Source organism: Diadema setosum, chromosome 19 (genome assembly GCF_964275005.1).
Source record: "Diadema setosum chromosome 19, eeDiaSeto1, whole genome shotgun sequence".
Taxonomy (NCBI): domain Eukaryota; kingdom Metazoa; phylum Echinodermata; class Echinoidea; order Diadematoida; family Diadematidae; genus Diadema; species Diadema setosum.
This window is the reverse complement of record NC_092703.1, coordinates 27495362-27567450: the sequence shown is the minus strand read 5'-3', so window position 1 is coordinate 27567450 and position 72089 is coordinate 27495362. Positions and strand designations below refer to the sequence as shown.

At 37.7% G+C, this 72089-nt stretch overlaps 3 protein-coding genes across 3 annotated transcripts in view; all 3 read left to right on the top strand.

Moving 5' to 3' along the window:
• The first annotated feature begins 15800 nt into the window (after positions 1-15800).
• Positions 15801-31998, top strand: LOC140242392 (chromaffin granule amine transporter-like). Its single transcript, XM_072322129.1, has 11 exons — positions 15801-15945; positions 16761-17112; positions 24095-24213; positions 25020-25124; positions 25435-25530; positions 26417-26495; positions 27181-27232; positions 28811-28874; positions 29433-29552; positions 30643-30687; positions 31826-31998. The coding sequence occupies exons 1-11, from the start codon at positions 15801-15803 to the stop codon at positions 31996-31998; spliced, it is 1350 nt and encodes a 449-aa protein (XP_072178230.1).
• An 8715-nt stretch (positions 31999-40713) lies between these two features.
• Positions 40714-58670, top strand: LOC140242780 (chromaffin granule amine transporter-like). Its single transcript, XM_072322539.1, has 15 exons — positions 40714-40789; positions 43850-44062; positions 44913-45276; positions 47876-47934; positions 48211-48294; positions 49822-49917; positions 51786-51875; positions 52072-52176; positions 53069-53164; positions 53792-53870; positions 54818-54869; positions 55400-55463; positions 55867-55986; positions 57287-57332; positions 58428-58670. The coding sequence occupies exons 2-15, from the start codon at positions 43924-43926 to the stop codon at positions 58597-58599; spliced, it is 1566 nt and encodes a 521-aa protein (XP_072178640.1). The 5' UTR covers positions 40714-40789; positions 43850-43923; the 3' UTR covers positions 58600-58670.
• Positions 58671-66121: 7451 nt separating this feature from the next.
• Positions 66122-72089, top strand: part of LOC140242592 (sodium/myo-inositol cotransporter 2-like) — an 18319-nt gene continuing 12351 nt past the window's right edge. Inside the window, exons 1-3 of the mRNA XM_072322343.1 lie at positions 66122-66260; positions 70879-70950; positions 71591-71695. Of these exons, the coding sequence (XP_072178444.1) occupies positions 66174-66260; positions 70879-70950; positions 71591-71695 (264 nt within the window). The 5' untranslated portion in view covers positions 66122-66173. The remainder of the gene's footprint in view (positions 66261-70878; positions 70951-71590; positions 71696-72089) is intronic.

The following is a 72089-nucleotide window of genomic DNA, read 5'->3' as shown; positions in this document are numbered from 1 at the left end:
AACTGTATCCACTCCATCATGTATCCCTTGTGCGTGACTGCAAAAATTATTCCAGGGGATGGGAGGTGTATATACTAAAAACAGACAAGCTACATCGGAAGCAGCTCCTTCGCTTTCTGCTTTTGATGAACAATAATTACTATATATAGGATCGTTTCCTGCGACAACAGTTTATGATCATTAGCACACGAGGCTGAATATTGTATCATGTTTACCTGTGCCATGCAGTTGGAGAACATTTTTTTTTTTCGAAGACAGTAATACTACAATTAATGACAAGACGGCGAAATTTATAGCGAGATCGATAAAATTGATTTTCCTATTCTATTCAATGCGTCAATACCAGATGACAAACAACGTGCGTCAGAAAAATGTAAGTTTGACTACATGAAGCTGCGTAAGAGAGCTTCGAAGTGTCTTTGACGTGCCCGGAAAAAGAAATCATTACGTCAGGATATTCAAGCAAAAAAAAAAAAAATTTTTGTCTTGACAAGGTATGTGCTTTTAGAGTGCTGTCTGAGACTTATCCACAATCATCAACAGGGTTGCGGGATTACGAGTTTTGCTGTCAGAAATATCCCGGATGCTCTCCGACCCATATCAAGTCATCATTCTGTACAATACGGATTGTTAAAATGGGGGCACTGCGATATATGGGTACGAGTCTTCGCTTTCATCATACGGAGGCCCCGAGTTCGAATCTTGCCAAGTTCTTGTACGTCTGTGGATGAGACGTGTTAACCCATTTTTGTTTGTTTGTTTGTTTGTTTTGACCCAGGTGTATAAATGGGTACTTCGCAATGCTGGGGGCAATGATAAAGTCAGGACCCTCTGGAAGGAGAGTGTAACACTATTAAAGGCGGCTAACTTTGATATAAATAAGACGTTTTTGTTATTATCATTACTATTCATTACTATTATTATTATTATTATTATCATTATTATTATTATTATTATCATTATTATTATTATTATTATTGTTGTTTGTGTTATTGTGTTATCATCATTATCATCATCATCAGCATTATTCTGAGTATGATTAGACGCTGCAATCTTGATTTATATCATGACTCCTAAAAGCTTGTAGTCGACTGTAACGATGCAGTATGCAGTAGATTATGATATGGATGTCAAAACTTGCCTTCTTGGGTCCTGGTTAATAGCCTAGACCCTTTCTAAAGGCATCTTATAATAGGGTTTTGGTTAATTAAATTTTGCGTTTTTCTCCCCGACCACAGGGAATTAGGGCGCTGTCTGGTTGCAAGATACGCGGTGGGCCCAGGATAATGGGCCAAAACATGTGTTAATCACCAATTGCGGGAATAGAAATTACGTGTATGCGCATGCACGTGTGTATGATATTAATGTACAACAAGCCGGTTTACTCATGTATTCAAATTTATGACTTTCGTTTTTTTCTTACCCAGACTGAGAGCCTTGTAACAAGCTCTTTAATACACCTACTCAATGCATTTCAATGCTTGTAACAATATTTGCATGCAATATTTCGTATAATATCCGTGTACACGCGTATAAGAGGTTTGTAAGTGAGAGTATACCAACCTGTGTCGTTCCGGTTGAATTATTAGTATTTTTTGCTTCAAAAAGCAAACTTCTGTTGGTGTTGTTTTTCTTCCCAAAACCTGAACAAGACAAATTGCATTATTGTCATAAGCTACCCCTCTTGATTGTAAAAGGGCATTATACATATGTGTTATTAGCAGTGAAATCGTTGAACATGAATATTCATAAAAGAAACTGCGTAACATGAATAATCAGAAAAATATTTGCGTCACAATGATCACGGGAGCGAAGAAACCTTGGTCGCTGACGCCCGCTGTGAAGGAATAAAGTGTGTGCAGATTATAATTATACCCCCATTTGTTCTTATCAGTTTTTTTCTCACTTTACCCGCAGCAGTACCATCCCTATATGGTACAGGTCCACATTGAGCATGGTGGAACAAGATGACCAGTCGAGTGCTAGTCAAGAGGTTCAATGGAAACCGGACTTGAGAATGTAATATGAACCTCATCGGTTTGGTTTGGTTTGGTTTATTTTTGCATTTTCTTCCTCCAAATACAATTACAAATGAAAACAGAGTGATACAGAGTATGCAAAGAAAAGAGAGAGAGTTTAACATGCAAATCAATACAAGAAATATAATTTTCGTAACAACATCAGTCTGTATAGTGACATAATGAATCAAAATAACATATTAAGGCATACTCTGTGTAGCTATGAACAGAGGAGAAATCAATACAAGGGACCGTCATCATAAGCAGAGCTTGACGTCGATGAGGCCCTATATCTATATAAATATAATACGAATATAATACAACACCAATTATAAATGTACTCATAAAACTCTTAATCTTGATACACGAATCACATTTTGCTCAAGAAAGAATAAAAAACAATCGAATGATAACGTTTCGAATGATAACGAATGATAACGTATCGAATGATAACGTTTTCATCAGCACGACACCACACAGTGAGTTTATAAACGGAGTCGATGCTGTTGTCAGCCTATACAATTGCTTGTGCACGTTCGGGGGGTACATTCGGTAAGATAGCTATGCTGATGCCTCTACCTCTAAAATACACAGTGCCAGGGATATTCCAACACAACAATTCCAACAAAATCATGAAAATGACTCGAAGAATACATTTTTCCCCCTGTATGATCTAATGTCAAGGAAGGTATCAGTAAAGGTAGGCCTATGTGTAAAGGCTACATGGGAGTACCTGCCAGGAAAATGTACACCCCATCATCTGATTTGCATGTGATATGTATCTAATATACTTATTATTTTCACGGTTTCATGGAGTTATTTGCTAGGTGGTCATATATGGTGTTTAGTCAATAGTAAAAAATAACGTCCGGTTATTTGAGAGTGGCCCCTGCTTGTTTATAGAATAATGAATAACGTCACCGAACAAACCTTGGCTTTTCAAGCGATCAGTCTCCGAGTGTCGCAGCCACCTTGGGAAAGAATAAATTTTAACATATTTATTATCTAATCTATATAAATTTCAGAATCTCGCGATTATAATTAATGTTTTTGAAGAAAATATCACATTACTTTTATGGTGATGTGTCGTGGACATCGTTAGTGGTATATAGTGTGCTTCTGAAGCTACCTAATTTATATTTGCACATTATTCGAATATGTGATGGAATAATGATTTAATCTGAATTGGTCTACTTTCATGTAATTTGAAAAGAAAATGAGAAGTTGAATTCATCATTAAAGGCAGCCCTACGTGGACATGACAAGTAAATCTTCATTTAAGTTACCTGTGACTTTCAAATTTTGCGACGGGATGGGGGGGGGGGGGGGATGGGGGGTCTTCAATGATCTGAAAACGTTCGCACCGATGACAATGCCGTGTGACTCCGCTTTCCGGGACAAAGTATTCGGGGGAATTTTAGAGGGTTCACGCCAAGTTTGGCGTCCGTGTGAAAGTTCACTGCCCTCTTGTAGAACTGTTCAAAGGAATTCCCGCCATAGCTACCCGGTTCTTCGATCATCTTAATAAATGCTCGTATGTACCAAAAAAGGGAAAACGGTGGGTTCTAAACCACGATGGTGTTGCGGTTGTGCTGGCCAGTGAATTGTGTGTGTCGTGGTCACTGCACGTGGGTGTCTATGTTGGTTCTATGTGTGTGTGTGTGTGTGTGTGTGTGTGTGTGTGTGTGTGTGTGTGTGTGTGTGTGTGTGTTTTAAAGGAAATTCCGTGTATATGTATGTGTATATTTTGATACAGGAAATTCCTTATGCTTTCAAGTGTGAGCTTTCAATAAGAAGGTCGTATCGTAGCCTTTTAAAGGGGATGGCTAGTAACTGATCACTGTGGAAATGCTGGGGGATGATTGTTCCAATCCTCGTGGGATTCATTTAAGAGTACATTATATATCTATTGGTGTTTCCAGGTTAGCATGCCTGTACAGTGACGGGGCGATCGTTAACGGCCCGTGAAACATTAAACTGCACATTACTTGAATATATATTAATAATATAATTGATATGATTTATATAGCGCCGAATCCACTCTGTAGAGTGCTCTAGGCGCAGGAGGAAGAGAAAGTGAAGGAGGTAAAGAACATACAAAATTCAAAGTAATAAGTATTCAAAAGGAGGCATTAAACAGATGAGTTTTTAGACTGCTTTTAAAGGAGTCTGATGAAGAACAATTTTTTTTTTTTTAATGGCTGAAGGTAAGTTATTCCATAAGGTGGGAGCAGCATGGGCAAAGACACGTGTGCCCTATATTGTAGAGAATCTTGGAATTATAAGAGAACCGAAGTTGGATGAGCGTAGGGATCTATAGCAGGGATGTAATTATGGAGTAAGTCAATGTTATACTGAGGAGCAGTGCCCTGAATACAATGAAAAGTCAGAAGTAAAATCTTAAAAATAATGCGATCTTTGACTTGTAACCAATGAAGTGGTAATCAAATGAATATGAGACCATTCTGAAGTAAATAATTTTCACACAACGATAGATATATAATGTACTCTTAAATGAATCCCACAAGGATTGAACAATCATCCCCCAGCATTCCCACTGATTCCCACTGATGTTTACTAGCCATCCCTTTAACATAGCAGCAGAATGGGAAAGTTACGGGATTTTCGGGCGCTGTTCGTTATTCCGAAGGTTCGATATTCCGAAGGTTCGTTAATCCGAAACACGCAAATTCCCTATACCTAGAGGTTCATTAGTCCGAAAATGAAAAAGGGTTCGTTAATCCGAACATTTGTGGCGTTATTCCGAAGGTTCGTTATTCCGAGGATTTGTTCATCCGAAAATGAAATTCGGAAAAACGGACCTTCGAAATAACGAATCTTCGGACTGAAGAGCCTTCGGAATAACGAACCTTCGGAATAACGAGCTGTAACCGGATTTTCGAGTTTACACCGTCCATAAAAACAGTGACGTCGGTGACATGATAATTTGTGATAGGAATTGGAGGTGATGACGTCACCAAGTCGTCTCTACAATTAAAGGCATAAAGCCATATCAAGCTCTTATATCAAGCTCGTTGTTGTTGTCAACAAATTGCTTACCTTCCCCGCTCTAAAGAACAAAGCCTCCCACAGTGTGTTCACGACGTGTTTACGTAGTCAGCTTAATGCTCGAATCAAAGATAAATATCACACTGTGGTGTGGCTTTTCAGAGTCTTCAAATAGTAATGTTAATTGATGATTCACAGTCCGTGAGCACAATCTTATTTTATAAAGCGTTCGAATTTAAAAAGAGATTTCACAAGGTGTTCCACATTGTGTTTCACACTGTGAGACAGCACTGTGTTCTTTCCAGCAGGGGTAATCTCGCTAAATTCATAAAAACCAACATTTCTAGTTATTTAGCAACAACAACAACAACAACAACAACAGCAACAACAACAACAACAACAACAACAACAAAACCCATAGAAAAGTTTTCTCCTTAGTACTCTTTAACCCATTAAGTCCTGGAAGAATTTGCCTTTGTATGTATCACTTTGTCATCAAAACTGCACAACCTGGATTTCACTGCTATCATATCATACTGGAAAAAAAAAGATATTAGAAATTGTTTAATTCATTCCGTATGCACAAGTTAGAAAGAAAGTGACATAATATTATATTTGCCAATTTCCAAGAGAAAAACTGAGCTTCTAAATAGGTTGCGGACATAAGGATTCGTTTTTTACAATGCATTTAGGCAATTGGGAGGCTCTTTAAAAACGTTCATCAGAAGCAAATGATTGTTAATGAATATAAAAACCTCAAATGATAGAGATTATACGGTACTTTGAATTTTCGTGATTTTACTCTGCCTTTGTTATAAACACTGACAGAGAATAGTACAAATCATTACAAAAATACACGATAATACAAACCCAACGATGTGACGTCGAGGTGGGGTCGAACGGATATTTTTTTTTTCAAAGACGGTCGTATATTCATACATCCGCACCCCTTTCCACCAAGCTTTTAGGTTCAAAAGACATTGAATAAAATGAAGAAGATGTGTGCGCTTATCACGAAACTTAATAATCAATAGAGTCGCGTGACAATTCACGATGCTCTAAATTACGACATTATTATGTCTCAATCTTTCTTTAGAAATGCATAATCTATAGACATGATTGAAAAACGTCACGTAGACGAGTGATTTTGCGTTGGAGGGAACATGCCGAGTGACGCATCCGGAGGATTGGAAAATGCCATTGAAGGAGTTACATAAGTCCAGAAGACGAAGTTTTGCCACATGATATTACCTTCTCAAAATAGCATTTCAAATCCTGGGCTTAATAGCAGATTCCCCGAAGACATAAGTCATGCAATACGAGTTGGAACATTGCAGTCTCTTCCGGTATGACGAAACAATCACATTTGCCAGCTAGCATGTGGTCGTGTGTTGTACTGATCCATCATACCATCATACTCCGACTTGCAACTTTCCCCCTGGCCCTGCAACATTGTTATTTCCGGTTAATAATGAAATCATTATTTCGACCAATCAGGCGAAGAGACTTAAAACGTTGAGTCAAAACTGTTTCAGTTATATATGTTAAGTTTCTTAATTGAAGAGTTTGATCGCAAAAAGCCTAAGCGCCATTCTTACACATTATTTCTAAGTATGTCCATCATCAGATAGAACAAAATAAAACCTTTCCAATGATACCTCGCTTATTGCATAACGAGGAATATTTTTGAAGTTATGATTGAAAAATCCGATATGTTTTCTTATTATTGTCTTTGTTTTTAGTACGTTTAACAGGTGTTTAATCGCAAATATCTCAAATTAACAAGAATGGAGTTAACTCATTTTGCGATGAAACTCTTCTATTTGTCTGATGCAGCTTTATATAGAGTGTAAATTGTGATTATTTCGTATTTGATTGTATTACTATATTTTTCTCTGTGAGCTGTAGTCATTATTCATTGTCAATCTCTATCTCCGACCTTACATGTATACAAAGGCGAATGGACAAGTCTTATCGGAACACATCAGCGATCAGCCTGAACACATTTCCCAACAGGCAGGACTTGGTTGCAGTCATGTTTTAAACTTCTCTATATTATGCTTGGTATTCCCCGATGACTCCACAAGCGGGCATTATCCTAGTAATGAGAAGAAGACACCGTTAACATGGTAAAGAAAAAAAAAAATCCTCTTGACTGTATAATCGGTAGGGCTGAGGAGGAAGTCGGGACTTATAGAAACCAAATCGCCAGTTATTCGAGGACAACCTACACCAGTATAAGTGTTCTCCATTCTCGTCCATCTGTTTGTCTTTCGGCTCAATTTTCAGGGGAACTCGATTTTCCCGCGCATTACATCCCTCGAGTGTGAGGCCAAAACAAAATATTTTTGATCATATTGGCTCGGAGAAATCGAGACAAGAATGGTATCTTCCTACTCAACCCCTCTCTGTTTTCCACCCTTTGCTCTCTTTGCCTTTCTCTCCCTGTCTTTTTCTTTACTTTATCATCATCGTCTAGACATCCCTGTAAATTAACCGCGAATTCTCTGTTTCGGTTCATTTGTGCTCAATGATAGTTTAAATTACTCTTGTGTTCGATTGACGAAATCGGATATGCACGTTTACGAGTGGATTGCCTGAACGCTTGCATGTGTATAAATGTATTTATATATGAATATATGATACATGTGTATACACATCTATCTGGTCACCTCTCTCTCTCTATATATATATATTATATATATATATATATATATATATATATATGACATATATATATATATATATATACATGTAAAGATAGATAGATAGATATACATAATGCAGGGCTCCACACTAACTTTTTGTTAGGTGCCCCCCCCCAAAAAAAAAACAAACAAACAAACAAACAAACAAACATTAAAAGTTCTGTTTTTTTAATGAGTCAAATATTTAAGTTTTATCATAGTAAGAATTGGAAGTTGGACATATCTACTCATAATAAACAAACTCCGACAAACTCTAACACTCACTTTCAGGCACTCATTCGGTCCTTTTCATCCATCCTTTAAACAAATTTAACTGCTAATTTCCGGCGCAAAAAGTTACGAATCTATTGACATAACAAATACTTTTCAAAAATTTAGGTTGCCGGAGGCGCGGGCCACCAAATTTGCCCTTTTTTGAAATTTGGTGGCCCGACTTTCATTTTTGGTGGCCACCGGGCCACCGTTAGTGTCGAGCCCTGCATAATGTATGTGTAATACAATGTGTGTGTGTATGTGTATGTGTGCATACAATAACCTCATGCTACACACCGAAAACGGAATTGATAGGCCCTGTAAAGTGATCATATTATTTGAACTATGACAATGGTCTTGAAGTATATGCCAAAGAAAGAAACCATTCCTGTCACTAAGCGAGGAACAGAAAAAAAAAACGCAAAAGAAAGAAAGGAAAAAGAGAAGAGACAAGGCAAAAAAAAAAACAACAACAACAGTACACACAACCACAAACACACACACATACACACACACACACACACCAAAAACTAGCGTCGCTATGGCGACTGGTATGCCTCCGCCATTATGTTTGGTTCTTCCAATAGGTCTATAGTACATCTTAACAATGTGTGACGACAGTTTCACATAACTGGCCAAATATTGAAATGACATGTTTGTCACAAATGTGTTGAGGGTTCACTTTCCTTGAACTAGGTTTAATTGGATGAATGCCTATATTGTTTAAGAGAGCAGGTATTTTGGGATTTTAGTAGTTTTACTCGACCTTTTTATAAGTTTATGCATTGAGTAATTTTGGTATGTATGGAAAAAAGTGTAATTTCAGCATAAAATAGTAAAATGTTAGCATTTTGACCTGGCCTTTGACCCTTGACCTTCGACCCCATGACTCTAAAATTCCCAAGAGAATCACTATCAGGAAGTACATGCAAAAGTATATATATAAGTTTCATGATACCTTGAGCCATGCACTTCCAAAATATGGAGGAAGAAGCGAGAATTCTCACTTGACCTTTGACCTTTGACCTTACTGCCCAAAATTTCTCTGGAGAATCTTTATCAAGCAATGCATAATCTATACACAAAGTTTCAAGAAAATACCCTCAGCCATTGCATAATAATAATAATAATAATAAGGTCTTATTTACCCAGGGTAGCCTCTTCAGTGTTTGCCACTGCTCTACCAGAGGGCCCTGCCATTATTATTACCCCAGCGTTGCTAGGTACCCATTTATACACCTGGGTCGAGAGGGACATAGTGGGTAAGACATCTTGTCCAAGGACGTAAGCGCTGGGCGGGATTCGAACTCGGGTCCTCCGAGCGGGAGTCGGGAGTCTTATCCACTATGCCACAGCGCCCCCACATAAATAATAGGGAAATAAAATTGACATTTTGAATTGACTTTGACCTTTGACCTTTGACCACATGGCCCAAAATTTTGTCGAGAGAATCTTTATCAGGCAATCCATGTATACACTAAGTTTCAAGAATAACTTCAGGCATTGCAAAGATATGAGGAAAATACTAAACTATTGAGGAGTTGACCTTGGCCTTTGACCCATGACCTCAAAATTCCCGAGATGATCGCTGTCAGGAAGTATACAAATGTACTAAATTCTATGAAGAAACCTTGAACCATTTCCGAGATAGGCAGAAAAAAGTGAAATTTTAGCATTTTCACTTGACCTTTGACCTAACCAAAAGTTTCTCTAGAGAATCTTCATCAGGCAATACACTAAGTTCCAAGGAAATAGCTGCAGGCATTGCAAAGATATAGGGGAAATAGTAAAATTTTGAACATTTGACCATGACCTTTGACCTTTGGCCTTGAGCATGTGCACTCAAAAGTTGATAGGCATAACTTCACTCACTCATACATATACATGCCAAGTCTCATTAGGATACCTCAAACAGTTTTTAGTTATGCTGTCCACAAAGTTTCAAAATTTACTACGGACGGACGGACGGACGGACAACCCGAAAATATTATGCCTCCGGCGACACTTCGTGCGGAGTCATGGAAAATCAACAGAAAAGAAACAAAACAAAAACAAAAAAACCAAAGAGGGGAAAATATCTTGGAAGAAGTTATTTAAATGATGTTGTGGTGCACCGTCAATATGTCACGAATTGAAGTTACATGTTCACAGACAGAATTCATGCATCCTTTTTTTATCAATGCATGTGTACTTCAATATGGCACAGTCCTAGATCAATTTGAGACTTTCTCCAGGGTTTGCCTGACACCACAATTACTATAGCTAATGTAAACTAATTGGATTCAGCAATTAAGATGCCGTGTAGTGGAGGAACATGCGTGTTGAATAGATCGCTCTGTACCGGAGCATCGGGAAGCAGCGTCCATAAATGTGCATCTATTACTAACCTGTCTAAAGCTGTATAGGTGAGGATCGATATGCTACTCTTCCCTTACAACTGTAAAACTTGGCACGGACGTTTGACGGCACAGAATTAACAGAGATACAGCCAAGAAGATAAGGAATTTCTACGTCATTGATCCGCATTTAGCTTCATTCATGACTCACTTGGCAGAAATTCAAGTTGAGACACTAAACCCGGAGAATTCTGTTGAAAAGGGTAATTGGAAATTTATAATTACCTAAGATAATTATGTAAACTTGATACAGGCCTTTTCATGTAAAAAGAATAATGATTGGACAAAGGAAAAAATAAGCAAGATACACCATCTCCGTTCTTTCATATATACATAAAGTAGTATAATTATGTACGTGATAGAGGCGACTGCAAGTTGCTGTGTGTCAACCTTAACAATACATACAAAGATACACGCACAAAATGAAAGCAAAAACAAGCCCCAAAGCACATATTACTGGACTCCAAAGGAGCCCCAGACGAGAGGACCCCCCCCCCCATTATGCATTCCTTTCGAAGGCGATAACAATCATGGTTTCTCACAGATGACGTTAACCTCCGAAGACACTTATGTTATACACTTAGCTGAAGTTACGTCTGGAAACAAAAGTGACTGTAACTTGAGTAACATGGTCTCACGTCTCTACACTCACACTTTTGCAATTGCTGCAATCCATTGCTTAAGGAATATCATGGGGCATACAATAGACATGGGTGGATTGCAGAATCTTGTTAAAGGGGATGGCTAGTAACTGATCAGTGGAGCGATTCAGTGGAATGCTGGGGATGATTGTTCCAATCCTTGTGGGATTCATTTAAGAGTACATTATATATCTATTGTTGTGTGAAAATTATTTGCTTCAGAATGGTCTCATATTCAAGTAATGTGCAGTTTAATGTTTCCAGGTTAGCATGCCTGTACAGTGACATTACTTGAATATGAGACCATTCTGAAGCAAATAATTTTCACACAACAATAGATATTTATTATAATGTACTCTTAAATGAATCCCACAAGGATTGGAACAATCATCCCCCAGCATTACCACTGATCAGTTACTAGCCATCCCCTTTAAGCATTGATTCATATTCCTTTTCACCTCTGTTTTTTTTTTTTTTTTTGATGCCGCAGCAGCATGCACACTAAGCAAACAAAGGCACTGATTAACATTGGACCAACATTTTGTAAGAATCTACAATTCAAGATAGCCTTCCGTCTTCTACAGTATGCGTCCAGATTAGATTATACTCTCCATTTTCTATCCTTTCATTTTGCCTTAGTTTCTGTTTATCCATAATCATGTAGCTATTATATAATTTCACCTACCTGTCGGAGTCAAGTTCATAGTATTTGTCCATCACTGTACTTGGTAGTTACCTTTTTTTTTTGTCTGTGGTTGATTTTCCATGTGATTGCAAAAAACGTTTTCTTATGCTCTTCATCACATTTTCCCTTTGGAATTTGGTGACAAGGATTCAAGATAAATGTTACCGTTGATTGTACCGTTTAGAAGTAGGAGACTAACACAATTGAAGGAGACCTCAGACTGATTTTCAGCCTTTTACATTTGAACAGCTATGAATTAGTTATACTGAGGACAGAGTTTCAAAATGTATGATAATTGGGACGAAGAATAAGAATATTTTTGAAATTTATAACAAATTGCGATGAACAAGGATGATGACATGGCAGGGTCACCATAAGAGTGCATGAGTTAGGGCTCAAGGAAGCAGAGCAAAAGAAGAAGACATGCATAGATTATACACAGGTGAACGGAAAGCAAGTGGTATTGTAATGGAATTACACTGCAAACTACATTTCTGAAATAATCATGTGAACCTCCTGTATGTCATCATCCTTGTTCAGCGTAATCTGTTGAAGGTTTTTCAGAGTATTGTTACTCTGCTCAAGAACCACAATACATTCCACAAATCTGTACATGGAGGTGTTGATTTATGTATAGGCCCTACATGATTTGAAAATATGAAAATCGTCTGGAATGCCCATTTAAGTTAAAACAACAACAACGTTGATAATCATTTTATTTCATTTCATCTTTTATTTTCCTCCATCGCAACGTAATCAATAACATATAATACGTAAAAGTAAAAAATCTTAACATAAGTAGTCAATAAAAACGGGAATGGATAATACTTTAGAAGGGTTTTACACAAATAAGTAGGCCTATTATAATGATATATCAATTAAGTGTCTGGGCCCTTGAAGCGATGAGTCTGCGATGGGCATGGATCCTGTCCGGCACGTAGATTGTCCATTCTTTTAGTCCCTCTCCACCGAGACTGATAAAATGAGTGCCTGTCACCGCTGGTTCTATAGTAATAGTTATGCCTTTTTAGAGAACCGTGGCCAATACACAGCCTTGAAGAGGTACATGTAAGTATTGGTACGATTATGACACACGTAGTCAGTAGAGGGCGATATTGCTAGTATCGAGTGAGGAGATCACGATGAGGTCCTGGAGACGTGTGTATTAATTTTGCTCTGCGGGTCTCACCTGTGCCGGTTAGTATCATATAGGAGGGTATCCTTTCTTCGCGCCTTCCGGACTAGTACTCCTGCCCAAACAAAGATGCCGAACGATTATCGACCCTGCTATGTGTCAAAGCATGGACCTACAGAAAGCAGACGGATAATGGCGCCGAAACTCGGACTGCAAAATAAATAGACATGTGAATCACTAAACGAACTCACTGCACTGTGACTTGATGACGTAATAATAGTTCATCTCCCTTGCAAGTCTCGAGCTGAGAAGAAAGTGGACGTGTATTTCTTTGTTTTTCAACTTTTGTTTTTTTTTTTCTTTGTTTTTTCATTGGAAATTGTCGCTGACCACTTTTCTACCATAATCAACGCAAAATTAATCAATGAAAGTGATTAATTGTAAAAATAATCAGGTTTTTATGACTTTCATGACAGAGCACCGTTTTCCATAGGAAATGTACACAAAATCACAAAATTGTGCCCATTTTGGGGCGACATTCCGTTACAAAAATGGGCGTGGTTTCGCAAAAGTATGCGCGGACGTTGCAAATTTGGTCTCAAAAGTTGCGCGAGACTTGAACAAACAAAGTCAAGAAGCCTCGCGACGAGGCCTTCTCGCGTTACAGAATTATAGCGCGAAACGTCGAAGGGGGGGGGGGGGGGGGGCAGATGCCGCCCCCCAGGCCCTTTTAGGGTTAATGCGCTGTTCTTCCACATCCATTGTAAACCTGTTCTACATGGACGGTTCCAAACGCTATATACCTTGCTTGGCGTAATTGTAATGATTCAACAGTTTTTCCTTTTATTCGATACCTTCGTCCACAGAGATTTTTTTGTCGGTTTTTTTTGGTCTCATTGGTCATGCAAGTCGTCAGAAAAGATTTTTTTTGGTATTCTTTGTTATTGTTGTTGTTGTTTTGCTTACGGCCACCCATTGCAGTGTATCGGATCGCAGTCAGATGAACCTGACAACAGGTCGACTATCAGGTCAGGTGTGTCAAACATTTCGGGCGTGATCCGATGAGCAATGAGCCAAGATCTTGCAGTGATGATCACACTCGACATGCCTGACATTGACGTAATAGTCGACTAACACTACGCGTTCATCAGACTGCGATAATATACACTTCGATGGGTGGACGGAACCAACAAACTTTACCACCGACGAGTGATCGATGAGAAAAAAAAAAAAAGAATCTGTGGGATCGGGGTACTATGTCTCGCTTTCATTCTACAATACATTTCACATCTATTTCCACTTTCACTTTCATAAATGAACACATTGGAGTCTGCATGGAAAGGGATTAGTAATCATCACGAACACGATAATACAGTTGCAAACAGGTCAAAGAGATTGCAGTTGCAAATCAAGCGACCGAGCAGTAACAATTATGCGCAATTATGACGTTGAAATATATGACATTATAATGCGGGGGAGTGAAGCAGAATTAAAATATATCTTATATATCTTATGCATAACTGTTCTAATTTGAATATATGTTTATGTGACTCCTAATCAACTTTCATCATTCATTACGATATTGTGTTGATGCAGTATGTACGGTACGCGACGATATCTTTGAGCAGCATGCGCCGATATAATAAAAGACTTTTCTAGAAATTTACCGTGCTGATTGATTGTATGACATAATTACTGTAGAGGGAATATTCCTCGTTAAAACATCTCCGAACACGGCAGAACGCATGGGTCTTGGGATGCACTATAGACAAGAAAGATATCAAGGACATTCAAATCTATATATGAAGGGTTTGTTTGCAAAAACCGATAAGTCCATTTTTGAAGATTTTGAAGTACGATCTCTGTCATAAAGTACAAAATAATACCTTTTAAATGATATATTGGTCACTACATATAAAGGTATAGTTTTTAAGTTATGGTCAAAAGAAGCAAAAATTTTCTTATTATTCTCTTTATTTTTCTTGACCTTTAATCGCAAATATCTCCATTTGGCAAATATGGAGTTATCGGTTTTTGCAAACAAACTCTTCATATATATATATATATATATATATATATATATATATATATATATATACATTTAATGATACATCACCTAACAGCTGATAATACCTGTTTCAAGAAGGGAGGCGGGGAGAGAAAGAAAGATAGGGAGAGAAATACCTCCATAGTAATACGCGTTGTTTAGATGGGAGCAATCATCCGCGAAAAAGTGAAGTAGCTGTCCCAAAGATTCCACCGCGTACATTGGCGTACACTGTAATCTTGTGCTGCCACATAGAAACGTTTCTCTCCAGGTTCGTAGAAGAAAATCTGAAGACAAAGGTGCCTGGCTATTCAGAAGGTATCCATGAATGGCGGCAGATCCTAGTGTAAGCCGGCATTCCTCAATCTTTCGAGAAGCCCGAGGATGTATACGATTCTGCAGCCGTTTTTAAGTGGTATAGAAACGGCACAAAAGGTAACTGAAACAAGTCATCGAAGGCATGACAGGCTCTGTATCTTCTGTGTTTGCTGACGTTTGAGTTTCGGAGCTGAGAAGAAGACTGATTGCGGATTCTTACTCCAAATGTTGTTCTTTTTTTGATCGGAAGTATCGGTTACTTTTTTTTTCTGTCGAGACATCCATGTTCTTCGTGGGTCTATCATGTTTGGCTTCTTAACAGGGAAGAACATCTGATCAGCATCGCCTGTTGCTGCAAGAGTGCTTAAATTAGTGACATCAGTTGGAATACATACTTTCGCAGTTATTTTTGAAAGGGAATTATAATAATTCTTTCCCAGGTGCCAGGACACTAAAGTTTCGATCGCATCCCACCTTTTTTGGTATTGTTTTACTCTTTGTGTATATCAAGTGTAAAACCAAGATCAAAACTCTCAGCAGGGAATGAAGTGAGAGGAGGTTGAACTTCGGGAATACGGGATCGTCATTGCCATGGGCAGTTGGCCCACAGGGAACAGCAGCGCGTCTTCATCGTCCAGCTTCCCAAACGGTGATCCTGCGAAGAGACGTCGCACCTTGGCAGCAATCGTCATCTTCGCCCTGCTCACTGACGCTCATGTGTTGATGACGGCCGTCGGTAGGTTCACATTCGCTCGTGGGAGATCTGTTAGTGTAGTGGTCGAGACCCTTGACTCTTCTAAACTGGGCTTGTGGGTCCTAATCCGCTGATTCCTGAAATAGGCACTTTCACCTGTACTGATTCGTTCTTATCCAGCTGTTTTACTGGGCTCATGACAATGTCGGCCAGTATTAATGACAAGACCCAATTCTGCTACTGAAGGTTATACTCTGGGTAGAAAATGTTATAGTCCCCGTGCTGTGAACGTTATTTTATGATATCTATTTACACAACTTTCATTATGAAGGATAATAAAAGAATCCAATTCACGATTTCACCCCACATTTAGACAAACTTATTTTGTCTTCGAACCAATGGGTTGAATGCCGAAACCTTGGGAATTCTTCTGAAGGAATTCCTTTGATTTTCATCAAATTATTAACTTGAGGAGGATACTCTAGACGCCCTAAACCTTGCCAGCCTTCCAAAAATCCCGTTACACCTTTAATCCATAAGGATTAGTATATTTTAGCTATTTTATCACTACCACTAGTTTATGTGTATCATCTATAAAAAAGCAATTAATGAATGATATTTTCTAGGCCTGGACTCCTCCCTGGCTTTGGCTTTTGATAACCAATGTGATATGATAATAATGTGTTATCTTTTATCTTGTAAAATGTTTTGATTCAACATGCCATGAACTATTGCCAGATGACTGCGTTGAAAGTAATGATGTCTGGCAGACAAATAGAAGACAACCCTAGCTATGTTAGATATAAATCTATATTTAAATACCCTAATCGATAAGTGATTTTTGTCTTGAACCACAGTCCCCGTGATTCCAGAAATTTTGAGCAATGTTTGCCACAAACGCGCCTCCCTCTTCCAAATGCGGGAGAATGTCTCGGGCTGTCATTGGACGCAGCTCAGTACATACGTTGACGACAACGACGGGAATTCCACAAACTATGCCATAGACTTCAGTACCAGTACGTTGCTCGACGAAGTCGGGGAGGTCGGTAACGGTAGCTGCTTGGACCTTCTCAGGGAAATCTATGCTACTAATAACAGAACACTGTCCAACTGTGAAGACGCGATCAACAGGAACACGGGAATAATTCTATCTGTCAAGTTTCTGACCCGGCTGGTACTTAGCCTGCCATGCAGTTTGCTGATCGACAGGTGAGTGATCCAGGTATCCAATCAGTTACGGCAGCTTGCACGAGGTCCCTGGTTGATAAGTCCTCCTAGTTGTAGTGTCTTTATGTACCCCCATGTAGGCAAGACACTTTCTTCTGAGATTGCCTATATAGTCCTTCTGAAATGTCGGTAGCCATTTAGCAGCTGTATACAGAGACCTTCATGCCCGATTCATATTCGACTCTACTGAATTCTGTGTATGATGAGTCTTTATGCAGATTGCAGATTTGTATTTTATAAAACAGTAAACACCTTTTCAACAGAATCCTAGTACCTTGGCCAATATACAGAACAAGCGTAAAAGTGGTTGGTCGATTTTGAAAACGCCTAAGTATGAAGTGTTCTGCATGTGACAAGTAAGATGCAATTGGTATAGAATTCTAGACATCAATTACCCTAAACTTCTCTTGATAATTTCTTGTTTGGATTGCCTCTGACGGAACCACTCTTGCCTAGATAATTATATCTGAATATTCCTTAAAAGCACAGGAAAATATTGTCGTAGCTATTGCTCTTCGGGTCATGCTCTGCGATCTTCGCTGACGTCACAGGAGTTGCTAAATATACCATTACACAAAATATATGAATGCATAAATAAATAGAAACAATCTTTTCATTACAAATTTCATTTTCTTCTTTCGTATTCAACCTCAAACTATATACACGAAGTTGTTCCTCCATAGATTTCTTTCAAGACGTACACTAAAAAAACAAACAAACAAAAAAACACACACACACAAAACAACATACAAACAAACGGGAAACAAACAAGCAAAAAAAAAAAAAAAAAAAATCCGAAGTTTTCAAGTTTCCAGGAACCTGAACTCTGATTTTCTTAGATATCTTTAGCAGTATTTTATTTACACAAGTGTTTTATTCACACAAGATCATACTGCATGGCCATTTCTTACGAGTGTTAACAGTCATATGCGTCTTATCATACATTGTAAGTAAATTGTAACTTATTTGCACGTATCCAATTACTAACTTTACACAATTTCACATTAATCATTTTAGCCAAACATTCTGCTTTCTCATGTTTAAGAAGTAAATTAGTATCATCAGCAAACAACAGGATATTCATAACACCGGAGATATTTGATAAATCATCAATTACTATTAAACACAAAAGGGGACATGATATTGACCATTGAGATATTCAACACAGAACTTTTTCATGTTAAGAATCATGTTCAGAAAATATTGTGAATTGTATTCTAACCAGCAAATACTTTCGAACCATTTTGAGCGTTACTCCACGAATCCTATAAAAATGTAATTCATTCAACAATATTTCATATTAAATGGAATCAAATGCTCTTTTTAAATTAAAAAAAAAATATTTTCTAATGTTTTTGATGAATTCAACAAAAAGACATCAAACAATGCCTGAGCTGAATGATCTGTAGCTCCTAGCCCAAACTGCTTTTCGTACATGTATAATGTTTATCTCTAGATGACATTAACATTAACGAAACAATGATTTAAATGTTTTGCAATATCTTCAGGATTTTTTGATACATTACCATCATGTTGACATATACCATGTTTTGAACCCTCAATTGTAGCACATCATTAATTTTCTTCCAGGTTTATGTATATATATATATATATATCTATATATATATACATATATATAAGTTTTGAAATGTACAAAATAGAACACATTCATTGGGTAACCTTAACAACATTTGTAGATTTTGCGGTACTGAGAATAGTTCTATTTGATATAAATTTCTTGTATACAAATGGCTTTTTTGAACGCATTTTTTTTTCAACGCAAACGAATACCAAGGTTTGTTATTATGTTTTCGTTTCAATGGAACTCTATAAAAATTGTGTACAGATATTGAGGTCCTTAGGCTTACTGTCATTTTCTTTAAACATGATATGATATTCTAATCGTTGCATAAACTTGCACGTAATTAGCATCAACGTCAGGCTGCATTTCATGTTCATCAAAACCATCAAAAGCGTTTTGCATTAAAAAAAGTTTATGTAAACAAATTCATAGGCCCTACTGCAGGGAATAATTATTTTTAAAGATGACAGAAAAGTAATGCACTAATCTCAATATTCAGACTGTGAGCTCCTATGGTGTAATATTTAGCTGTTTAATCATTTTGTATGCGAGAGCTCACAGGTTCCTTTCGTCTTTGTCAGTACTGTTCATTTTTGTGATCATCTCTCCACCCGAGGCTTTGATTGAGGTAATGATTGTGACTTCCTGGGTCCATACTGCTTTGACTTTGGGGGTTTCGTAACTTTTTGTGTAGAGTTTCGCATTTTGGAGGCTTCAGACAATTTCAGATATGAACTCTCTGTCTTACAGTCATCTCAGATACTGACAGATAAAAAGTATTTTTCCTGATTTCTCCACGCAGAGTTGGGCTATTTGTTCCTATTGTTGTCTCCATTTCACTGCTTGCGTTATCTTGTTTAGGTAAGTAGTCCCTGTATTAATAATATTGTACCAATTATACATTTGCAATTAATGAAGAGCGATATCTGAAATGCGTGGTCATCATCGTAAGATGAAGGATATGCATGCACGCCTATGTATGTATCTACTGTATTATGTATGCCTTTGTCTGCGTCTGCGACCAAAATTAGTAACTGAATTTGACCCCCTCAAAAAAGGCTCATATTATTTTAATAATAAAATGTTTCATTTCACACATGACTTACCACCTGTGAACGCTTGCAATTTTAGCAGTCAGATGGAGCAGCCAATTATGCCCCTTACTTTTGGATGAAAAATTGTCCAATACTTCAATACAAGACAGTGTTCACCTGATCGTTGAACTTTAATTTTGAAAAATCCAAAAGCTCTCTAGTGTATGGGGGAAACGGAATACCCCGTCTCATACCCTCTACCCGCTTGGATGCTACGCTAATAGATATAAGATTTTCGAATAATCTTAGAGAGAAATCATGCAACACTTACAAATCTATTTTCTTTTCTTGCAACTTGAATGATTAACCGTCTTGTCTTTATTCCCCTTTACTGCATTTTTTGTCAAATATTCAGCCCCTAAGTGTGCACCAGATTGTTGAATTTAAATCTTACAATGCTAAAACTCCCTCCAGTGAGAGGGAGACCTTCGTCCCAAACCCTCCCCACTCTCGTGCACTGCTTTCCCTCGCTTGAGTGTTCGACATCGTTTGAGTGTTCCCCCAATATCAAACATGTTCTTGCCTTCCTCCCCCTTCCCCCAAGCCAACAACCAAAAAAAGGAAAAAAAAAATACTACACTGTCTTGGCCATGTTTGGGCCATGCACGCTCCTCCCCCCCCCCCCCCCAAAAAAAAAAAAGAATTATAATACTAAAGTTCCCTATATATATACTATTGCTTACGGTCCGGTAACTGTAATAAGATGCCTCGTGGGATCAGCACTTCCTCCTTTTTTTTGGGGGGGGGGGGGATCGGTACCAAGAGCCTGCAGACGATTTGGGGGATTATGATCATCGGTGGGCTAATCTATCATTACCATTAACTATTAAAACGAACAATCTGTACACAGTATCAAAGGCAGTTTGTATGGGCAGCCCTGAAGATGCTGAGGCGACGAACCCTGCTTTCTTAAGAAAGGGAGGACACAGTGGTGTTTGTTAAGATTATGCTCTAATACCCTCAAACCAGTATACGATCCTTGTTGAAAAAAAGACAAACAAATGAAGAAAAATACCTTACATAATTCTTTATGACAGGGTCAAATCTGACTAGGTTTCCATCAGTGCAATATGCTAGGACCTGGAACCCAGTCATCACCCACGAAATTCCCCAAATTAATTCCATGTTCTACCTCATTGTACTCACAGTGGCGCTGTCTCGTGATTGGTCCAGTGGGAGATATGTGGACTGTCTGTCCCAATCCCTCATCTTTCTTTCTTTCTCTCTCTCTCTCTGCATTAGAAACTCAGTACATGTATTATAGAATGTAGTGGTGACGTATACACTGTTCTATTCTGATTTCTTTTATTCTGTTTATTCCATGTGTGTTTATGATGTTACTCTATCTATAGAATGTTTCTCGATCTAAATCAGATTTGTAAAAAAAAAAATGATTTCTTAACGATTTCTTTCTTCTTGTTTCCATATTTTGCAATGTTATCAAATTTATTCGATTCAGGGTTTGCATTCGCACACAATATGACCTTCCTTTTACTGGCTCGTTTTTTGCATGGCGTCGGGGGAATCGGTGCTGAAATTGCCGGTAAGACTGCGGAAAGAGAGCAAAGAAATCATTGAGATTTGCACTTTGAACTGTTGTATTTGTCTCTTTTGTGGTATGCTGTGTGTATGATATTCAAACTTCCGCATGAAAAATGAAAATTTTGTGTTTTTTTTTTTTTTTTTTACGTGAAGCCATTATATACAAAATATAATAAATACCAAAGGAATGATTCTCTAGATTTAGATTATAAAATGAAGTTAAGTCTGAAAACATTGAATAAGACTGAAAGAGGAAACCGATAGTGCACCATAATTTTAAGTCGATCTTAACTTTCTATATCGACTTTTTCATTCGAAACGCCTCCTTTCCAACTGTCACATAACATAATCACGCAGATACAAAATTTTGAATTTGACTTTATGGTAGCACTTGGACAAATGTAAGTATAAAATTATATTCATTAAAACATTAAAATATAGTTGATAACGTCAGAAATACTGGATTTAATACACAAACTAACAACAAACTTGCAACATGCAGGCAAGTGCACACACTTAACAGTTTTAGACTGGAGTATTACCATGCTTGAATAAAGTTGAATGAATTAGTGAATGTGTGAATTAACCTCGCTGTAAAATTTGTGTTCAGTTACTACACTCCGTTGTCGAAACGTCAGTTCATAATTTGATATCCGCATATCCTCGATATACTGTTGGGTTTATGGTTCCTATTCTTGAATTGCATGGCTGAAATGGGGAAAAATAGGTAGGTGCCATTATGGAGTATTCATATTAGGCCTTCGCAACATTGGACATAGCCGTTCGACATTGAAGAGCATCATTTCGCGCGTATCACGCACAGCGGCTATATAGACTCAGAACAATGCTACATAATTAAATATGATAGCGTATGGATTGTACGGTAAAAAATATGTACGGTAAAGGTTAAATCACTCTTGATTACCTCGAGCTTTACTTGGAATTAGCACATGAACAGCTGGACGCTATTATAGTTGGTAAAACATAAACACGCACACACCAACTTTCAAGGAAACCACAATGGATACTTACGTGATTTTTTTTCCCCAAAGCCATGCTTAATTTAGAAATTTCTTTCCGTAATGTGTAAAACATAATGACCTAAAACATAAATCTCACACAGCTCAAGTTACACAATGTATGTCATATAGTAATACAACATAACTGTATTGAAGTTAATGAAACAATGAAAGACGTAGAAATAACAAAATCATAACATCAGTACATTGCCTTGGACAAGACGTATAAATAAACACGCAGGATACACGAGGGATTGGACATAGAATATACATAATGTATACTATAGGAAGCCTAGATAAAAGTACCGTGTGCCTTAAGTTCTGCTTGGATATCACGCTTTAATATGCAAAGCAACCTTGTGATACATTGTAATGTAGCTTAACACCATATTTTGCAGGAATGGCATATCTTTCGCTTCTATACGACCATGACAGAGATGCAAAAGGACTGGCGTTTGGCATACTCTCAAGCTGTTTCGCCGGTGGTAATCTAGGTGATTGGTTTAAGTATAACCATAATGATAACTGGCCGTTTTTAGCCCTAAATAAAGCGAGAGTTTAGCGGGGCCGCAGTGATACATGGTTCAGGGAGCTAAACGTGCTGTCTCTTCTTGAAAAGTGCTCCTCCTGAGGTAAGCCCTTGTGGCATTCTCTGCTCATACCTATTAAGAAGTTTTGTAAAAGCCCACTTATAATTTGTGTGAAAGGAGGGTAATCTAAAGCAAGATTAAACTTAAACTACTTATCGTTTCCTAAAAACTAATGATATGAGATTTCTTTGTAGTCGTTCTTTGCTCAAAGTGCGCATGTCTCTGGAGTGAATGCGATTTTGCTAAGACCATGAGAACGAACGCAGCTCATCTTATCATGGGGACTTTGTAGATTTAAAAGTTTTGATTATCACTTCAAATATTTCATGTCGGTCTGTTGGAATGGAGCACTGTATTTTACTTGGGTTGGAGGAGATAATAGAAGCTGATTCAGGGCAAGTATTTGTTTAAAAATCCACATTGTGAGTAATGTTGTCCGGGTTAGTAATATACCATCGGCATTATGCTTTTCTAAGTTAGCGTTGAATGGTTTATTTTTATAGTATATCTATCATTATAATTACAATATTCTTTGTTAGATTTTGATTTTTTTTTCTAATACATTTTTTTTTGTTCTTCGAATTATAGCATTAAAATTGTTCAGATACTTTTATATTATATACTACACATATCATCTTCTATATTTATGAAAATTCTACTTCAATGAGTAAAAGATGTGAAATTCATAAAATCAAATGATGAATCATTAAAGTGTTGATAACTGAAGACGGGGTGATCTACGATCTTCAGTTCAGTTCAGGTCAATTCAATTTATTCTTTTCTCATCAAGCAAGGAGTGGAACAAAGTACTTAGTATAATATAATATCAAGCATGCGTAAAACGATCACAGAGTTTGATTAATTTCAATCAAGGAAAAAGAAATACAAAACGAAAAATGAATCGCACAGCATGATATAAGTAGTTAAACTGACAACACCTAGGCATGCTTTGAAGGATTACAATAAAGAAGGTATGGGAAAAGAGTGGTCGACCAAAACGCTAAGCTTGTAATACATGGATCACATGGATCACATGGATTATAGATAGCATCGGGACTAACAGGTTTTCTTGTGGACAGCCACATACTGTGGCTATATGATTTGATCCATGTATATTTGTCTAGTTATCTAAATTATTTGTCTATTTATCAATATCTCCTGTGTAGTCGGTCCACCTTTTGGTTCGATACTATATGACTTTGCCGGCCAGGCTTCACCTTTTCTCATTCTTGCTGGGATCACCCTACTTATCTTAGGTAAGTTTTCACTTCCCCTGACTCTTCAATACAATGTTCAATGTTGCAATGCGATATTTCAAGGTTATCTGAAACTGCTCCAATCTAAAACGCCGCAGAAAAAAGGTCATAACAGGAGCTGTAATTGATTACGAATATTCTAGTGGATTTTAATGCACAAAATGTTCTTACAAACTTGCCCCTGTCTTGAAAGATTTCGAAAATTATGCCGTCAGTTGAGTTAAACCTTTTAAACAAATACTTATTATGACACAATGGTGATATATATATTTATTCGTTTAACGATTCTTTTAACAATTTCTTTTTGACTGTTTGTATTTTCATTCATGATTTTTCTTTTTGGTCCCACTGACCCTTTTTATTGTATTTTAAACTCAGTTTTTACCCATTGTGCGTCACTACAAGCGGGGAGTAATAACACAGTTAATTTATACGTTTGTTTGTTTTTTCCTGAATAATTCACTTCGTCTATGCCGATTTCAATATATGTCAGTCTCGTATCTTTTTAAGCGTGTATTGTTTTGTGTACGTGTGTATACTTGTATGTGATCTTTATGAATTCTATGGTACTCCGGTGTTTTATTACATACATACATATATATATATATATATATATATATATATATACATATATATATATATATATATATATGTACACAGGACCCCCCTGGAAAGCAGTTGAAAAACTGAGGGAACTACCCTGTTTAAATAAGACGGAATAAATAAATGAATAATACATGAAAAGTAAGTTTTAATTTTCAATTGAAGTTAAGTAAATCTTGTTATGCAAATTTTCATCTTTGCAGCCATTTTCCCATTTGTCATCCCTCGAGACATTGCACTGGGCGCCAAACAAGAGAAGCATTCTGTACTTCACATCGCCAGAAATCCATACACACTTCTAGTGTCAGGTAGTAAGCTCTCCCTTGACTTCCCGAGCTGCTATTTCTTACAGATCTATCCACCAGGGCCGAGCTGTCGCATCAAATGATGCAATCAAACATCAGTCATAAAATCAAACATAAGTTTATATATATATATATATATATATACGACTCTTTTCTTTTTCTCTCTTTTCTGATTGAACGAACGAGCTGTCTATCGTATGTGTAACATCTCTTCTATTTGTTCTTCTCTCTCTCTCTCTCTCTCTTTTTTTTTTTTTTTTTTTCTGCTTCTTTTCTGACTGGATATCATGTCTGCAACTACTAACTTGCGCAGGCGCAAACATTCTTGTACTCATTGGGAATTCTGCGGTGGCGGCTACTTTACCACTCTACTTGCGAACAGAACTTGATGTGCCAGAGTGGAAAGTCGGTAAGTAATGTTATGATAATAAGACGCCATCGGTGTCAGCAAGTATGATGGCATTCTCCTTCATATCTTTTGATTTTTGGGCGACAGTTTCAATTTTCTGAATTGCTTGATAGAAAAATTATCTACTTGTACTTTGCCATACACCTAAGACAAACATCGTCATATAAATACAGTTTTTGGTTACAAAGTATTTGATTAAGTATTTGTATTTTTTTCTTCTATTTAATTGAACACACGACCTGGGCGATAGTTCCCCATACCCTAAACTCCACACACAATGATGAACACTTTGACCTGTGTAAATTGCACGATGTCAATTAAAAAAAATGCTATAGATAGACGGATTTCTTAGTGCCTTGACTGTCTACACTGCTTTCAGCTATTTCAAAAATATATTGTTTCCTCTTCTGTAGAATGCATGTTTCTTGTAATGTATTGGTGGCTAATGTTTAACGGACCTCTGCAATTTCCTTGACGGCACTGAAGACATTGTGCCTCTTCTGTCTTTTTTTAAATAACTTCTTCTTTAAAAAAAAAAAATAATAATTTACGCATTTTGATTTTCCTGTCATTATCTGTGGTATAGGCCTACATGTTTTGGGGATACACCTTTCTATTTCTTGTGAAAATTTCTAATGGATGTCTGATTGTTTTACGCAATCATCGCAAATAGTTTTTTTTTTCCTGCATATTATTGAGGAAGGTAATAGAGGTTATACATTTACGTCATTATGCATATTGAACCACTGTGACACTGATGTATTTTCTAATGACACATATATTACTTGTATTGCCATGAGTGTATGCGTACGCGCTCGCACCTGTGTGTGTGATTGCTATAGTGATAACTTCTACATCATTTTTTTTTCTTCCATCGTTTTTACAGGTATTGCATTCATGCCGGCTGCTATCTGCCATCTGATATGCGGTCCTCTCACTGGTTTCTTCAACAGAAAGTTCAAAAAGTTTGTATTTTAAAGCCGCAAGGTTTCAGCAGTCATACGCTGCAATTCCGCAATACTATGTTATATTCGGTGTATTTTATTTGTTTTCATGGAATGATAATAATGTATACATTCCTGTGAAGTTTCATCTGATTTATGCCTTGAATGATTTCGGTATTGTATAATTACTTTTTATGTTATATTTGTGAGAAATATGAAAAGGAATTGAAATTAAAATTGAAATATATTGAGATCCGGCATTGTGCATGGAGAGACTGTGTGTTTTGCAAAGGGTGGCCCGGCTCGGATATTTGCTATATAGTATTGTGAAATGTCCTTAACGATTTGCGCACATCTTTATGTGCAGCACATACGCAGACAACGAGTCTTGAATGAAGATTTAGAATTCAGATGATGCTTAAACCTTTTGAAGAAATACCAAGAATAGGAAATGGTAATGCTAATATGATATCAACTTAATGCTAACCAATGGATTGAATTGCAATGAAGGTTTTATGGATTTTTATCGTGTATTTAGTTTTAATTCAATCATATCTATTTGATTTCATTTTCCACAAAGAATTTGAATCTTAAAAAGATTCCACAGTAGAATTGATTATTTGACTGAATGCTAATTGAAATAATTATTGAAGTTTTATTCTAATGGTTCATTATATTTCTATCATCTTCGTTCTTTTTTATTCAGATGGATCTTAATCGTGCTTGGGATGTTACTTTTGGCTGCAAGTGTCTTCACGGTATGTTGTACGACATTAAGTAGCTGAGAACAAGAACTGGAAGAAAAAAGTTTGATAAATAGTGTTCTCATTATCACAAAACAAATAGGTCTACCTCATTATCATTGATTGTCATCAATGCCAAAATAATGATACAAAGCATTCAGATGCAAGATGTGTTTAGAGGCTTTTAAGAGCTTAAGTAACAGTTCTAAGTATAAAAAAGGAAAAAAGATACACGTATAAGGCAGAAAAGGAATTAGAAGACAATAGAATGCTTGTCCAAAGAAACCCTTTTCAGTGTTTCGGCATCTATATCTGTGCTTGCTTGAAGGCTATTAAGATAATTAAAGATCTAGAAATTGAGTGGCATGATCAAGTGCTTTAAATACTATATGTGCTGTGACTACGAAGTAAGAAAGAACAACATTACAAAATCGGATACTCATCTGCGTGTTTTTATCTATAACACAGAGGTATGTCCAAATACATATAGTTCTGGTATCAGATATATTAAGTTTGGTCATGAAATTTAGCCTTGAGGAAATGTGTTTGTTCGAAAAACCCGATAGGCTCACTTTAACCAATCAACACGTCCTACATGTGTTAGGTGATTTCAAGATGTCTTCCTCGATCCATCACTCCATGTTAAACGTTGTGCTATGCATGCTGTACGGTACACCAGTATGTATACAAGTGCACAATACTGGATAAGCATTATGACAGAAGCTTCAAGAGGCTGCTCAGCTTTCGTTTGACCCGGGACGAAAATGACTTATTTTCGTATGTGATTGAAATATTGTTTTAGCAACGCAGTTTCCGGCACATTTGAAAAATATCTTCACCCCAAGCTTAAAAGATTAGATTCTTTTTGATCCTTAACATCTTCCCGATCATACGCAGTTTTTGACACATGAAAGAATTGTGACCTGCCCATTTTATCATCTGAGGTCAATGTGCTCGCCAAATTTCATGTTTATATAAACTGCTCGAAAAATGCAGAAGTAGCTCGATCACCAAACACTATGCCCTGATTTATGGCCATAATACCATAATACATTCGAAGGAAATATTTTGCATATCTTCATTCCAAAACGAATATGACATGTATGTGTGGTAAATTTCATGAGCATTGCTAAAAACTGGGGAAATAATTCGATTCGCAAGATTTGCAGGTCATCGATTTTATACCGCTCATAACGGACTTATTGGCTTTTGTAAAACGAGAAATATAATGGGTTTTTGCCAACAAACTCTTCGAATGTAGTTTGGCTGAATATAGCCGTAAAATAGACTGATTTGGCATAAAAACTATATTTGATCTGGCAAACCCGGACTCGCGTCAGCTAGCTGAATTACTTCGAGTTACTATATCAAGCATTATTAAGCCGCAGGCTAATTATTCTCCCATAATCTGGATTAGAAAAAAAAATAAAACAGTATAGAAAGACCTTTTGAATACCCAATCGGCCCACCATAGCGTATCACTTCTCAAAAAAAAAAAACAAACAAACAAACAAATAAACAAACAAAAACTGGGCCACCGCTTTGTCGAATCTTGCCTAAAAATTTTCAACTCCGTGGTTTTCTTTCTACCAGATTCCACTCGGAAGGAATGTCATCCATCTTATTCCGTCCATAAGCATACTTGGCGCAGGGATTGGTGAGTCTGGCACGACCACGTGTTTCCCCGTCTTTACAGTTTGGCCCATCGAATTCATCATTAACAACGTGGAATGCAGGAGGCTATGAAAATATTTTCTATGTACAAAAGGAACACGTCAGGCAAAATAATAAAGTTATAGAGAATGATTTTTCTTCAGTTTGTCTTCTGTACAAATAAAATTTTTGTTACAATTTTCATTTGTACAAAGGAAGACAAATCGAGAAAAAAAATCATACCCGTATCTTGCTCCCTCCCCTTTTATAATCTCTCGCTTTCATTTAAAATGATAAAATGATAAAAGTTATCAAATAGCGGAGCCAGATATTCTTTCTGCTGTTTTCTTTCTGCTATATTCTTCGTTTAGAAAGTATTATGATACAAAAGGACGAATATAACGCAAGCACATACACCACTACCAAATATCTGATATCATAATATGTTCACATATATGTATACTCTTCGTCAATGCCCTTAATACTTCATTTTGGTTGTCATAACTAAAGAAATGCACTAATTTTGCAATGTTTGCTGTCTTATGCCTTAATACAGAATCAGCTTTTACAGACACCACGGCGGCTTTGGTAGTTTTTCAGATCGTAGAAGTCTGGTACGATGGCTCCCACAGCGGGGGTTCAGCCATCTATTCCATTCAGTTTTGCATCGGGAGCATGATAGGTAAGTGGAATTTGCGCAAAGTGATAATGGCAACGTCCATCACCTTTATGCATAAAATGTAATGATATTTAATTTCAGCAGCCCGTAAATCATGAATAAATCCAGCCCCCCTTGAAAAAATATAGATGAGCAACAGAAGAAACAGAATTTAACAAAAACATTATATATATATATATATATATATATATATATATATATATATATATACATATATATATGGGCATACATATACATACAATCATATATTACAATACATACAATAATCCTGCAACTGTCATGGAAACACTAGCATCTTTCCACTTTTTATTGCAGACGTTGAATGTTGCAAATAAATTGATTTTAGAACTCCTATTTAATGACTCCAACAGACTGACATTCAATGAAGACTTATACCTCCCTAATAACACTGAATAAGGTTTTGCTGTTCTTATGCCTTATGTGATACAACTGTATACAGTATACATATGCATCAACTGTGTGTGTGTGTGTTTTTTTTTTTCAAATCACTGCTCCCAACGTGAAACAGTGCCTTGAATGTATTTTCTTGAAATTTGGTGTATACATGTATTACCAAATAAAGATTCTCTTGGGAAAGTTTTAGGACAATTATTGTAGTCAAAGGTCAAGTGGAAATGATATATTTTCAATTTTTTCTTCGTGCCTCGAAATTGGCTCAAGGTAGGCCTATCTTCATGAAACTTAGTATAGATATGCATTTACTGCCTGACAATGAATTTGGACTTTGTGGATCAAAGGGTCAATAAAGGGGAAAGGTCAGGTTGAAATGCTAAAATTCTACTATCTAAAGCTGAAATTACACTTTTTGCGCGACTCTTTCAGCGCACATGCTGCGCTCGTTATACTAGGAAGGTTATACCAGGGAGGTCACCTCCCTGGTTTTATATGGAGCACTTCCATTATTATAGCATTTAAAGCTTTAAAGACCGTGCTGCCCGAAATGAAATCAATCGCAAGTAGTGCAAAGTAAACTAAAAGGAGCTGCTGTGAATGTACTTGAAACACTTTTTCTATGATCATCTCTACGTGCACGCGCCTATGACACTACTTCTTCCTCTCAATTTATTTACAGAGTCACTTTCGTCCGGTGAAATAGTGACAGTAATAGGATTTCAATGATAAGATTTTTTTTCTCTTCATTATTTTTCTCAACTAGGGGTTTTATTTGCCTTTAACATCTGATCTTACAGTACTGACTGGTAATTTCTCGAGCGATATCGTAAAATGATTTTGACTGAAATACGCTGGAATAGAAGCAACGCCAGTTATCTTCATGAGATTGACGGATTTTCATGATCACGTTGCATTTCTTTTTAGACATGGGACAAGGATGGAAATTAAACATATTAAGGATGTGACTACTGTATAGGTACCCCATGAAAATAATTCATACAAATTACTATATATACGATATATGATTTGGCTAACATTCCAAAAAGCATTATTTAATCCGCAGTAGAAGAAATATGACAAACGCAAATTCTGCGCCATGGGACCAACTTATTTTATTTCAGATCCGTTGAGCAAGCGTAGATTTCATTCAAACTGGCGGGACTGTTTGCTTTTTTTTTTATAGCAGCGGTCAAACAACTCGGGGTAAGAAATCATAAGTTTAAATAAATACGCAGTCCCGCTATCATATAAAAAAAAAAATAGATCCGTGACTACCTGTCAGGCACAAGCTCGGAAGTCCAGAGGACTTTCTTACCTAGGTGTGATATTTGCTTACGTGTAATTATGTTGAAACTTTGTCTAGATGGTTTACTGATTACACGATTATAGAGGCGGAATAGTTTAGGTAATCTATGGATTCCATTAATTATCTGTTGTTCTCTATTCTGAATAAGCAACATTTTACATTATCATGATGACAAGGTATAGTAGACTAGTATCTAGATATGACGTCTAACGAGCTACCAGACATGAACAATTTTTAATCGCCTTTGATACTCAATCACAGAACAGTAACTGTTTCGAACTTTTATTAGTGAGGTAAATCCAGCGCTATTAGATACAATCGGGAAACTGCGACGATACAGTGATATTACAACCTCTACTCTAGAAGAGCGCTGTGATCAAACCGGTTGTGGAATCGTACTCCATACAGGACGAAAATATAATAGTTAATGTGAATGTGATAGATTGTGAAGTCACTTTTTACGCGACTGCGAGCAAGTGTATGGTGCTGCCAACGTAACTGCTTAGAGATTCCTTTTGGTGTGACTCCTTGTGTGTGTGTCATTTTCCCGCCAACAGGACGATGTGGACTATTGCCATAGCAGTCGTTGTATACTCTCCCTTCTGTGCCTTGTTGAGTAGGATCCCCGAGACAGAAACTAATCTGACCGAAAAAGAAGATCAACAAGTTCTCCTTCCACAACCAGAGATTTCCACTGCTGAGGTGCATCCGCAGTCAAAGAGAAGATGATAAATGCATTCTATTTCTTCTAGGTTTTTTGTTCTGTTTTTGTTTTTGTTTTTGCATGTTTTGAAATATATTTATACTTGTTTATTTAGTTACTTTTTTTTAGCTCATGGGAGTCAAAAGCACAAGTGAACTATTGTGATAATCCATCGTCGGGCGTCCATAGTCTTTGAACATGTTACATTTTCAACTTGTTCTCTAAAACCCCATGGTAGATTTTCACCAGACTTATTGGCAGGTAGCATCCCTAGGGTACTGGACCTCAAATTGCTCAAAATGCTCCAAAGTCCCCAAATTGATAAAAACCAGAGGTTATAGAGCTAAATTAGGGATACGAGTATTAATTACATTGTCGACAGACGGTTTCTAAATCCTTGGAGACATTTGTATTTTCTTTTCTTGAAAACGCTGTTTCAAATTTCGAAAAACTCAAGTATTTTCCATAGGGTGAAAGTATATGTATATGTATATACATATATATATATATATATATATATATATATAGTGTGTGTGTGTGTGTGTGTGTGTGTGTGTTAGGTCAAGGACTTGTCCTGCACTTTGTAGCTCACAGTCAAGTTCATTTATTGACCACACAGTCCAATAAAAACTGGGAAGCGTAAGATCAAAGACACAGTGGTTTAAACTTTAGAACACGGTGATTGATATGGCAGTAATTATTACCCTTATTTTGTCTTTTGCCCAATTCAGTATTCTTTATCTCTCCCTGGCAGTTTAGTTGTAATGTTTATGTCTGTCCCATTGTTGTAGACCATCCATTTCCATATGTAATAAAAAAATTAATCCCCTTGATGGAGGGCAGCTGTAGCCCACTGGCCGATTTTATTGTGTAAAGATTTGAAGGTGCCTACTTGAATAACACCAAGAGAGATGTATATTTTTATATTTTTTTATATATATTTTTTTTTTAAGGAAAAGAGTCTTAGTTATGCTTTCTGGGAATGAAAATTACATTAAATGTTTCTCCCAGACACCATAATGATCAGATGCCTGTGTGATTGATTTCCGTCCCATGTTTAGGAAAAATAATATATATATATATATATATATATATATATATATATATATATATATTTGTAGAGATGCTATTTCGCATACATGTACGTCATGTTATAAATATCACTGGCAGTGGCATATTTGTAATTTTGTTTGTCTCTATAAATTATATCCTGGTGAAGGCCGACACGTCCGAAAGCTCGAACACAGAATAAAGGAAATAGGAAGAAGAAGCTACGTCTCCCGTGGAATACTAATTATACTGTCTTACGCCTATATAATGTCTCCACGACCAGGAAAATTAAACGTTGGCACAACAAATCTTGCATCTATATATACATATTATATATATTACATATATACACATATATATATATATATATATATATATATATATATATATATATATATATATATTTATATATATATATTACATATATATAATATATGTAATATACATACATAATGTTTATATTATATGTATGTATATTACATGTACTATATACATGTATATATTATAGATAAATATATATATTTGTGATTGTCTTGAGTATAATATTGTTGAATACTAAAAGAGAGCTTTACTTGAAATGTCTAATAACATTTCTCTCAAATATCTTAAAAAGGGCTCATTCAATATGCATTCAAAAAATGCGTGATTTATATCCTCCTTGATACATATTCCTTACATGGAACTGAATATAGGTCCGGCCCAAACTCCTACCGGATTGCTGAATATGGTTGAAAATTGATCGCCTTCATCAGGGAATGCCAAGCTTTATACATTGTTATATGCTGGACATTTATTCTTTCAAAGCATCATACCACTCCCGATCAAAGCTAACCCAATGCAGTAAAATGAAACACTCAGAAATAAATCGTATGCAGTTTTAAATGTTACAATGTTTTCACCTAACAGAATTATATGACACACCGACATGAGCCAAATAAATAAATACATAAATGAATGAATGAATGAAAAAAAGTGACGTGCTTATATCAATACTTCTCATTTCCCCCACTGGTTTGTCTACAGAAAATATTCTGAACCCCATGTGTCATTGTTCGATATGGTATTTTATAACTTCTACAGTTGCAGTTGGTTATTCCGAAGGTTTGTTATTCGAAATAACGAACCTTTGGAATAACGAACATTACCCACTTCTATATACCTCGATCGGTTATACTGATCAGATAATATTACAACACGCCGATATTGTATGCGAAAGTTAGACCTTCACTCTAAAAACATCCTGGTCAGAACTGACCTGGAAAGGGTCCGTTGGGGTCACACTCCGCTCCGGGTCAGAAATGACAAGGAATGGGGTCAGATGTGATCCCATTCTGAGTCATGAATTGAGTCAGGGTGACCCCATATTCCGGGTCTTCACGACCAAATTCCAAGTCATTTTTGACCCGGAACGGGTTGTGACCCCAACGGACCCTTTCCGGGTCAGTTCTGACCCGGATGTTTTTAGAGTGTTGTTTTTCCCCTCAGTTTCCTGAGAAATTGAACAGTTGTTTCCGTATGTTCTGCAGAATACGCAGTATACATGATCTCTATATCTTCGAGACTCACAATTGAAGATATTATAAGTGTCTTCTGGAGAAACTCATTCTGTTGATGTTGTACATGTATATGATTTCATGATTGTACCATAGACCATTATATACGGCATAGTCCTCTTTAGCTTTTCTAAACACGGCATGATTGCGTCGGGTCATCGTATACATATAGATAATGTATTTTCCGTATACTTCACTCTACTGTAGCTGATAACACCCGCTTCAAGCAGGAAGGTGGGAGAGAGAGAGAGAGAGAGAGAGGGGGGGGGGGGGGGAGATAACTCCACAGTTATATCATCCACAGCACCTTTGGGTACGGAGTTAACAGCAAAAACACAACTTGTTAGTCACATCGTAATTTAGCATTTTGCATTTACTTCATTCAACACTTCATAGAAACCATCTAAACGAAGAGCGAAAATACATAATATATAATATACATGCATATTCAGATTCATGTCGTTAAGTAGGCAATTAATCAGAGCTAGTGACACCTCTGCGATGGGAAAAAAAAAACACACCAACGTCAGACATTTTGAAGTATCAGGAACTTGACAGGAAGGCAGAGTTGGGATATAAAAGCAAAGTCCTGTGATATGTACCGAGTGGGTAGCTGAAGAAAAATAAAAAAGATACACATACAAATGCACACACAACACATTACCAAAAAACAAAAATCTGAATCTTGAACTTATATTTTCTAAGATGTATTTATTCTAAAGATTGCCTATAACAGATATAGTTGTTAAAATTGAGAAAGTCTGGACTGATTTTATTTCATCTGGTAGCTTATGCCATATTTTTGGTCCATTATGAAATATTGACTTTGGATGAGAGCTTAATCTTCCGAAAGGCAAGTCATAATTTCAGAAGTTTCTTATTACGCATGTATACACCCAGCTATTGAGCTTAGAATAATTTGTTGATGATACCGTGAGTATATTATGAAAACATGAAAACCTAAATATTGCACATTGATAACATCTTATAAATGTCAAGAATTTTCAGACGATCAAATATTGGCTTTTAGTGAGCACGGTGATCGATATGAGAAACAATTCAAATTGGTTCCTTGATTTAAAAAGCCTCGACATATTCTATTCACTGCAGTTTGCCAATATTTGCATACCATAATTCAGATATGGCAAAATTAGAGAATTGTACAAGAACAATGACACTCCTTCTGGATATAGATGGAATCATATCTGTTCGACAAAGAAGATTCACTCCGAGCTTATAAGTCAGTTCGGAGTTCCACTTTGCGCATGAGCAGAAAACAAAAGCAATCTTGTACTTCCAGGTATGTTGGGTTTTAAAATCACATGGGCAGCGGGCGTTTGATCGAGCTCTCAACATGTTGCTCAAAAGCGAATCTGACCGGCCGAACCATACCATACCCTGCCAGATTGGGAGCGTTCGAACGCCTTGTGGGTCAAGGGGGTCACACGTATTGCAGCAACAAACACATTTACCTCACGCGCCTACGCTTTAAAAAAAAAGAAAAAAAAGAAAGAAATTGTTGCCCAAGGTTGCCAAGATGGCATCTAAACTAAACTTACTTCAATACCCTACTAGAACACGAATCAAGAAAAAAAAAATGTATTTAACAACTTTTCCGAGTCTAAAAAATGTTTACATGACTGTAGGCATTTGTAAAAAAGGGGGATAGAAAAAATGTATCCCTCTTTTCCCAGCTGGCACTTAAAACTGGGGTATGTACTTTTGTTTGAAACCGCAGCTCAGATGTCTGATATGGGTAGGAGCAAAGAATATTTGATAAGATTATTCATGTAATCCTTTTACATATTGCTTACCAGAATAATCGAGCGTCGCGCATAATGTCCTGTGTATTTCTTACACACTACGTCACTCTGTAAAATTCTGCTAACATCCATGAAATACATTATAATGACAAGTTCAGAGACTGATGCTAAATTTCGTTGTCAAACGCGAACAATGTCGATTTATTATTACTGGAAAGGCCCGCTCCTCTCCACTCCGCGCACCCTATAGGACAAAGTACAATTTAAGCCGGGGGGACATCACATCACAAAGGGTCCAAAACGAAAAATCTGCTCGGTTAGAAGGAGTCAGCTTTAACTCGTCATAATCATAGGTGGATAGCTAGCTTGCAACAAACTTTTGACGTCCTAAGAACGCTCGTTCATTAATTCGGGCTGTTGAGCTGTAGAAGACGGTGAAATGTCAGAGTATTAATGCTAAATTTTGGCGCTGGATAATCTTGAGATATGGTGTCGAAGTCTTATACCTATAACACGATTATCCAGGGACGGATCCAGGAATTCTGTAAAGGGGGGGGGGGGGGGGCGCAACTAATATTTCTGGTGCATGCCACTTCCGGGTTTCATTTCATTTTTTCTTTTTATTTCTTTTGTTTTTAACGAAAAATAAAGGGGGGGGGGGACGTACGCCGGTTGCGTCCCCTCTGCATGGATCCGCCTCTGATTATCTAACACAAATTTAAGATTTTCAAGACGAGCTGGCATATTTTAGCTTCATTTTGATTGGTTGTGGTAACACAGGCCAAGCATAGTTCCCATCGGAGCGCGATCTGTGTGAAAAAGTAAACTTATATTACCCGCCTTTAATACAGTAGGACAGAATGAGCGCAAAGTTATATTACGTGACTTCTTTTGCCAAAACTTGGTGTTCAGGGTAATTGGGGGCGTAAGATTGATTGAACATAATTTCAAACTCATGTGACGTCACTGTGATACTGCTTTTTCATTGGCTACCCAAAATCTGTCTGTAAATGACGAATTAAGTAATGCAATTCATAGTCTGGTAATGTATTTCTTTGAAGATTAATGTGAAAGGGTTTGATTTATGCTTCTCACATTTACTGACACTGTTTCATATGCTACCAATGAATAGAGATGTTAAATAAACATTCGGGTTTCTTCAAATGAATCGAATTCATGCTGAAAGTTCCACATTACACACGTCCAGCATATAATAGTGTTGTCCGTGTAAATTAGTGAGAATATAAGTTTATAATAGTACGCTGTATTATTGGGCGAATTTCTTCACTCTATATTCTAGCAGATTTTATGTAAAATGCGTGAAAAAAAATCAGTCTTCGATTTCGTTCTTATCGCTTTGCTTCAAACCTTAGGCCTATGCCACATTAAATACAAGCGCACCACTCTAAAACCTTTTTTTTTCTTTAATACAACTGGAAAGATATCAAATTAGAAAGTCGGTAATCACGAAAACAAAAGGTTAATGATTTAGCAACTAAAAAAGAGTCTGCATTATATGAAAGTTTGCATGAAAAGATATACTAAAAGATTTATTAATGGAAAATATTTAGGAATCACTACATGTAAAATTGTACCCCCGTTCCAAAGATTTTTTTTTTTTTCTCATCGGCCACTCGTCAGAAGTTTTTTTTTTTTTTGCTTCCGGCAACCCACTGAAGTGTATCGGATCACACCCTGATGAATCCGACTCGTGTTGGTCGTCTATCAGGTCAGTGTCAGACATGTCAGGCATGATCCGATGAGGCAAGATCGTCCGATGAGGATCACGCGAGCAATGTCTGACACTGGCCTGATGGTCGACCAATACAAGTCAGATTCATCAGAGTGCGATCCGATACAATTCGGTGGGCGGCCGGAAGCAACTTACTACTTCCGACTGAGTGACTGACGAGTGACTGAGTGTTTTTAGGTGTCCCTACAATATGTTAATATGTATCGCAGAGGGAATTAGCTTGTAGTTATGATAAGGAGGTAACATGGCGAAACTAATTCCTCCTTGGCTATGTACTCATTGTCTGCATTTTCATCTTTGGAAGAAGGGTCTTTCAGGAGCCGAAACTAGCCCTTTTGTTTATAACTTTGTTTATTTCTTATTCAGTGTTAATGATATTAACGGGTCTTTAATGTGGTTAAAAAAAATCACGCGCGTCCCTAAGCGGCGAGGAGTAATGACAGACAGTTCTTCAGGGCCTGCGTGGTCCAGTATAGACGTATTGTGTCGCGGAAAATCGGCTGTAACACAAAACGTGGCAAAAGGTGGCAGCCAAATCTGGTATCAGCTGAAAGCTAAGATATCAAGAAATGTGGATGGAATTAATTGAGTTGGAAATCCGTGGAAGTCTACACGTTTCTCTTGGATATAATGAAAACACGAATAATTAGCCTATTTTCCAAGTATATTTACCATAATAACATTCTCGAAATTTGCGCTTCTGTTATACAGTAAAATGAACTCTGGGGAACATGTGGGACCAATTAGGATATAGGTCGATACCTCAAGAACTACACGTTGAAATAACTTCTTTATTAAAGTGGTTACAATTTACTCTGAAACTCTGAATATGTTGTATTTTGCTACTTCAGGTAGGAAATACACCCCTGTAATGTACATAACTGAGTTAGATTTGTCTCTCAAGAGGGCATGTCAAAAATTAAAAAATACAAGTGCCAAAATGACTTTTGGTGCACTTTCGTATCTCCCTAGTCCACTATGTGCTGGAGCAAAGGGCGCCACAAAATTTTGTCCATTTGAAACAGGAATACAAAGCAGAGTGTAAAGGAAAACACTTTTTGATAGTGTTTTTACCCCAGGACTACCACTACCAATTGACAACAGCTTTTTTTTCTGAAACGAATAATTTTCTCGAGTAATATGAACCTGAAAAAAAAAAATGAATATTCCCTTTTGCTCCAGACCCTGGGGCAAAGCGATGCAGCCTCCCTTATAAGAGTTCTTGGTGCATGGGCACTGATTTAGGACAGCATAATTATATCTAGATAAAGGCCGTGTCACACCTTTCCCGGCAAGCCTTGCGTGCGACTTGCGAAAAACAATTTTCACTACCCGGTGGTCCCCGCAGATGACCCGCACATGACAGTACCCAGCACGCATCTCACCCGTAGTCGCCCGGAGGTGCGCACGCAAATCTTTTTACCCGCAACCATGTTTAGGCCCTGTCACACCTTTCCTGGCAATTAAGCTACACGGGCTTGTTGCGTGTAGGGATTTTCCAGCAATAACGGACAATTTCTGAGGGCGGACAAGGACTTGGGCGAGTCAGTGCATGTGTCTTACTTGTTGGACGCGTTGTATTTAAATTCAACTTGCGGGTATACTGTGTGAACTGTGTGCCAGGAGCGTGGGGGCTGACAACTCAGTGAAGGAATTCCTCTAAGGAATGGCAGAAGACCCACAGAATGTCATTATCTTGGCTGCATACGGGGACTGCGAAGTACCTGCGTGGGAGTTGCCTGCCAGGTGCTGCCGCTAAGGGCTTCCTACTGGCGCTCTACGTGGACCTCTCCGGGTATCCCCGCGACTCACCCGGAAAAAGTTTTTGTCATGTTCAAAACTTGGCTTCGGTTAAATCGGACTTGCGTACGCACCTCCGGGCAACTACAGGCGAGTTACGCCGCCGCGCTAGGTACTGTCTGGTGCGGACCAACTGCGGAAGGCTCCGGGTAGCAACTTTGTTTCCGCGCAAGTCAAGGCACAAAACTTCCCCAGATACGGCATGACAAGGCCTTGAGCATGCTTAAAACTTGTTCCGAGTGAGACGTGGGGGTTCGCTCGCAGAGGTACACACAGAACACCAGTAGGAGACCCTTACCGGCAGCACCTCGCAGGCAGCTCCAACGCAGGTACTTCTCAGTACCCGTAAGTCGCTCGTAACAGAAAACGGATCGGTTTCTCACGCAGGTCACACGGAATACACGCAAGTAGAAGGTAAGTAGCACGCGTCTAGCAGGTAAGAAACAAGTGCGTAACTCGCAAACATTCTTGTCCTGCGTGCTGGAAAATCCCTCCTCGCAACAAGCCCGCGTACAGTGGCGTAGCTTACCCGGAAAGGTGTGACACGGCCTTTAAATGGGAATGTTTCGTCTTACCTTGTGTTACTCCTTGTAGTGGGTTCTCTTGCTATTCATGGGTGAACTCGCACAATGAAAAGAAATTCTCTTTTTGTACATCTCTGTTGGACCGATACATCAAAATAAAGAAGAATGATGCTTGAAGTCTCGACGAGGCTGAAGTCCGTCGCGATTCAAAAGCTATGCATAAAGACATCGAATCCCCAAGAATGCTCAATCCCTCAACCTAGCCTCGCAATGTGCACCTTTCACCACGGCTATGTAAGTGAATAACAATTTATAACGCAACTCTGTCCCACGGAGACATTTTGCCGTCGTGAGCGGATAAAAAGAACGCAAAGGTAATGTACAAGAGTCATTGCAGGCTTGTTCTTCAGTGAGATTCTGAGCTAAGAAAGGGATTGTGGTATGTTTTTTTAAGTCGTTTCTCGAAGTATTTCGTTCTTTTTGTTGCTTTCTTTTGTCGAGACATATTTTTTTTTTTTCTGGGTCTCAGGTTTCAAAAGCATCGGATTCTTAACACAAAGGAGAATCAACTATAACGACAGCATCGCTTGTTGCTGCAAAATAGCTAAAGTCTTATCATTTGAAATAGATACTTTGTCAATTATTTTTGAATGAAAATTATAAGATTCCCTCCAGGAAACCTTACATGTAAAGTCAGGCTTCCATTTGAAATAAGACTTGACATGGGTGATTTATGGCCTTGTGTACATACCATATCATGCCTTTATGGTATTTATAGTTTACCGTATTCAATATTTTATTCCGCATGATGGCTGAAAGAACGGAACTCCGATTGTCAAGTTAATATGTCTACAAGAACTCACTTCCTTTTCTCTCAGCCCAAAGGCTCAAGTGAGCTATTAGGATCATTCATTCGACTGGCTATATATTCTCAACAACACGTATGTCAATTTTTTTCATATTTCTTTGTACATTCTGTTGAAAAAAAAAGTGAAAATAAAGTTTGAATTTGAATTTGAATTCGAATCATCCAGCGTCGTGCGTAAAAAATACGTTTTCCGCTTCTTAATCAAAAACCCAACGAGAGGATTTTCATCAAACACAAACTTGGCAGTTGGCATCCATAAAGAAAGAAAAAAAAAAGATCTCAATTCGTTGAAATGGTTGCCATTTTTCCTTTTTATATTAAGGGTAGATCCAGGGCCAGTCCGGGATCCCATTGGGGGCCAGTTTTTACATTTTGATTCCCTCTTTGAAAATGTATTGTTCAATTTTTTTTTTTCTGGACACTTGGCAGGAATTTTTTTCTTTATTTGTGCCTGGTTTCACTGAAACGGTCTAGGAAGTTTTTATGGTTTTGTATTACGTTCAATTTCAAATTTATGTCGTTTTTCCACAATGAAATAACATATAGATGTTAATATCACTTTTATCTCACCGTAAAGTCCGTGTGTAATGACAATCCTATAATCTGATGCATGTTGAACAAAAATCAACCCACGAAATCCAGCTAAGATCCCGTCAAATCAAAAAAAAAAAAAAAAAAAGGAAAGCTATACGTGTATTAACCACTTAACGGAGTACCTTTGAAGCTGCAAAGTTTGTGCTGTATTCCACGTGCACACATGTACGCGCATTGTGAAATATATTTGATGCAATGTAGTATGTGACCTGCGTCACAAAACCAACAAAAAGTCGCCAGGCATGGATTTCAAGTTAACGGCAGATTCTTAAAGAGCAGACTCTAACTTAGCTTCATATTATGTATGTATGTATGTATGTATGTATGTATATATATATATATATATATATATATATATATATATATATATATTTATATATACATTATGTATAATATGAACAAAAGTTATAGGTACAATCGTATCAAATAATGTGAGACATAAATGAAGAGTTTTTTCGCAAAAACCGATAAGTCCACATTTGCCAAATGGAGATATTTGCGATTAAAGGTCAAGAAAAATATAGAGAATAATAAGAAAATGTTTGCTTCTTTTGACCATAACTTCAAAAATGTACCTTTACATGTAGTGACCAATATATCATTTAAAAGGTATTCTTTTGTACTTTATGACAGAGACCGTACTTCAAAATCTTCAAAAATGGACTTATCGGTTTTTGCGAACAAACTCGTCATATTTACTGGTAAACATTTCACATGGCTCTCACTTTTGCATGCCAAATAACAAAATGCATAATAAAGTATCAGTATGGACATATGAGATGGCCCCAGTAAATTGATAACAACAGCCATGTACACACTATACAATATGTTAGTCTAGGAAAATAATGTTGTTGTTTCGTGTTTTTTTGTTTTTTTTAAGATGACACCTGGGTGTCTGTTGATCACCTTGAGGCAGAAACACGGGCGTACAATTATAGAAACACATTGGCTGGAGTCAATGCAAAACTCCGGACCGATCTAAATTTTGCTCCCCCCCCCCCCCCATAGTAACCTAAAATCTGTTATTCAATTAACAGTCATTAAGAGACAAAACATAACTTTGAGTTTTACCTAATTGTTCGCCATGAATTAGTTATTTTAAGATATTTAAGTTTTTAAGTTTTAATGGAAATGTATTTTTTTGGTTACAGCTCGTTATTCCGAAGGTTCGTTATTCCGAAGGCTCTTCAGTCCGAAGATTCTTTATTCCGAAGGTTCGTTTTTCCGAGTTTCATTTTCGGATGAACAAATCTTCGGAATAACGAACCTTCGGAATAAGGCCACAAATGTTCGGATTAACGAACCCTTTTTCATTTTCGGATTAACGAACCTCTAGGTATAGGGAATTTGGTGTTTCGGATTAACGAACCTTCGGAATATCGAACCTTCGGAATAACGAACAGCACCCATTTTTTTAAAGTGATAGTCTTGCCTATTTTGTGTCTTGCCTATGATATGTAAATTAATTTGTGTAATTTTATGTAGTTTTTATTTGCTTTGTATCGATGATGATGTATCATGTTATGTATACTTATTTTCATTGCACGGACTAACTGAAAAACAGCTGTGGCTGATGTTAGTACTGTGAATAAATAAAATGAATGAACTAAACAAATAAAAGATTTCGCATGACCAAAGTGCAAGTAGTTTACGTGAGTAGCGGTATTACAAAGGAGGAAAATGAAAAAAACAAAGTATTGGATCTGAAAATCTGTGAACATTATTATTCTTACTCCAGCTGATCATACCAGGTTGAAGTATCTTTGTGTGAAAATGCATAGATTGTGTAATATGGGTCTTTACAAGAATGAAAGACAGACATAGAAATAATATGCAAATGTGTATATGTATTCAAATGTATGGTATTCAATATCAAGATTGTCACTGGCTTGAAACATATTTCTTTTTGTCACATCACATTCCTCTATATTGCTTTTCTCTTTATATGTGGGTTTATGTGTGTGTGTTAAAGGCCAAGATCAAATATCTGAGCAGGGAATGAAGTGACAGAAGGAGGACATCTGGGCAGACGGGATCGGTGCTGCCATGGCTAGTCAACCTTCGGAGAGCACGGCGTCGGCCAGCGTCCCAGACCCAAACGGTGATGCGAAGAGACGCCGCTCCTTGGCCAGCATCGTAATCTTCGTCCTGCTCACCGACTCCCAGGTGTTGATGACGGTCGTCGGTAAGTTCACCATCTCTTCTGGGAGTATGGGAGGAGTGTGGTGTAGTGGTTAAGACCCCTGACTCTTAAAAACTGGGCTCATGGTTCTAATCCCACGATAGTATAGCATATCCTGAAATAAGCACTTTCACCTATACTGAGTCCTTATCCATCTGTTTTAATGGATAAATAACGATGTCGGCCAGCAATAATGACACGACCCTCTTCGAAACCCAATTCTACTTCTAAAGGTGATACCATGGGTAGACGATGCTTTAGACCACACGTGGTAGAGAAGATTTTCACAAGCTCCTACTAGATGTGATTTCATTGCGAATTGAATACTTTCAACATAAAAGTAATAATACAAATTATTTTTGTTTCCCTTTGCAGTAGACCATCGAACCTGAGAAAAGTTTATAGATTTATTTGCAGAACATTCATTATCAAAGATAATACACCCAATTTTGAGCAACTCGCCACAAATTCAGACAAACATATTTTGCCCTCCACCCATCAAGACTGCCGTATTCTCTAGTTGGATCCTTTTGATTTCTTTACAATATTTTCTTGGGGAGCTAGGATAAACTATGAGCACTATAAGTCTGTCAGCCTTCCAAAAACCAAAAGAGAATCCATTTACGCTTGGATCCATGCGTAATGATTAGTATCTTTAACTATTTTGCCTGGCCTTTTCCCTGGCTTTTGCCTTTGAAGACGAATGTAATATGATAAATACGTGTTCTTTTTATATCTTTTACAATACTTTGATTTCAATTGTGGCATAAAAGATTACGTTGAACGTAGTAACGGCTAGCAGACAAACAGAAGACACCACAAGCACGATGTGATTTTGTCTTAAACCGTATAGTTCCCCTGGTTCCAGAAGTTCTGAGAGATATCTGCCAAAAACGCGCTTCCCTCTTTCAAATGCGGGTGAATATCTCGGGCTGTCACCGGACGTTCCGTACATACGTTGACGACAAGGGGAATTCGACAAACTATGTCACAGACTTCAGCACCAACACGTGGTCGCACTCGATGACGTTCCTCGACGAGGTCGGGGAGGTTGGTAACGGTAGCTGCTTGAGCCTTCTCAGGGACATCTACGCTACTAAAAACAAAACACTGTCCAGCTGTGAAAACGCGATCAACAGGAACACGGGAATAATCCTCTCTGTCAAATTTCTGACCCGACTGGTACTTACCCTGCCATGCAGTTTGCTGATCGACAAGTAAGTACTCCAGGTGTCAGATCACTCATTAGGTTCCTATTCGATCCCTGGCTACTGTGGTTGTGTCCCCATGCTGGTAAGGCACAATCGGACTCTTTCCTCACAATCTAGTCCTCGGCAATTTATGTAACCATTTTGCAGCTTAAGATCTGCCTTTTCTACCCAAGTCAGACTTCACTGAAATCTGTGAACTGTTATGTTGAGGAGTTCTGAACGAATAAATTGACCTACTAAAGCCTGTCATTTTTTTTTATTCTTAATTATTCTAGAAAGTATGGAAATAGTAATGATCCCTGTGTGTACCAGAACAGTCAATCATCAAACAGAAAAATCTCGTAACCCATTACATTACTCAAAATGCTACAATCACATTTTTAACTTCTGTTCTTGAAGTACCACATGGGAATATTTGACCCAAACCTTTTTTTTTTTTTTTTTTTTTTTTTTGCATAGAATTTAAATAAATGGTTGTGACTGTTATAACTGATTTGTGGAATATAAAAATTCTTCAACTTAACCTTCGGAATAACGAACCTTCGGAATAACGAATTGTAACCCTTCAGACAGTGAACACCATTTCAACAGAGCACCGACGCCTTCTACCTTGGCCTGTCAATTTGCGGGAAAAGAGTCTATTGCTTTGAAAAGTCCTGAATGGCTCGTTCTGCATTATGATGGATACGATCTATAAAAGGACACCTCCAGATGATTTTCAGAATTTTATATTTGAACAACTATAAATCACTTATACTGAGTACAGAGTTTCAGAATTCATAGTGATTAGGATGAGGAATAAGAATGTTTTCAAAATTTTTAACAAATTGCAATGAACAAGGATGATGACATGGCAGCCTCACCATAAGAATGCATGAGTTGGGGCTCGAGGAAGCAGATAAAAAGAAGGCATGCATAGATTCTACACAGGTGAAATTGTTAAGCAAGCGGTATTGTAATGGAATTACACTGACATTTCTGAAATGTCCTATGTCATCTGAGGCTCCTATGTCATCAACACTGATCGGTGTAATTTGTTCAAGATTTTTCAGAGTATTGGTTTCTCTACTCAAGGACCACAATAAATTCCATAAATCTATACATGGAGCTGTCGACTTATGTACTACATGATGTGAAATTTTGAAAATCGTCCGGAATGCCCCTTTAAGCTGGCAAAGAGTTCTGCTCCTGTCTGGATTGCTTCAGACAGAACTACTCGAGCGTAAGGAATATCAGAATATCCCTTAACAAGCACAGGGAAATGGTCTCAGCTATTGCTCTTCTGGTCGTACTCTGATCTAGTTCGCTATAGTTATAGGGAGTTTCGAATGTCTTTGCCATTATGAATATAAACATAACTGAACATTTTTTTTAACATTATGATATTAATTTGGATATTACCTCGGACTGCACTGAATCATTCTTCTATTGATTTCTTTCAACAAGTTCAAGGTAAGCATTTCAAAACAAGAAGATTCCAAAGTTTTCAAGTTCTCATGAATTAATTTAAACTTCACAATTAACTGATAATGGATATCGTGTAGGTATCTCCGTCTTCGTGCGACGCATATATTTGTTTAACAAGTGGGTTATGATCTGGTAATCATTTTGTAACGATCGCAACGAAAGCTCTGAATGTCACTTCGTATCTCACATTGGAGAAAATTAGATGGACCTGTTTAAACCGTTCTGTACGGGAACCTGGTGCCCTGCGTAATAAGCCTATATGAGCATTTCAGAATTCAGTAGGGAACGGGCTAAATTTGCCAAATCTACACAAAATCAAAGAAAATATTTAACTGATTTCCCAGTAATATGAGAGACAAACAGGAGCTTTTTTTTCTAAAACTTGTGTCAAACTTAAAAATGAATACGAACTGTAAACTTTTCAAAAAAAAAATTAAATGGTAAATCGAACAGTTAAGAAAACAATCTTTATAAGTTTTTGTAAATGTTAAAGTCGACGCTGAAAATGTTATATTCACTATTTCATTTCTTATCTGAATGGTAATGGAACATTTTGATAATTGTTAATTTCGCATTTACAGGTTTGACGATTGACAACATCCAGAATGTTGATTTGTCATTTGTTAGAGAGTAGCAATTAAAAAACTTTTATCTTTTAATAACATTACTATTTGCTTTCCCTTAGGGATCAATAAATAGTAACAAATTCAGTAAGAGAATACAACACCAACCTATGGGAACGTGGTTTCTGTGACTTCATTTAGTCTAATCTAAATGAAGTAATAGTACAGTAATAACAAAAGTAATGATAATCATATTCAGATAGGACCATAACTCCTTATGCGCGTATATAAAAACATAAATCGTAAAAGAATAAATGTAACTATTAAATGATAAGTTCTAAACACAGATTTTGATTTTTCAAAATCTGTAATGGATTTTAGGGTTTAGGGGATATCGTTTTAAAATGATCATGATGATCGTGCCATTTTTCTAAAAGCTTCTGGTGTTACCTAACGTTTTGGATTTCACACTGATTTCAGAGAGGGGATTATTTTACTTTGAAGGTTAGATTACAACCAAGTTGATATTGCTTGATGATTTCTCAGAGATACTGTATTTTGATCTCACTACACAGAATCGGGCTATTTATTCCTTTTATAGTCTCCACTGCACTACTGATGTTATCATGTTTAGGTAAGTGTTGCTTGTATAATTATATCATTGTCTGTGTTGTACACATTACTTTTACTTTTGCAAATTATAAAACGTAATGAAGGAGTATCAATGTGTGGTCATTATGATAGTAACATGATGGAATATGAAATTTGATTCATACGCGTCATGTCAAAATCCTTCGACCCAATATTACCCGATTTATAGAAAAACAAGAAGATTATATCTCCACTCTCTCTTTCCTCTTGTTTTAAAGATTCTTTTTTAATTCAATGTTATGATATTAATTCGATTCAGGATTTGCGTTTGCCCACAACATGCCCTTCCTTTTCCTGGCTCGTTTTCTGCATGGCGTTGGTGGAATCGGTGTTGAAGTCGCGGGTAATTCATCGTGTGTTTTTTTTTCCTTATTTCTTTTTTTTTTTATATTCTGTACTGTTATCAGGTTATATTTTTCTTTCAAGTCAACAGCTGATTCCCGTTATCACATGACATAATTACTTAATTACACAGGTTCAAAATTTTCTAACTTGATGCACTTTACATTTTGAATTGCTGGCACTTGGACAAATCTGACCATGTAAAACGGATTTGATAGTAAAAGAAATTGATAGTTTAAAATGTCAGCAATGCACAGATGATCACAGGGTATTAGTATATGAATAATGAATGATACATATCACACTGGTTGTGATACGTACACACACAGTCATTCACTAAAACGATATTTGACAGTAAATACCATGATCGAATTCAGTATAAATGACAGAGTGGCTCACGTCTCTACAGTCTTTCTTAGACCTCTCTTTTCTGATAATGATTTTTAACAAACACTTTCATAGAGGTTATAGCAGTTGCTAATGTTTTCCTCCGCTTTGCTCATAAGAGCATAAGTGCTCATAAGAAATGCATACTATGTACACATTTCTTATGAGCACGACGAATCGTTAGACTGGAGTTATTGGCAATACTGCCTTTTCGATCATTTTGAATGATGTTCCTATAGAAATTTTGAAAAATTACACAAGACTTCTTGAAATACAAATAATAAATTCATGTAAAATAGTAAGACATGAAAAAGTAAAGTTCTTTTCTGTTTTACATTGACTCGTCTTTTCAGTTCCAAGATAATATACTTATGAGCTAATTACCTGAAGAAGTTGAGCATCAGTGCTAATTCATAAAAATACTGCTGGAGGATTTAAACGTTATTAAATGGACAATCTTAGAACGTGAAAGATGTCTTTTATGAATTGATACTCATAGTATGCAATTGTCCTGAAAAGACAGCATCTAAAGCCTTGTAAATCAGTTACTTACAGTTTTAGTTAAACTGTAATTAGGTTTGAAATTAATTTATGCCTTAAAGGGATAGTTTAGTATTGGTGGACAGGAGAATTTGGCTTTTAATTTCTTTTCGAGATACAGGAAACCACTTATGAAATAGTACAGAGGATACCATTCTACGAGGAATTCAAAGTTTATTTGATGAAAATCGGTATTGGTATGGCTGAGGTACCCAAAAACAAAGTAAAACAAAGCGATCGTAATAAAAGCTTGGTTCCACCTTTTATTAGGATCGCTCTTTTTTGATATCTCAGCCATTTCAAAACCAAATCTAATCAAATGAACGCTGGATTTCTCTTTAAATTACATGCTCTTTCATATTTCATAACATTTTTTCATTATCTCACCAAAAAATGTTAAAAAATCTGAAGTTAGGTCTCAACCGAAACTGTACAATCCCTTTAAAGAAGGAAGAGTGCCGATGACAGAGAAACAGAAATAACTTCAAGGGCAAACATGCATTAACTGTATTTTTCTTCAACATTCAAGGTCTATTTTGATGTTTACAGGAACATTTGGATATTCTGATTAATGTTGCTTCATTCACCCCATATTTTGCAGGAATTGCATATCTTTCGCTTCTATACGACCACGACAAAGACGCAAAAGGATTGGTGTTTGGCATACTCACAAGCTGTTTCGCCGGGGGTAATCTAAGTGAGTGTCTGGCTTACGTAACTGGCCATTTCAGTGTTTAGAGTGAATCGAAATAGAGTTTAATCGGGCAACATGCAGCGTGCAAGATCGCGCCAGGATCCTTGTCTATTTTTAACAGTGTACCAAGAAATTTATCAATTCTGTATTATCTAATTAGAGGTTATCAATGGTAGAGTTAAAGTAAATCTACATTTTCTACGAGTAGTTTGGAAATGCGCCAGATAAGTTTTCCTTATGTTTAAAGAAAGTTGTATTACATTTGAACCATAACAAAACATTTCTCAATCCTGAATTCATAATATTGATTATTTAAAATTTCATCACAATGCAGAACGATGGTGTAATTTGCGAATAAGATACACAACAAAATTGAAGAAGAGTTCATAAAAAATGATCCTAGAACAGCGCCCTGACTGCCTGTGGATCTGCGCTATCTATAAGGGACATTACAGGTTTGACATCATAAATAGAAACGTATTGTTAATTGTTGAATTGAGAGCTAGCTTTTGATCTATGACCAAGCAACGTCCCGTATCCCTTGCTTATAAATTCTATGGAGAAGCGTTACGGTCCGGTCTGTAAGCTTTAAAGGTCCAGTTTACCTTTGGGAACAGTGATTTGAAAAAATTCAAGATACTATATTTAATGCGTATGTGTAGGTCTGTTATGACACAAAACATCCTATCATATAAAATTGTTGTGATAAGGCCTAAAACATAAGGAGATATCTGTATTATTTTTTCTCAATAAACCGTAACTGTAGACGGTTTAGTCTGGAAACATTTTTATTATAACTATTGTTCACATTTTGTATATTTAACGATACTCAACATCGATTGTACGGATTCAAATTTTTACAGTGGTTGTTTCTATCCCTAGCTCACATTTTAGAACTATATTAAAGTACTAAAGCTGAGTTTTTGTTTCATCTGCAAATGGTAAACTATGCCTTTAAGGTCCATAACTTAAGCAATAAGTTTCTATATGGTCATGATGGTGTAGCAGTTAGTTATAGCAAAATCGTCAGAGACTGTTTTCCCTGAAGCTTAATTGATCTGCTTTGACAATTTTATTAAATGACAAAAACAGAATTCAATCTTTTTAAACAATTTTTCCAATATTTTTGATACGTCGAAAGAGAAATATAACGATTATTTGTAACTTGGGTAGGATCATTTTGTTCTAAATTAGAATTATCATCGCTAATTGTGATAAATCAGGACAACTTCCAGTGGAAAGAGATATATTAAAGAGTTCTTGACAAGCAAAACTACTTTATGAATTATCTACTTTAAAAGTTCAGTGCTAAAGCCATCATTTCCTGTGAACTTTTTAGATTGTAAAGTTTTTACTATTTAAAAATGCCATATTATTCTGTTGGGATGAACCACATTGTATTTGGATTGGGTTGAAGAGATATTGTGTAAAAAAAAGTTTGTTATCATAACGTTGTTTGAAAGCTAATTCAGGACCAATGGTTGGGAAAAAAAGTAAACGTTTCAGCGATTTTGGCTGGGTTACTAATATCTTCCCATTAATATTATGCTTTCCAAGTTGTTCATGTTTTTTTTTTACGTTCTAAACACGTTCCCCTCTGTAGATTAGAATTTAGCGTTTTCTAATGTTCTGTAGAACAAAAATAATTTTGTATTGTTCGAATTCCACCATTGAAATTAGTGCGATACTAATTTTATTTGTTTAAATTCTCTCTAGATAGTTTAAGTATGTAATTTATGAAATTAAATGAGGAATGATCAAAGAGCTACTAGCTACTAGAGCTACTAGATGGAGACGGGTGGTTAGTTATTTTGTACAGACTGTTGCTATAACTTCATATGTTATCGATTTATCAATATTCTCCCGTATAGTCGGTCCACCTTTTGGTTCGATACTGTATGACTTTGCCGGCCAAGCTTCACCTTTTCTCATTCTTGCTGGGATCACCCTACTTATCTTAGGTAAGTTTTCACTTTCCCATGACTCGTTGATAATGTGCAATCATTCAATTTGGAAACTGGTTCTATCCCGAAAACCGGGAAGAAACAGGACCGTGATCGACGGAACTATGATTGATTTCAAATAATGGTTATGACTTTAAAATAGGCAAATTGATGAAAGGTAAGTTTCACGAAGAGCAACTTTTCATCTTTGCAGCCATTTTCCCACTCGTCATTCCTCGAGACGTTGCATTGGGCTCCAAACGAGAGAAGCATTCTGCACTTCACATCGCCAGAAATCCATACACACTTCTAGTGTCAGGTAATAAGCTCTCCCTTGACTCCCTTGAAAAATGGCCTCACATTTGTTCTTAGCCCCAAGGGGACCACCTCCTAATCCTCCTAAAACAAACTTACAAAAATCGTATTTACTGATGTATTTAACCCGAACATTTGTCGTTTTATAGAAGATTTTTTTTTTTTTTTTTGGTTGTACGATTCTTTGTTCTTTGCAATTGGGGGCCTCCAAGTGAGGAATGGCTTCCCATTTGTGCAATGTTAGTTTGTATTCTATTTCCCTAAAGAAAAAAATACCCAGCAAAGATTGGTGCCAATTTCAAGTGATCATGCGTTTTTAAGAAGGAGATGAAAATATGGAAATTTAATCCCAGGTCCACCCCTGGATCTGCAGTATCATGCAATCATGAAAGTGCAGTCGCCAATCTATAGAGAATCTTCACACGAGACCGACATCCATGAGTCATACAGCCCACGAGTTCGACATTTCAAAAAGGGTCCACGAGTCACACGGCCCACGAGTCATACAGGCCATGAGCTCGATACTTTAGGCGAAAAGGCCAATGAGTCTGACAGTGTGCAAACAACTCCCACGAGTCTGATACTAGGCAAATAAGGCCAATAAGTCCGATACAATGCTCACGAGCTCAATGCTGGGCCGAAAAGGCCAATGAGAACATAAAGGCCCGTGATATAATGAGTGTCGAACTCGTGGGCCTTGTTTTTCTAGTGTTGGACTCATGAGCCTTACAATTTGGTGAAAATTCGCCATGGTGTTTAACAATAATAAAAAAAAAGATAAATGTAAAGAGATAATATTCCATCACATGACCTGATTGTGTATCTTTTTTTTTTCTTCTTATTTTTTTTTCTGTTCCTTCAAATTGGACTCTGTTCGTAACCACGAGCTTGCGCAGGCGCAAATATTGTTGTGCTTGTTGGGGAGTCTGCGGTGGCGGCTACTTTACCAATCTACTTGCGAACAGAACTTGATGTGCCAGAGTGGAAAGTCGGTAGGTAATGCTGTGACAATAAGACGTCATGGGTGTACATCATGAGCATCATGAACACTTAAAGTATATGCACATACGTCCTCGTTCATACCCCATACGTGTACCAACGAGAGAAAAGTTTTGGTGCTATAAGGACTGTTTGGCACTATAAATACGTTTGGGTAATTATGGAGCTGCGCGTTGGCAATAATTGAATTCGCTCCGGCGAATCAACCAACCAGAATCAAGGATTCATCGAATAAAACAGATTGTTATAACATTATGTATTATTTCATCACAGCAAAGTGTGTCTCTGTTTCCATGTATTTAGGGCTTTCAAGTGCGTCAAGGGAATCTATCATTCCTTGTCTTGGGCAAAATATGCCGATAAAAATCCTCGACGGTACTCAAGACTGCTTTTGGAAAACTTCTAATGAACATTAAATTGTTGTACTGCCTGTCATTGAGAATGGTCATAGAGATGTTAAATAGTACTAGTATAAGCATATTTAACCACAATCACATTTGTGTATTTTCTAACACACATTGCTGTGAGTGTATGTACGTAAGCCATTGTGCGCGCTCGCGTGTGCATACAATAATTGTAATAAATAATGCATTTTTGTTTTTCTTGCACTTTTTAATCAGGTATAGCATTCATGCCGGCCAGTATCTGCAATCTCATATGCGGCCCTCTCGTTGGGTTCTTCAGCAGAAAACGCAAAAGGTTTTGTATCAAGCCAACGTTTAAGCATTCATAACCGCAGTTCCTTTAGACTAACAATTAATTTTATTGAGTGCATTTTATGCGTTTATTTTCATGGAATAATATATCAGCAATCACAATATCAATCAGCAATGAAGAAGGAATGTGAAAATTACCCGACATGACCTTTTTGATTGCCTTGACTGAAAGCTTTAATAATGAATTATAATGATTACTGATGGTTTTTCGTTGTTATTTAAAAACATGCGGGATTCATAGGAATGATTTTTCTAGATGTACAAGTGTCATATGTATATCATTATCAGAACATGTTTTCATTATGAAATTCTTTACTCTAAGTTACATTACATCGTGATTTGGTTATACAACTTCCCTGATTTTAGATAAGGCGGAATGAAAAATTGATAAATGAATACATTTATTTCAAATGGCTAATTTTACCCACCTTCTTGATAAACCCACTGTTACACAGTAACAACATGGTAAGACAATAATTATGTGTAAATCAACAACTTTATGAAAAGTGGAGAAGAGCTGGAAATACTAGGGAACTTTCATTTTTAAAAACATCGAAAAAATGTAGTTGTATTTCAGATAGAGGCACCAATAAAAAAAAAAAAGAATAGCAATGATAATGCATTATTCATAATGAGCTATTAGAGTGAGGGCCTATAGAAGTCCTCAACTCTTTTATGAACTGAATTGCAAGGACTGTTTATAGACAATTATTGCAGTGTATGGGTTGCAACGTGAGTTTTGAGGAATTTCATAATATAATTTATTATTTAAAATTTTCGAATCTATGAGAGTATTGTCTCTGATTGAGCCAGCATACAAACTTTACAATGATACTTAGCTAGGAATGCTTGATTAAAATATGTAGGGCCTATCGATATTCTATTTGAATGGTTCATTACATTTCTATCGATTTTCTTTTTTTTTTTCAGATGGTTCGTAATCATGATTGGGATGTTACTAATGGCGGCAAGTGTCTTCACGGTATGATTTATTAAAACAAAAACTGAGCGTAGTTGAAAGAGTTTCCCAAACAGTGTTCTTACTAAAATTAATTGAACTAGTACATCATCGTTATCACTTTTATAACGATGATAATAAACATTCACGTCCACACGAATTCAAGATTTGTTTGAAAGCTTGTAAATCTTAAGATTCACTAAATGCAGAGAAATGATTCGAAGACTATGAAAAAGGACAAAACTAACTCTTTTTGGTGTTCCTGTGAAGAGCCCACGTGCTTTCTGTGCTTGCCTGGAGGTTTAATCAAAGTTATTCCAAGATTCTCCGGTGATGTTTGAAAGTTTGACGAGACCTTCATGATGATAAGGGTATCACTGAATTACATGCATGGCCACTTCAGAATATGAATATTATATATATATATATATATATATAATATATGATATATACCCATATGAATGTACTTCTGCATTTCAGATGTAGGAGTAAAGTATATCGAAGGAATTGCAGTTCCTAAACATTTTCAACTTCTTGGTTCTTCTCACTACCAGATTCCATTCGGCCAGAATGTCATTCATCTTATTCCATCCATGACCGTACTTGGGGCAGGGACTGGTGAGTTTTGCACACACACTTCCCCCATCTTTACAGTTAATTAGCCCATTCAATTCAGAAGGGACAACGTGATATACATGAGACTATGAAAACATTTTCCTACCATGTACAACAGGAGCATCCCCAGACAAAATGGTAAAGCTATCAAAATAATAGCCAGTTATTCTTCTTTTTTATAGTCTTCATATATTTTGAAAGACAAGAAAATAATACGATGCAAAGTACGTGCGTATACATGATATTATTAAGCACAAATATTTGATATCATATAGGCGCCTAGGTGTTAATGTAAGTTCATTGATTCCTTTACAGCCATTATTACATGCACTTCACTTTAACTTGCCATAATTGCAGGATGTACTTTTAGCAATGTTTGCTGCTTTATCTGTTTATACATTTTTAGCTATTACAGACACGACGACGGCTTTGGTGGTTTTTCAAATCGTAGAGGTCTGGTACGATGGCGCCCACAGCGGCGGTTCGGCTATCTATTCCTTTCAGTTTTGCATCGGTTTCATGATAGGTAGGTGAATATTGCGCCAAGTGATATTGTCACCTTCCATCACGTATGTACCGTAAAATGTAATGCTATTTAGTTTCAGCAGTCTGTAACTGACCAGTAAATCCAGCTAAAAATCTTCAATAGAACAAGACAGACATCACTGAGATTCAGATTCAGCATCGTCGAAATAGGGTAAAATCATTTAAGAATAATACATACATGTGAAGACGACAAAGCAACGTTTGGCCCACCTTTGCCATTGACATCCAGCCGAACTATGAGTAAAGTTTCGCAAAAAATTGAGGCTACCTGTGGTACTTTTGGCGAGTGGACTTGGATATGAAACGATGGCGGATATAAAAACGTACTGTACCGTATGTCCCAGAAAAAAAATTACAACGGGACCCTCCGCAATGATATCTATAAGAATAGTGAATCAATCCCAATACAAATTCAGGGTATGAAACTATAACTCATTGCCCACATCTACAGAAAACCCCATTCGATTTGCTTCAGTGGTCAAAGAGAAATGAAGAATTTTGTAGAGGATGTCAAGAATCTCTTCCCTCCAAGTTCTGTCTATTGTATTCACACACAAAAGCATCGAAGTGCTATACTTGGAAGAATCAGACTCATGACATGCTTTATAACATTTCACATTTCTCTGTGACCGCTAAACCAAATTGAGTGGGGTTTTCTGCAAAATAGAGCTAAGATGTTATATTTTAAGACCCTGAAGTAGCATCTAGACAGTTTAATCATATTGGGTGTTATCAATGCAAAAATTTGGTTGTATTTTTTTTTTTTGAGACATACTGTAGATCGGACAGAATAAAAGAAAAAAAAAACTAAAAAAAAAGACAGACAGCCCCAGAAAACTCATCATTGTTGGAGCATTGCGTTGTAATGGATACGTCTCCCTGGGTTCGAATCCTGCTAGCATCCGTAAAAGTAAAACGTCAGTCTGAACGTGGTGTAAAACCTGCCATGATAAAAAGCTGCCCTCTCGCTGTGGACTTAACAGTACATAAAATGAGTGCCTGGCATCACCGCGATGGGTCAATAGTGCTGATACTAATAGGAGGGTCCTCGCATTGTTGTAGGACGATACCATAACAAGAACATTTCCCGCTACTAAGGTTTCCCGAGTAAACTTTATAAAAAAAGCCTAGCTGCCTGAAAATTAGAATATTGGCAAGGAGTGAATAGAGAGTATCAAGAAGGAATTGATTTGAATGTAACCCATTTCTTACGATCCTATGCGCATGTTTATTCTCTAACGTAGCCTACATACCTATTCTTCCTCTTGATTTGTTTACAGGGTCGCTGTTGTCCGGGGGATTAGTGAGAATAATAGGATTTCAGTGGTAAGACCTCCATGTTCTTGTTTTGTGAAAGCGGGGTGGTAAGTCGAACCATGAATTATGTCTTATGAAATATTGTACGAATAAAGTGACACCAGATCGCTATAAACTTCATGAGATTAAAAGATTATGGTCATTTTGAGGGGATGCGATGCACATTGTACTGTGGGGATGTAAACAAGTACTGCGGACAGGAAAAGAATTAACACAAGCTATGCTTACAGTACATGATTTTCCAAAAGGGTATTAATCAGCAAAAGTGGAAATATTGTGAAAAATACAAAACCTATAAACAATGTAATTATATCGGGTGCAAAATTCATGCCGGCTTAGGGCGGAGCTGTGAGATCATGACGTTCACGTCGTGAGCACTCAATACTGGCGTACTGAAAATTGAAATGGGTTATTAGGTCTATAACTGGGTGGACGCAATGAGTTGACTGCAGCCATTTAGCAACGCTGGACAACGTGAACGGCGTTCCCGTCTACACAATCGAAAAGTCCCTAGTAACGCATCGATTAAATAATCTATTTCGTCCATGTTTTTTTTTTCTTCTTCTTTTTTTTTGGAGGGGGGGGGGCATTTGTTAATTGAAAGTAGTGTTAGATGATTAGAAAAAGTGAAACTTATCACATGGCTATCGGTTTCTTTCTGAAAAGTATTCATATTGTACTCTATCTACAGGTTGAGTTGTTAATACACGTGAGGTTGGGTGACATGGGAAAAGCCTGGCGATAGTATGCACTGGAAGTGAAATGCTAATGATGTGCTATATAGTGCTATACCGTCACCCCTCTCCTCCCGACATTCACATTGCGTTAACGCACACTGTGCCTTTGTTTGCTTCACGTTCCCACCCAAATATTTCCGTGTTCGCGATCCAGCTTGATTTTTAATCGCTTTGGATACTCAAACGTCAAAAAATCAGGGAACTGCGTCGTCACAGTTTTATTTCAACCCGTGTACAATTAACTGACGATAACAACCTGGTTGTGGACTATTACTTCATATACAGTAAAATAATGTTTTAAGCGTACGATGCTGCCGACAACACATAACTGTATTGCGATTTTTTTCTGTCTTTTTCCCGCCAACAGGACAATGTGGACTATTGCCATAGCAATCGTTGTATACTCTCCCTTTTCTGCTTTACTGAGTAGGATCCCCGAGACAGAAACTCAACTGATCGAAACTGAAGATCAGCAAGTCCTCCTTCCACAACCAGAGATCTCCACAGTCGAGGTGCACCAGCAGCCAAAGACGAAATAATGACTCTATTCTGCTTTCTTAGTTATAACAAGGAGGTGTATGATACCTCCTTGGTTATAGGTTACCATGGACCCTACGTAGGGTCCATGGTTGTACCAACTTTCTTCTTTTTCTCTCTTTTTTTTTAGCTTATCTGAGGCAAAGGCTCAAGTGAACAATTGCGATCATTCATAGTCCGGCGTCCACCATGCGTTGGCAAGGCTTTAAAATGACGAATATTCACCAAACTTGGGAGGTAGCAATGGTAGGATATATGACTGCAATTTAATCAAATGGGAACCACGTCACATGGGGACCCGAAGTCAGGAATCTTTATAAAATATTCCGATCTAGAACCAGAAGTGATAGAGCTACGCAGCAGTTAGTGCTATGAGTAAGTATACTGATGACTGTAGTTTCAAAATTGTTCGTGGTGGATCCATTGCTACCCCAAATTGGGGACCAAATTGGGGCTCAATTTTCACATTATCATCATCTTCTTGAAAAACGCAAAGTCAAAATGTTCACAGAACTCGTCAGGTATTATCCCTAGTTATTATAGCAAAAATGAATATGCGCTATTTCCTTCCTTGCGGAGCACCAGGGACCAAGAAACCCCCAAAGAGAGTGTATTAAGAAAGAAACCAGGAATTATAGCGCCAAACTGCAATGAGCAAGTACTTTGTGAGCGCGGGGGGAGGGGTAGGACTTAGTTTTGTTTCCAGACTCTTCGCCAGCTGTATAGTCCCTTCTACAAAATGCGCCCTATGCGGCGACAAAGTCCCTTCCTCTGCCGAAGACAAAGACTAACCAGCTCACCCTGCTACGTATTTCGTCCTATACAAAGAAACAACAACAGGCCTACAGGAAGATTGTCTGGAAGCCACAATATGGATTGGTGTGAACTAAAGTATATTGATCATGTTTATATTCTCACCTGATTAAAAATGTATGGCTTTAAAGTGATGGTACAGTATTGGTGGAGATGAGAATTGGGCTTTTAACCTTTTGCGTGATACAAAGAAAACACTTATGATATAGTACAGAGCATACCATTTTAAGAGGAATTCAAAGTTTATTTGATGAAAATCGGGTTTGGAATGACTGAAACATCCAAAAACAAAGTAAAACAAAGCGATCGCAAAAAAAGTGTGGGTCCCACACTTTATTATAATCACTCTTTTTCGGATAGCTCAGCCATTTCAAAAACAATTTTCATCAAATAAACGTTGAATTCCTCATAGAATTACATGCTCTTTCATATTTCATATTAAAGAGGTTTCTCATTATCTTACCAAAAAATGTTAGAAACATGAATTTAGGTCTCAAACAAAACTGTACGATCCCTTTAAGTTTGTCACAAAACTCGGCAAAATGTTATCGCTGGGTGATAAAATACATTATTCACAATAATTGAGCACCATGTCCCTCATGGGAAGTCCTTCGAGAAATCCTTCGAGTAATAAATACCATATGCATTAACATAGTGAGTATGGTTTCAAGTTTGCTAATGTCATATCCAAGGTGGCCCAATTTAGGAAGGACCAAGTTATTGGGCCACTATATACATTCTGGTCTTCTTTTTCAACTATGTGTCATCATACGTGTGACAAAATGGACCCTAGCTATATGTCTCCCTGTAGTGGCCTCTAAAAGCTCCTGGTACAGATTTACTTATAGGACGCATAGTAGCACGCGTTTATAAGAATGACTGTTCAAGAATGTGATGATAGATGTACCTATTGAGCTCATTGAGGGGTTATAGACATGGCCGGCGCAGCCGTGGGGCCGTGGGGGCTCGGGCCCCCACACTTTTTGTACACCATACAAAGGAATACATAAGGTGTCATCACTTTGGGCCCCCACACTTTTAAACCCGGAAGTTCGTAAGTGGCACTAAAATAGAAATAGATAGGGATCTTGAAGTATGGCGGCGGTAAGGTTATGTTTTTTGACAAAACAATAATCGTACAGTCAACAGAATGATATTTAAAATACGGCTGGATTGCCCTACTCAGCTGTGCCTACACGACACAGCTGTTCTACAGAGGGGTCCAGGAACAGAGTAAATTATAAATGCAATAGAAAACATCAAATGCGAAAAACAAAAAATAAACATTACTATAACTTTTAAACAATATCTTTAAAAAAAAGTGAGCAAGAATTAAATAACACCCCACCCACCCATCCTATTTTATAAACTTGATATTTATCTTGATATGAACATTATGAAAAAAAAATACATATAACAAACCTTAATACAGTTTATTTTATGCCATATATAAATCAAAAATATTTCCGAATAACATCATTCATTATTTTATTAAAACTGGTTACACTTGAACAGCACTTGGGCTCTGAAGGTAATTCATTATAACTGGAAGCTCCTCTGTACAAAAACATTCTTCGACAATATTCGGTCTTGGGTTTTGGCAGTGAAAGGTACTATTTGAGCGGAGAGAGTAATTGTCCCCGCCGAACGAGTTCGAGCAGGGGACTATGAAACGGGCTCCGTACGTGTGTGTGTCTGTGCGTCCGTCCGTCCGTCCGTCCGTCCGTGCGTCCGTCCGTGTGTGCGTCCGTGTGTGATCAATGTGATTTATGAGGCAATTTTGATTCTGTTTGCTTTATATGATAGCACTACATGGGAGCTTTAAAACTTCTACACAGAATTTCAGTTGTGACCTTTGACCTATATTGTACATTTTGCTACAAAATGCTACTCCTTCGCCATTTCTAACCCGATTTCGATTCCGTTTGCTTTATGTGATGGCACTAGGTGAGGGCTTCAAAACTGCTACACAGAATTTTGACCTTTGACTTCTTTGACCTTTGACCTTGATTTTTGACCTATATTGTACATTTTGCTACAAAATGCTACTCCTTCGCCATTTCTAACCCGATTTCGATTCCGTTTGCTTTATATGATGGCACTAGTTGAGGGCTTCAAAACTTCTACACAGAATTTTGACCTTTGACTTCTTTGACCTTTGACCTTGATTTTTTACCTATATTGTGCATTTTGCTACAAAATGCTACTCCTTCGCCATTTCTAACCCGATTTCGATTCCGTTTGCTTTATGTGATAGCACTAGGTGAGGGCTTCAAAACTTCTACACAGAATTTTGACCTTTGTCTTCTTTGACCTTTGACCTTGATTTCTGACCTATATTGTACATTGGCTACAAAATGCTACTCCTTCGCCATTTCTAACCCAATTTCGATTCCATTTGCTTTATGTAATGGCACTAGGTGAGGGCTTCAAAACTTCTACACAGAATTTTGACCTTTGACCTCTTTGACCTTTGACCTTGATTTTTTACCTATATTGCACATTTTGTTACAAAATGCTACTTCCGGCGGAGACATATATTACGCACCGCGTAATTTCTACTTTTCCTTGTTTCGGGATATGAAATTAGATAATTCTTTAAGATATGGGGCACTGTAGTCATGGAGACATTTGAAAACTATGGAATTTAAATGATTTTTGCGCCTTACGTTTAAAGAATCCCAGTTTAAAATTTGATGAATTTCATGATTTGATACATGCTTATATGGATTTATCCCAAGAATTATCCTACCCGCCCTATTTTGTAACTTTTGTAATTGCGAAGTATATTTCTGCGAGGCCGAGTCATAAATCAAATCGGCATAGTCAAACAGAGGGAGTATAAGAGAATTATATAATAGTTTTAAGCATGTTTCATTAAGAATATGACGAAGTCGACCAAAATATTTTACAAGTTTACCAGCTTTACCAAATAATGCATTGATGTGAACATCCCATTTTAATTGCTAGTCAAGTGTAACTCCAAGGTACTTAACTGTTTCTTTGTGTTTGATCGCCTGCCCACATAACTTTATGCGAAGGGCATTGCGGCGTGATAATAAAGAGCGAGAACCAATTAAAAAACTCTCAGTCTTTTGGAGATTTAGACTAAGTTTGTTAACACACATCCAATCGTACACTCTTTTAAGATCGTTGTTTAGAACGTTTTCAATATGAATAGGGTCATTATGTGAAAAATATAACACTGTATCGTCTGCATACAAGTGAATGTGACAATTCTTTACTTGACTGACAATGTCATTAATATAAATCACAAACAGAACTGGCCCCAGGATAGAGCCCTGTGGGACACCATGATGTATATCTAAAAAAAATGACACAGAAGAATTTAAAAGTGTTCCGACTTTTCGATTTGTTAAATAGCTGTTAAACATTAATGTTTTAAGCACTTCATCCTCGGTTACAGGTACAAAGTCAAAAATAAATTCAGTACTTTTACTTTGATTGGCATCACGTGATACTTGGGGTAATTTTGACGCTAACTCTGACCCAACATTTGCGAAATAATCATTAAATTGATTTACATGAGATATAGTATTTAAATTGGAACGGCCAGTTTGTGATGAAGTTTTGTTTGGCATAACATCTTTTAGAATATTCCAAATTTGGTTGGAATTTTCAGCGGCAGATAATTCGTTACTGTAAAAGCTTCGCCTTGCCTTCCTGATTTTGGTTGTTACACTGTTTCTCATTGTTCTGTATTCCTTCCATAAATTATCATAACAAATTTGTTTATCATTTTTTATTGTTGAATTATTTTCATTCACAAAATTCCATTTGGCTTTATGAGCTTTTGCTTTAAATTTATCTCGTTCCTTTATTAATTTTAAAATATCGGAAGTCATCCAAGGGGACGGTTTACTTTTTACACGTTTTTGGCGGCAGGGCATAAAAATGCCGATTTACAACCTCTAATAAAAGATTTTGCCAAACTTCAACTGCATCATCTAGGCACGTGTAATCATACACCAATTGCCAATCTTGTGCGGTTAAATCCTCCAAATATGTGTCTATAGAAAGATTATTTAGTTTCCTGTAAGTGACTATACGAGGAGTTTTATGCTCAAGGTTAGATTTCCAGATCACATAACACAAATAATGGTCACTAATCCCTGTACAGAGAACACCATGCGACTTGAGTTACAAATCATATGATCAATCAGGCTCTTAGAATTTTGACTCCATTATTCAGATTCAGCGGGTTAGACCAGTAGAACGTGTGGATATTGGAAATAAGATATTTTGATTTGATTTTAATCGAATTAAAAACCATCGGAACATGAATAGGAACCGCTCCGCCGCAGAAAATCACTAAGGCTCTCTTACATCCGGTCGTGCGTGCTCCTACGAGTGGTTTGCGTCCCCAAAATGGGCCAAGTATTTTTTTTTTTTGGTGGTGGTCACGCAAACACGACGCATAGCACGCAGCCTGAAAACTGGCCGGCCAGTTTTTCGATACGACCTGGCTGCGACAATTAGCACGCGTGGGGCACGCTCGGAGTACGCAAGACAAAAGTACTGAGTAAGTTCGATAGGCGTGCGTGTTACGCAGGCAAAACATGCAACAATTTCGGGGGGGGGGGGGGTATTTTCCCACGAAGGCGTACTTACCACGCAAGAGGCTCTTACTTTCCACTTGCTTTCAATATACGTGTTAGCACTTAATCCGTGCGTATTACCTACTTCCAAAATGCGTGGTGAGTACTACTACCGTACTTGTGAAGTACGTCACACTCAGACGACGAACGTGATCAGCACGATAAAAAGTGCGTTAGAAGTACAATGTTGAGACATGCCTAGGTGCATCGTACTCCTGTATAAAAGCTGATACGGACAGCGTGCTTTCAGTTCCGCGTCGACATTTTCTGCAGTGAGTCCACATGAATGATGAAGAGACTCAGTGCACCCTTTTATATTATTGTGATTATCCGTGTGTTCTTCCAATTTGACGCACGATTGTCTTGCTTAACACTTCCGTGCTTCTTACGTTTCTCTTACGTTTCTCTTATTTCGTAAGTACGATTTCTGAAAACGTACGCTTCACTTGCAATTCACGTACAATTATCCCACTCATTGTGTGCGACAGAAGTAGAGATCTTACTAGTCTAGCTTCTGGACTCTTTTTACTCGTAGGGGTGATTCAGTGTACGCGACAAGCCGTATGAGGGCGTGACACCCGAGGATTGCGATACGCCGAGAACTGCGATACCCGACGTTGGGCGCGCAGTCTCTCGATTATCGCAATCAGAAAATTTGCGCCCTCTCTTGGTCGCACCAAGGAAAAGGGGACGGAGCCCAGACTAAGATATTACGTGCTCCTTACTTCTTCCTATTTACTTCCTAAAAGGCGTACAGACCACTTGCGGGCCTCACTTTTTGAGCAAGACACACCCACTCATTAAGTACTTCTACATATTGTACATACTTCCCATCCGATTTAATTTTCACCCTGCGACAACTCCACGCCTGAGAGGAACTCCGAGTCCGCACGATCTCTAAACACGCACGACGGGATGTAAGAGAGGCTTTTCAATATTTCGATGTACATATACGTTTTGCGTTGCATAATGGGTCACGTGCTTCCAATGGAGAATTGAAGACACTATGGCCCGAATTCACGAAGGTGGTACAAATGAAACCATGGTTTAAACCATGGACAAAAACCATGGAGCGCCAAGTGTCGCATGGAACATTTCGTTACGAAATAAGTAATTTCGTCAATGAAATGACTATTTTGTAACGAAATGACAATATTTTGTAACTAAATGAACATTTCGTCCACAAAATGATAATTTCGTTTACCAAAACAGTCATTTTGTCGACGAAATGACTGATTTCGTAACGAAATATTCCGTGCAACACTTGGCGCTCCATGGTTTTGTCCATGGTATAAACCATGGTTTAATTTGTACCACCTTCGTGAATTCGGGCCTATATGCCAGGTTATAGGGTATTTTACACACACACACACACACACACACACACACACACAAACACAAACATACAAACAAATAAACTTTGTGGATTTGGGGAATCGGAGAAGGATTAATGAACACTGATCGGTGAGATCATGAGATGAATCAAACAATCCATTTAATTGTTATAAACTTTACTAAAGTCCGTGTGCCACCCGCTGTAGATGGATGGGAACTGAATTTGTGACGTCACAATAGTAGAACTTTAAGAAAAAGAAATCCTTTTCAGCATGTCAATATAATAGCTTCTCCTCACATTTAAATGTATTTTTTTTTCTCTCATCAAGAATAATAAACGAAGATAAAGAGGAAGATAAAAAAAAGGATATTCGCTTCAGTGTCAGCATTGATATTAATTATTGGTCGCAACAAAGCAGTAAATAGGAGGTGATGCTGTATTAACTCATCCCACAAGAAAAGGCCTATGCTGAGAAGTCGCCTTGACGCCTCTTTTCTTGCGGGATTGGGAAATTTTAGCAAGTCGCTAAGCTATGTGTGGATGTAAAAACCATAAAATTCCGCGACTTGCAGAGAGAGATAGGGTGCGAGCCCTGTCCGTTCCGAATGTGCCAGGCCAGCGGGAAATTGCCATCAGGGGAGCGACACGACGACGTTTCATAGTGTGCACTCTTCGTCCTAACTTGTCACGGGTCACGTCAGCGGGAAGGCCTCGGAGTCAGCTGCTCGGAGTTGGCTTGTAGACTCGCATCGAGAATCACAAATTTCACATCTCGTCATCCCATCGCTCTCGACGCTACGAAACTACGATGGCGACGGAAACCGCGGAAATCGGAGCAGCTGACATTGCTATCATTGTTGTGTACTTCGTGTTCGTCATAGCAGTGGGCTTGTGGGTAAGTACAAACGCTCGGTGTGATGTACACGAAGAGATTCTTTGAATGTATACACAAAACCACCTGCCCGTTCTCCGTCTGGAATTAGGGTAGGTCTACATGATTACATGTCGAAGCCGCAGAGATTCTGCGGTAAAACAGTGGTGTGCATATACCCTGCCCTTACGATTATACCAGGGGAGCTCGCCTGGCTCCTTCTCGATTCGGCCTGTCCACTTTAGCCCCGCATAAAATTGACATGAAAGAAAGCAGTTGGTAACTGCACGCACGGCGTCTAACCAAGTCGGTACTAGTACGAGAGTCCCTCCCTGGTCTAACAAGACATACTTTGCATGGATTAGTGATAGGGTTTTGGTCGACATCACATAACCAAGGTAGAATATGTAGTAGTCGTATGTTTTTTGTTGTTATTTTGTCTTGGCCATTATTTCATACTCTCTCCCTACTTCGTAAAATTTCTATAGCCTTGACCCAAGACTATGGAGAGTGGGGCGGCGGGTGGGGCGCGATTTGGGACATGTCTGCGTCTTGCTGGGTCGAAATCGATGTAAAAACTGAACATTTTGACAGTTGTGTCTCCCAGCTGACTTTTTTGAGGTCCAAACAAGAATGTATGAGAGAGGGCGGGAGGGAGAGAGAGAGAAGGGAGTGTGTGTGTGTGTCTTGTGTGTGAACGTGTACACGAGTGTGAGTGTTTTTTTTTTTTTTTTGTTTGTTTTTTTTTTTGGGGGGGGGGGGTTGGGTGAAGAGACTGGGGAGGAGGTGTGTCGGGGACCTAACTTTACAAAACGTGGGCTAGTCGATGTGGTGGGGATTTAGAGCGAGGTGAAATCACTCGATTTCTTTTAATACAATGTCAAATGCTATTGATATTTGGCCAAATGGAAGTATATTGAAGGACAAACTCAATCAAACTAACCAGTGTCTGTAGAGTGGATTTATGCGATTAATTTGCTTGCATAATATTACAAGATGTGGAGGAATGAAATCTTTCCAGTCAGTGATATCAGCCACATAATAAACATTATGAATAAAAGTATCAACAGTTGCCAAACATGACAGAAAAGAAAATAATTATAAAACACGGTGTTTAGGTTCAAAATAGGGAGCACATTAAAGGGATCGTATAGTTTCGGTTGAGACCTAATTTCAGATTTCTACCGTTTTTTGGTGAGATAATGAGAAACCTCTTATGAAATATGAAAGAGCACGTAATTCTGTGAGGAATTCAACGTTTCTTTGATGAAAATTGGTTTTGAAATGGCTGAGATATCCAAAACAGAGCGATTCTAATAAGTGTGGGACCCACATTTTTTTTTTACGATCGCTTTGTGTTACTTTGTTTTTGGATGTTTCAGTAATGACAAACCCGATTTTCATCAAATAAACTTTGAATTCCTCTTAAAATGGTATGTTCTGTACTATTTCATAAGTGTTTTCTTGTTATCTCGCAAAATGTTAAAAGCCAAATTCTCATCTCCACTAATACTGTACTATCCCTTTAAACTTGTCGACCAGATCAAAGACAGTTTGACTAGCTCCATGACAGTTTTTCCATCGTGCTAAAACGACGAAAAGATCACTTGGCGCGCCTGGCCGAATGTGAAGAATCAGTGAGGATTTCTAAAGACCGTATTTGTTTTCCAGTGTTTACACCCAGAACCTCCTCGATCTTCCCCAGAGCTTACCGCGGAGGGAAATTTAAATTTCCGCTGACGTGTTACTGTCGAGAAAATAACAATTATTACAGAGCAGCAACTGTCCAAATTTTGATGAGCAGGGGGACACGCCAGGCGCGGCTCACATGGATGGGGGAATGGCACAGCACGCAGGTAGGGCGGGGGAAGGGGGCAACCATAGCAGGTGGTCTGTGACTCCGATAACTACATTCAGAGAAACGTTAGTACATATTATGCTAGTAAGTACGTGTCATGTATGGATAGTATGGATACGATATTGGTGTCTATAGTCTTTGTCGCGTATGCTTTTCTCCGCATTGGCAGGGATATTGTCCCACCCCTATATTACATCAGGGAGGTGGAAAGTACTTGCACCCTACCCAGTACACACACAAGGCGCACTCAGCATCCACTTCTTAGTAAAGTGGCGGATCCAGGGGAGGGGGGGGGGGGGGGGGAGGGGGAGGGCACCTGGCGCGCGCCCCCGCTTTTGTTGTTGTTGTTTTTTTGTTTTTTTTTTGTTTTTTTTTTTATTAAAACAAGAGGAATGAAAAGGCAAAAATGAAATGAAACCCAGAAGTAGCACCAGGATTTTTTTTTTTTTTTGCGCCCCCTCCCCTTTTCGGAATTCCTGGATCCGCCCCATACTTTGTGGGGAGGGGGGTGGAACACAGAACAATAATGATACTCTGCGAGGCCATGTTTTCTTTGTGCTTCCTCAATCGAAATTCTTATTTGGTCAGTGTTCGCCAGATAGAGAAATTTGAACGGTAATTTCATCGACGGTCACCGCTTTCTGTTGGATTTTGTCCAAGACAGTAACCTAATTACAAACTTCCGAAGAAGCATGCAACCGCCACCGCTATATCCTTTACCATCGTAGGCCTCCATCCATACATCAATAGAGAACAGCAGTCAGAGCCTCAACCAGAATGAAAGAGAACAGGATTTTTTTTCTTTTTTTAGACGCTGCAGCTGCCCCACACGGCAGCGTTGTTACTTTTATCTCAAATCGGCTGATGGCGAAAATTGATCATGAAAATCTCAGGCCGAAGCGTCGATATTTGCTTGTCAAAGCCTGTAACACCATAACTAAACCTAAATGTGGACCTCATTTATTTATCGATAACTTTATTTATGTTTGTAGTCTTGTCTTAATTCTGTCAGGATAAAAAAAAAATGAAGTGACGGACTTAATTATGACTGCTACATTTATACCTCATTACACGCTGTACTAGATTATGATTGATAATCTGTGGTACAGGAATGCGCGTATGAGATTCGAGAGAACGACACCAGCTGAGTTGAGGGGTGGGGGATACTAATGATAGTGATGATAATAGCTAGTTTTAATATAGGCCTATAGCATTTCATATTTGTTAAGATTGACAATGCGCTTTGCAGACTATTATTACTATTATATGGGGGTGTAGAGGGGACTGCAGGGAACGGGGGGGGGGGGTCATGCAGTTGTTTGGTCAAGGGTCAGGGGTAAATATTCGGGATGAACCCTGGGAAAGTCAAGGGTTTTGTTGCTTTATCTCCCACCCCCTCCAGATTTCTTCGTTCTTTTTTTGTGAAGAACGAAAAGTGTGTGTGTGTGTGTGTGTGTGTGTGTGTGTTGGGGAAGGGGTTGGTGCTGCCCCCTCCCCCCTCCCCCCCCCCCCCCCCCGTCGCCGGTTCCGTGGATCCTAAATCATGATGATACCATTATGTGTTCTACTTCAATTACATTTTTGTTTTTACGCACAGTCCCTTGGCTGAAAACTGCTACATTTACTTGAAGACGTGGTGTACTATACGGGAAATTTCTCTTCCCAACCTGCTCAAATATTGCTTAATATGTTTCATCTCCTCAGTAACGGGTAAATGCGTAGATGATAATCACTCATAGAGGTGAAATGAATAAGCAAACACACAAAAAATCATGAAACAAAAAAGTCAACAAACAAAACAACTGCATTTATCTTGATGTCCATGCAAGATCAAAAGACACACATTGCTGTCATGCTGTCGTGATTCAATGTTGCCGTTCTTCGGGGCTCTGCTGAAGGTCAATTATATCATTATGTCATACTGCACGGTCTTGTGATTTCGCAATCATTACATTACAAAAGTTATGGAAGTCAGTCGCGCTGTTTTTGCTGTTGGACACCATCCAAACGTTGAATTAACTCCGAGCGTAAAGAGTGCCACCCGCTGCTCGCCAAAAGACCACCTCTGACAGAAAACGACGCTAACACTTGTCAGTGTTTACAATGACTCATATATTTGTCAAATCGATAGAATACTCGTGATTTCTTATTCAGCGGAGAGTTATGTGTGTAGCTCTGGCTCCATCTAACCACAGTGAAATCCGGTCTGAATTAAGAAAATAATAACTGTGTTTTAAAGCAGTGATTATTCAGGGAGGTCTGAAAGTATACCTTTCCAAATAATGACAGTTGTTAAGTAATGAAGATGAAAAAGAAAGAAAACAGTGATATTGTAAAGGTGTGACATGTAGCTCTAGGAAAAGTAGTCAAGGATATAGTAAGATCATTGAACTGATGATGGTTACAAGACAATTATTAATGTTGACAATGGTACTATTGTCGCGTAGTTTTAATGATCATTGTGTCATATATAATGATGGTGATTGACGTCTATGTTTTATCTTTGCATGAGCTTTGTTTCGTTTCGTTTATTTCGTTTTTAACAAAGAGTGACAATTTACAAACATAGCACGAGAAAAGAACAAATAATATAAGAATGTAAATACTGTGTAATGATACAAATAGTATGAAAATGAATAATTGTTGAATAAATTACCTCGAGCGTTGAACCTGTGATAGATATCTTAACAGTCAAAGACAGTTTTGACGGTCAAAGACAACTATACCGTTCTATTTCACCCACCACAAATCTCTTTATGACCCGTCATCCCTCGCCTCTGCCAGTCCATGTACAAGACGAATCGCGGAAATGCCAGCGGCTACTTCTTGGCGGGCCGGTCCATGCTGTGGCTGCCCGTAAGTATCGTGCTGTTGTATACCACCGTTTTCTGAACTGAAATCATCCTCTCAAAGAATTCCTCAAATACTCCATATCCGTCTTTGATATCGTGTCTCTTCATATCCATCAGATTTTCCCCTTTGTGAAGACAACACGGGAGATTTGCAGTTTCATGTAATGGACTTTTATTTTGTGAAATTGGTCGACATGTGGCTTCCCACTTTGTAATTTGCCTTTCTATACAACTGTAAATTTTTGCAAAAATTCACTTTGTATTACCTTCTGGGAATCTAAGCCCTACAATCAATGCTTTATGTCAATGCCTCAATTAAGTCACATATCACTATAGTGTCTTTAAGCACGTTAAATCGCACTGGTCGTACAGCAATGGAGAATAGGGAAATTATTTATTATGATGACTAGTTTGAATCACAAAATAACTTAAGAGTGTCAACCGATAATATGTAAAGGGCAAAAAATTCGACGAATATGTTTCTACATGGATCTCAACAAGCCAGAAAATGCCGTTTAATTCTCACTGGCTCCGTTATTTCCAAGAAGATATCGCATCATCAAGAGTTTTTTCCACCCCCTTTTATAAACTATGTTTTGTTTTTCTTTGTGTTTTTTCTGTTTGTTTGCTTGTTTGCTTTGCAGATCGGCGCGTCTCTTTTCGCCAGTAACATCGGCACTGGACACTTCATCGGCTTGGCGGGCACGGGGGCCGCGTCCGGTTTGGCTGTGGCTGCTTATGAAATAATGGTAACGTGTCAGAACAAGGGACTGGACTCTTTTGTAATAGGCTGTAATAGAAAGTTTTCTAAGACTCAACGCGGAATGAAAATCTACCTTCCGTGATCAAAATCACGAAGTATAACTATAATAGTAACGTAGTCTTGTCTTCAAAGTTAGCGGTCTTGGCGAAAATATCGTCCTTCCACAATAAGACGCCGGGGACGGACATTTGGCCTGAATGTCTCACTAGGCACGAGGCTCGCTGACATATTGTCCACTTTTCCTACTACCCTGATAAAAAAAAAATCTCTCCCGATTTAGTAGAAATACTTACCTATCGAGTCCCGTTTAACACACAAAATCTCATTGACTGCTTTCTGCACTGGAATCTTCGTGATTTGAAAACTATAGAATGTTGGCA

What these genes read in the sequence shown, in the direction of transcription:
- LOC140242392 (XM_072322129.1), top strand. Translation starts at nt 15,801, where the DNA reads ATGGGCAGTTGGCCCACAGGGAACAGCAGCGCGTCTTCATCGTCCAGC. An exon ending in ATACACACTTCTAGTGTCAG is followed by an intron (nt 25,125 to 25,434) that starts GTAGTAAGCTCT and finishes TAACTTGCGCAG; the next exon opens with GCGCAAACATTCTTGTACTC. An exon ending in TGTGCCAGAGTGGAAAGTCG is followed by an intron (nt 25,531 to 26,416) that starts GTAAGTAATGTT and finishes TCGTTTTTACAG; the next exon opens with GTATTGCATTCATGCCGGCT.
- LOC140242780 (XM_072322539.1), top strand. Translation starts at nt 43,924, where the DNA reads ATGGCTAGTCAACCTTCGGAGAGCACGGCGTCGGCCAGCGTCCCAGAC. An exon ending in AATCGGTGTTGAAGTCGCGG is followed by an intron (nt 48,295 to 49,821) that starts GTAATTCATCGT and finishes CATATTTTGCAG; the next exon opens with GAATTGCATATCTTTCGCTT. An exon ending in TGGCGGCAAGTGTCTTCACG is followed by an intron (nt 54,870 to 55,399) that starts GTATGATTTATT and finishes TCTCACTACCAG; the next exon opens with ATTCCATTCGGCCAGAATGT.